Source organism: Pisolithus orientalis (assembly GCF_024613125.1).
Source record: "Pisolithus orientalis strain OTSU chromosome Unknown F5J12scaffold_37, whole genome shotgun sequence".
Taxonomy (NCBI): Eukaryota; Fungi; Basidiomycota; class Agaricomycetes; order Boletales; family Pisolithaceae; genus Pisolithus; species Pisolithus orientalis.
The window spans coordinates 192,990-257,494 of NW_026260818.1; the positions used below are offsets into that span (position 1 = coordinate 192,990).

At 48.0% G+C, this 64,505-nt stretch overlaps 17 protein-coding genes across 17 annotated transcripts in view; 9 read left to right on the forward strand and 8 right to left on the reverse strand.

Moving 5' to 3' along the window:
• Window positions 1-869: 869 nt before the first annotated feature.
• On the reverse strand, window positions 870-3,088 carry F5J12DRAFT_355342 (uncharacterized protein). The gene is made up of 6 exons (XM_051739022.1): window positions 2,840-3,088; window positions 2,566-2,782; window positions 2,376-2,470; window positions 1,527-2,311; window positions 1,231-1,470; window positions 870-1,167 (listed from the first exon to the last, which is right to left on the reverse strand). The coding sequence occupies exons 1-6, from the start codon at window positions 2,913-2,915 to the stop codon at window positions 1,009-1,011; spliced, it is 1,572 nt and encodes a 523-aa protein (XP_051596583.1). The 5' UTR covers window positions 2,916-3,088; the 3' UTR covers window positions 870-1,008.
• Window positions 3,089-3,611: 523 nt separating this feature from the next.
• Window positions 3,612-4,672, forward strand: F5J12DRAFT_896210 (uncharacterized protein; the record flags this gene model as incomplete). The annotated part of the gene is made up of 2 exons (XM_051747922.1): window positions 3,612-3,892; window positions 3,937-4,672. 2 exons carry the CDS (start codon window positions 3,612-3,614, stop codon window positions 4,670-4,672), a joined length of 1,017 nt encoding a protein of 338 aa, XP_051596584.1.
• Window positions 4,673-9,209: 4,537 nt separating this feature from the next.
• F5J12DRAFT_958056 (uncharacterized protein) lies at window positions 9,210-10,891 on the reverse strand. Its single transcript, XM_051749897.1, has 2 exons — window positions 9,536-10,891; window positions 9,210-9,388 (listed from the first exon to the last, which is right to left on the reverse strand). Exons 1-2 carry the CDS (start codon window positions 10,747-10,749, stop codon window positions 9,355-9,357), a joined length of 1,248 nt encoding a protein of 415 aa, XP_051596585.1. The 5' UTR covers window positions 10,750-10,891; the 3' UTR covers window positions 9,210-9,354.
• Window positions 10,892-10,960: 69 nt separating this feature from the next.
• Window positions 10,961-12,850, reverse strand: F5J12DRAFT_355444 (uncharacterized protein). Its single transcript, XM_051739023.1, has 17 exons — window positions 12,817-12,850; window positions 12,607-12,751; window positions 12,527-12,555; window positions 12,355-12,478; window positions 12,148-12,173; window positions 12,075-12,100; window positions 11,986-12,026; window positions 11,906-11,930; window positions 11,845-11,856; window positions 11,783-11,798; window positions 11,688-11,727; window positions 11,526-11,635; window positions 11,416-11,475; window positions 11,330-11,357; window positions 11,225-11,279; window positions 11,114-11,176; window positions 10,961-11,060 (listed from the first exon to the last, which is right to left on the reverse strand). Exons 2-17 carry the CDS (start codon window positions 12,607-12,609, stop codon window positions 11,044-11,046), a joined length of 675 nt encoding a protein of 224 aa, XP_051596586.1. The 5' UTR covers window positions 12,610-12,751; window positions 12,817-12,850; the 3' UTR covers window positions 10,961-11,043.
• Window positions 12,851-14,809: 1,959 nt separating this feature from the next.
• On the reverse strand, window positions 14,810-16,805 carry F5J12DRAFT_355844 (uncharacterized protein). Its single transcript, XM_051739026.1, has 16 exons — window positions 16,677-16,805; window positions 16,555-16,628; window positions 16,477-16,505; window positions 16,403-16,428; window positions 16,310-16,353; window positions 16,249-16,258; window positions 16,176-16,193; window positions 16,097-16,122; window positions 16,021-16,046; window positions 15,917-15,971; window positions 15,623-15,641; window positions 15,464-15,573; window positions 15,355-15,414; window positions 15,268-15,295; window positions 15,162-15,216; window positions 14,810-15,099 (listed from the first exon to the last, which is right to left on the reverse strand). Exons 2-16 carry the CDS (start codon window positions 16,611-16,613, stop codon window positions 14,891-14,893), a joined length of 774 nt encoding a protein of 257 aa, XP_051596587.1. The 5' UTR covers window positions 16,614-16,628; window positions 16,677-16,805; the 3' UTR covers window positions 14,810-14,890.
• A 508-nt stretch (window positions 16,806-17,313) lies between these two features.
• F5J12DRAFT_355731 (uncharacterized protein) lies at window positions 17,314-18,764 on the forward strand. Its single transcript, XM_051739025.1, has 3 exons — window positions 17,314-18,163; window positions 18,211-18,406; window positions 18,480-18,764. Coding segments are annotated over exons 1-3 (792 nt in total). The 5' UTR covers window positions 17,314-17,568; the 3' UTR covers window positions 18,481-18,764.
• A 1,205-nt stretch (window positions 18,765-19,969) lies between these two features.
• F5J12DRAFT_355578 (uncharacterized protein) lies at window positions 19,970-22,644 on the reverse strand. The gene is made up of 22 exons (XM_051739024.1): window positions 22,575-22,644; window positions 22,046-22,502; window positions 21,960-21,993; window positions 21,872-21,896; window positions 21,752-21,819; window positions 21,668-21,696; window positions 21,594-21,619; window positions 21,500-21,543; window positions 21,439-21,448; window positions 21,366-21,383; window positions 21,288-21,313; window positions 21,212-21,237; window positions 21,122-21,162; window positions 21,040-21,064; window positions 20,979-20,990; window positions 20,914-20,929; window positions 20,822-20,861; window positions 20,661-20,770; window positions 20,552-20,611; window positions 20,465-20,492; window positions 20,359-20,413; window positions 19,970-20,291 (listed from the first exon to the last, which is right to left on the reverse strand). The coding sequence occupies exons 2-22, from the start codon at window positions 22,236-22,238 to the stop codon at window positions 20,044-20,046; spliced, it is 1,134 nt and encodes a 377-aa protein (XP_051596589.1). The 5' UTR covers window positions 22,239-22,502; window positions 22,575-22,644; the 3' UTR covers window positions 19,970-20,043.
• Window positions 22,645-41,190: 18,546 nt separating this feature from the next.
• F5J12DRAFT_958066 (uncharacterized protein) lies at window positions 41,191-42,701 on the forward strand (the record flags this gene model as incomplete). Its single annotated transcript, XM_051749898.1, has 5 exons — window positions 41,191-41,366; window positions 41,487-41,794; window positions 41,987-42,156; window positions 42,208-42,544; window positions 42,691-42,701. 5 exons carry the CDS (start codon window positions 41,191-41,193, stop codon window positions 42,699-42,701), a joined length of 1,002 nt encoding a protein of 333 aa, XP_051596590.1.
• A 544-nt stretch (window positions 42,702-43,245) lies between these two features.
• F5J12DRAFT_356007 (uncharacterized protein) lies at window positions 43,246-43,821 on the forward strand. The gene is made up of 2 exons (XM_051739028.1): window positions 43,246-43,310; window positions 43,364-43,821. Exon 2 carries the CDS (start codon window positions 43,468-43,470, stop codon window positions 43,729-43,731), a length of 264 nt encoding a protein of 87 aa, XP_051596591.1. The 5' UTR covers window positions 43,246-43,310; window positions 43,364-43,467; the 3' UTR covers window positions 43,732-43,821.
• A 400-nt stretch (window positions 43,822-44,221) lies between these two features.
• Window positions 44,222-46,211, reverse strand: F5J12DRAFT_355985 (uncharacterized protein). The gene is made up of 18 exons (XM_051739027.1): window positions 46,179-46,211; window positions 45,895-46,123; window positions 45,819-45,847; window positions 45,745-45,770; window positions 45,652-45,695; window positions 45,591-45,600; window positions 45,518-45,535; window positions 45,440-45,465; window positions 45,365-45,390; window positions 45,275-45,315; window positions 45,197-45,221; window positions 45,128-45,139; window positions 45,063-45,078; window positions 44,971-45,010; window positions 44,807-44,916; window positions 44,699-44,758; window positions 44,507-44,640; window positions 44,222-44,450 (listed from the first exon to the last, which is right to left on the reverse strand). The coding sequence occupies exons 2-18, from the start codon at window positions 45,945-45,947 to the stop codon at window positions 44,299-44,301; spliced, it is 822 nt and encodes a 273-aa protein (XP_051596592.1). The 5' UTR covers window positions 45,948-46,123; window positions 46,179-46,211; the 3' UTR covers window positions 44,222-44,298.
• Window positions 46,212-46,946: 735 nt separating this feature from the next.
• Window positions 46,947-47,844, forward strand: F5J12DRAFT_853808 (uncharacterized protein). The gene is made up of 3 exons (XM_051746614.1): window positions 46,947-47,269; window positions 47,319-47,488; window positions 47,551-47,844. Exons 1-3 carry the CDS (start codon window positions 47,001-47,003, stop codon window positions 47,667-47,669), a joined length of 558 nt encoding a protein of 185 aa, XP_051596593.1. The 5' UTR covers window positions 46,947-47,000; the 3' UTR covers window positions 47,670-47,844.
• A 1,753-nt stretch (window positions 47,845-49,597) lies between these two features.
• Window positions 49,598-51,437, reverse strand: F5J12DRAFT_785443 (uncharacterized protein; the record flags this gene model as incomplete). The annotated part of the gene is made up of 14 exons (XM_051743242.1): window positions 49,598-49,806; window positions 49,886-49,940; window positions 49,992-50,019; window positions 50,182-50,251; window positions 50,319-50,382; window positions 50,413-50,450; window positions 50,505-50,516; window positions 50,645-50,729; window positions 50,793-50,835; window positions 50,963-50,998; window positions 51,024-51,067; window positions 51,192-51,201; window positions 51,272-51,308; window positions 51,392-51,437. The coding sequence occupies 14 exons, from the start codon at window positions 51,435-51,437 to the stop codon at window positions 49,598-49,600; spliced, it is 777 nt and encodes a 258-aa protein (XP_051596594.1).
• Window positions 51,438-53,366: 1,929 nt separating this feature from the next.
• On the forward strand, window positions 53,367-53,936 carry F5J12DRAFT_705644 (uncharacterized protein; the record flags this gene model as incomplete). Its single annotated transcript, XM_051740562.1, has 2 exons — window positions 53,367-53,607; window positions 53,704-53,936. Coding segments are annotated over 2 exons (474 nt in total), but the record flags the coding sequence as incomplete, so codon positions are not given.
• A 1,885-nt stretch (window positions 53,937-55,821) lies between these two features.
• F5J12DRAFT_853882 (uncharacterized protein) lies at window positions 55,822-57,523 on the reverse strand. The gene is made up of 17 exons (XM_051746616.1): window positions 57,452-57,523; window positions 57,207-57,332; window positions 57,121-57,154; window positions 57,036-57,060; window positions 56,912-56,979; window positions 56,832-56,860; window positions 56,757-56,782; window positions 56,663-56,706; window positions 56,604-56,613; window positions 56,526-56,543; window positions 56,450-56,475; window positions 56,374-56,399; window positions 56,306-56,327; window positions 56,145-56,188; window positions 56,080-56,095; window positions 55,988-56,027; window positions 55,822-55,931 (listed from the first exon to the last, which is right to left on the reverse strand). The coding sequence occupies exons 2-14, from the start codon at window positions 57,226-57,228 to the stop codon at window positions 56,170-56,172; spliced, it is 369 nt and encodes a 122-aa protein (XP_051596596.1). The 5' UTR covers window positions 57,229-57,332; window positions 57,452-57,523; the 3' UTR covers window positions 55,822-55,931; window positions 55,988-56,027; window positions 56,080-56,095; window positions 56,145-56,169.
• A 1,396-nt stretch (window positions 57,524-58,919) lies between these two features.
• On the forward strand, window positions 58,920-62,570 carry F5J12DRAFT_853889 (histone transcription regulator 1). The gene is made up of 12 exons (XM_051746617.1): window positions 58,920-59,004; window positions 59,063-59,176; window positions 59,217-59,365; window positions 59,688-59,881; window positions 59,934-60,075; window positions 60,128-60,306; window positions 60,359-61,227; window positions 61,277-61,427; window positions 61,480-61,578; window positions 61,629-62,117; window positions 62,181-62,269; window positions 62,320-62,570. Exons 1-12 carry the CDS (start codon window positions 58,968-58,970, stop codon window positions 62,397-62,399), a joined length of 2,592 nt encoding a protein of 863 aa, XP_051596597.1. The 5' UTR covers window positions 58,920-58,967; the 3' UTR covers window positions 62,400-62,570.
• F5J12DRAFT_922376 (uncharacterized protein) lies at window positions 62,559-64,196 on the forward strand. The gene is made up of 12 exons (XM_051749316.1): window positions 62,559-62,838; window positions 62,904-62,932; window positions 62,987-63,127; window positions 63,177-63,217; window positions 63,274-63,366; window positions 63,419-63,465; window positions 63,518-63,528; window positions 63,584-63,626; window positions 63,655-63,687; window positions 63,766-63,830; window positions 63,887-63,953; window positions 64,008-64,196. The coding sequence occupies exons 1-12, from the start codon at window positions 62,686-62,688 to the stop codon at window positions 64,068-64,070; spliced, it is 786 nt and encodes a 261-aa protein (XP_051596598.1). The 5' UTR covers window positions 62,559-62,685; the 3' UTR covers window positions 64,071-64,196.
• F5J12DRAFT_896223 (uncharacterized protein) overlaps window positions 64,130-64,505 on the forward strand; it is a gene marked incomplete at both ends in the record, with an annotated part of 4,005 nt that continues 3,629 nt past the window's right edge. The window contains one exon of the mRNA XM_051747923.1: window positions 64,130-64,159. Within this exon, the coding sequence (XP_051596599.1) occupies window positions 64,130-64,159 (30 nt within the window). The remainder of the gene's footprint in view (window positions 64,160-64,505) is intronic.

Below are 64,505 nucleotides of genomic sequence, written 5' to 3' on the forward strand. Positions count from 1 at the left end.
CTTGGGGCGGAAGTATTTCTACCTAGGGCATGACGCAAAGTTACTCACTAAAAATGTAGAAGTTTCACGAAACTTCCTTTTATGTTCATCATGGTCGTAAGATTCCGGCTCAAGATTTCAAAATGACCACGTTCCGAATGCACAACTTGAAGATCCCTTTGACGATATCTAGCACCATAAAAATTGTGGTTGTCAGCCCCCCAAAGGTAATGTGTCTCTGACGGAGATTTCAAGCGAAGATATCTCAGCCTTACGATTTTGTGCCTGTCCTCATTGCACTCTCATCACTTGCGCCACTAATTCATCTTCAACAACCCCATCCTCCCCAAACGTCAATCCCACGCCCGATTACCAACAGCACCCCAGCATAAGCTATTGTACATTGCCCACAGGATATACGATCGTCGCTGGACTTGTATCGCGCGTGGATTGAACTGGCCAACTGAATTCTCCGTGTTCATCGGATCTAACTGTCTGAATCGCGAGGGTCCACTACGAACGTTAACGCAACGACAAAGATCAGGATCATGATCATCTGTCACGCTCGAGTGAGGCTTGATCAAAGCAGTGTGATTGTGCAGCCGGGTTTCCAAGCTACGCCCGCAAGCTCGAGAAAGTTCATGCATCGCGGGAGTTCGGATGATGACTCCACAAATACAGGGAATGACAACGTTCAGCAGGCATCTCAAACACACCATGCACACACATGAGTGATATATCCAAACTTGCATGAACCCCGTGAACTCAGCTGCGCATGTGATGCCTGTACAGGGTCAATGGCAAGTATGCCACCCCATTGGAGTCAGTCTTAAATGGAACCACTTTGCCAGATGGCTTCTCCAAAACCATCATCTTTGTAGGAATCCCTAACCCAATTGAATAGATAAGTGGAACCAATAAAAGTACACGTTAGCCGTCCCACCGCAAACATTCCCGCCCCAACGAATGGATATTCTCGTACCATAAAGAGAAAGCACGATGTTTTTCTCATGGACACACACTTGCTGGTCAATCGGTGCACGAGGCTATTGAAATGTTCACGTCGACCAGTGACTTTCCCATCCCCATAGCAAAGTCAACCTCGGGACGCGTAAACACCACAACAGAAGATGCTGCCTCAGGGCAAATATGAAACGCCGGGATAAACCAGATCCAGCCGAGCGTTGCCTGGGGATCAGTGGTGAAAACTGTGTTGATTATCTAGTGGGGGTGCGTAAATGAAGGACCCACCCGTCCCCAAAAGATTTTGAGTCGTAATTCCCGGTTCGCGTGGACAATGATTCCACCGCTATCATTCTCACACCCTATATTTGATGATGATGGGTGAATAACAGAGTACGATAGAGAATCCAGGGATGACGCCGCCAGGGGGGTACTGCCTTGCTGCGGATGATGGAAATTTTGGGAAAATAGATCCGTCCAACCTTCGCCGGGCGATGAAATCAATGCGAAGCTAAATAGTCGTGCGCCCTGAACGACCGAGTCTATGGGTCCCATCTTTGCCAACTGAGCGAACTCATACGCACCATACTCCCATCTCCAGACACTTCCACAGCTCCAGTAGACATGGTGGCGAATTTTCGTACCATCTTCCCCCTATCCCATTTACCATCTTCGAAAGTACGTGGAGACTCTGACGACTGACGTGGTGACAGCTCCGCAAGCTGCCCCACTAGATCATCGTCGTAGCGCGCGAGCGACGCCCAGACGCGACCGCTCGAGGCCGCCTCGGAGCTTCGTATGTTGGTCGCCTGCTGTACCATGCTCACTGCCTGAACGAGACTGGGTTGTATACCCGACAACTCTCGCATTCGAACTACCACTCGCGTGATCCTGACCTTCCTGCAGTCGTATTTGCGTAGTTCCAGGGTTCCTTCCGTGCCGGATGATGTGCTCCCATCTGTGGCCAGGGATTGTGACCAGTAGCGTAGCCACCGTTGCTGACTCGGTATGCTCACGCCCCGTTTCTGTTTGTGTACCGGAAGCTGCTGGACAGCGGGTTTCATGCGACGTATAGTATACAAGTCAAGGACCTGTTCGAACCTGTGTCTGGGGGACTCCGACACGGTGCGTACCATGGTCCAGTCTCTTGGCATATCACTCTGCTTTTGATGCCAACTATCTGTCGCCGCCTGAACAGACTTCACTTCTGCGTCTTCGAGTGTCGATGAGCTCGGCTCAAGGGTGTCACCGTCTCGGACGAGGTCGGCAACACGGAGGGTACGTCGCGCGTCGAGTTCTGGTATTGCAGGTGATAGCGAACACACTAGAAGGTATGCACAAGCCATGGTACCAGAGCGGCCTTTCCCAGCTGTTTTTGTTTACTATTAGTGGTTGGTGTTCCCGCGAATGAGGAGCTGGAACGAAATAGATACCTTTACAGTGTAACACCGCCACTCTGGCGTCTGAGCCGGAGAGCCACGCGCCTATCTCTCTCGTTACCAACGACATGTATGAGAACGGTGGGACGCTGATATATGTATACGTTCCACGAATCACGAACCAGACAAACTGCATGAGGAACGAAGAGTGACAAGTGACGCTGAGAGGACCAAACTAACTGACTTGTGATCTGGGAAAGGGTATCTGCTCACTCTACCGTCAAACACGCCCTCGTCGTATGAATTTTCTGAGATCGGGCAGAAGTTGAATACCCAGAAGTCTTGACCGTGTCGCGCAGAGAGGAATCGCTGAACGTCAGCTCGACGATTGCGGTAGATACTTTCCAGTCCTGTCGCCGGAAAACCCATGACGATGATTTGGCTCGTCACGTAGACTAAATCTGAGCAAATTTCTCAGAAGTGTATTCTGGTATGATTGCGGGCGGGCTGGGACTTACCGAGATCTGTTCCGAGCTCATCGTCTATAAGGCGTGCTTTACCGCCAGAGACCAAGCGTCTGATATACATTGGCATCAATTACTTGGCTCTACGAAAAAGTACCCCTCTGGGGAAGAGAGACATGTGTGGCAGGCTGAAGCGTGACTATCAGTTTGTACGTGATGCAAACCTTACCACTGTACTAGGGTGCTCTAAGCACTGCAGCGCTCACCCACCATCTTACACTGTAGCATTTAATTGTCGAGCTCTTCATTGGTCATAACGACTTTCCCAGTGTTTTCAGTCTTTGCCTTTTCTAGATGGACATGGGTACGTCGATTGTCAAGAGAGAGTTGCCAATTCCGACTCATCGCCCTACCAACCCAAGATCAAAGTGTCTGGAAGTTAAACATCCACCAATGCCATATCTGCCATAGGTTATTTCCAACTACCGGTGGTTTGGCTTCTCATAGGAAGGCCAAGAAACACCTCTTCGTGTGTTCAATATGTAACCAGGCATTCGTAACTTCGGAGCGACTCGAAGGACACAGATCGGATGCCCATTCCCGACCTGGGTCTTCGACCGGAGAGACGTGTAGCAGTCCTTTTGATTATCAGTGCAACGAACACTCCAGGTCCAGCTCCGACTTCAGCGACCACTTGAGTTCGTTTCATAAGTATCCATGCCCTAAATGCGGCGAGCGGTACCCGTCCTTCACGGAGTGGAAAAGGCACCTTCAGGCCAAACACAATGCACAATCTAACGCCGCATCGGGGGCCCATGAAAGTGCTATGGGTCAACGTCTCTCTCTTATCTGCCGTGCGGATCGCCTCCATGAACAATTCAAAAGAGATGGTGCAATGGACGTCTTAGAAGAAACCATTACCCTTCGGCGAACTGTGCTAGACCTTACTCCTTTGGGACACCCAGCTCGCCGTCCGTATCTCATCAGCCTCGCGGATAGCGTCTATGAATGGTTTAGAGAGAAGGGTGCAAAAGAGGTCTTGGACGAAGTTGTTACACTTTGGACGAATGTATTGGGGCTTACTCCTCCAGGAAACCCAGATAGACGGTCAACTCTTGTCAATCTTGCTGATCGCCTTACGAGCGGTTCAGGAAAGCTGGTTCCATGGCGGATCTATCGGAGATTATCGCACTCCGACGAGTTGCATTAGTGGGCATGCCAGTCAATGACCCAAATCGATGCTCTTGTCTCGTGAACCTTGCTGATTGCCTTTATGAAAAATTCAAGACTGGTCGTGCTATTGTGGATCTAGATGAAGCCATTACACTCTGGCGAGCTGCGTTAAAGATCATGCCATCAGGTCACCAGGAACGACCTTCAACTCTCATCAATCTCGCGGATGGCCTTTACAAGCGATTCAGGCGGAATGGTTCCATGGCGGATCTATTGGAGATTATCACACTCTGGCAAGATGCATTAGCGGTTCTTCCAGCCGATGACCCAAATCGACGCTCCTATCTCATAAACCTCGCCGATTGCCTTTATAAAAAATTCAAGGCTGGCGGTGCTGTGGTGGATCTAGATTGCGCCATTACATTTTGGCGAGCTGCATTAGAGCTCATGCCATCAGATCACCAGGAGCGACCTTCAACTCTCATCTATCTTGCCGATCGTCTTGAAGAACGGTTCCAGAAATTCGGTTCTGCAGAAGACTTAGTAGATTCCATCAACTTTCGCCGAACTGCATCAGAACTCGCTTCACCGAGCAACCATGATTTTCCCTCCTCAGGACCCCTGACTATCCCTATGCAACCTGGACAAAAACCCTCAAAATGGGGGGCCCCCCGGATTCCACGTCCAGACAGTCAGGGGGGGATAGCTGGCTGACCTCTGATAGCCCATGCATCTAATAAAATTCAGTGGTACTGTAGTCTAGTGATGTACTGTATGTGTATGTTGTCTGTATCCTCTGCTGATTACGACTCGTTTTTTGATCCATATGTTTATGATAGACATCAGTTCATGGACGGCACCGCTGTCAAGGCGTCCCAACCTCATCTATGTCATTTGAAGTGGAATAAGTTAGACGTTGTCTCAAAATCCTTCCAAAGGCCTGATGAGCCGTGCAGGCCTGTTGGAGCCAGCATCACCTCACCTCGTACTAAACAGTCCCTTCCCCACAGCCAGCTCTCGGGGACCCTGCCTTACATTGCGATAACCCCCCTCCCCCCCGAGAGTGTGCGGAAACTGTACAGTGTACTTACTAACTAACTTACCATTCCCGAGGTTCCTCAATCACAGGCTCACCCTGCATCGTACAAGTTGCAGATATCAAGCTAATACGAAAGGAACTTGGTCATTCGAGTTACGTGTATGAAATTCATGCCTCTGGCTTGAGGCGTCTCGAGCTTTCCCTGTCGGTCAAGTTGAAGAGAGTTCAGACGCAAAGGTTCCATACGCTCTCATCCGTCCCTGGCACCGGAAACCCTTGATACACTGGTGGACGATGGCATCTGTGCCACGTGGGGTTTGTTAAATCAACTCGAACAACCATTCGGTGCGCTTCTCTTGAGGTGGTTTCCCCACAGTGAGTATAAGAGAATCGCACCCGATTGTACAATCACCGTTTGCATCAAGTATGTGGCTGACGTTGGAAACAGTAAACTCCAGACCTTTGGAGATCGTATAGCTCTGTCGATCTCTGGTACTGAAAATGTTTCGCCCATTGCCTAACTACGCTCTCTCCAACTTGCCATTAAGTTGTCGTTACTTCGAATAGGTACATAAAGAATCCCCTTTATTAAACTCACGAGACAAGAGGAGTATCGTACATGTAAAGTAGACAATATTTCTTAGTGGCATTACACCCCCTTACGTTATGGGGAGAACACCGATCAGTGGACACAACATGGAACCACTAACATTACACCTCTCCCTCTCTTTGCAACGCCGTAGCCTTCGTAGCTAGGTGAACAAACAGAGATGGAGAGATGAAGATACAGGTTAAGAGATCAAGAAGAAGAAAAGGGCAAAGGTGAGTAGAAAAGCGTAGATCACAAAGGAGAATGCGATCTAGTGTGTGGGGGGAAGGCCGCCGAACGCTATGCTCTGGAATCGAGCGAGCGTACCGAGACGCCGAGATGCCGAGACTGCACGTGCACAGAGCGGAAGTCACGTGACTGCGAGACTGAGAGATTGAGGGTGGAAGAGGTCACGTGACCCGGTCGAGGGAGGGATCGAAACGGAAGAGTGCGCGGAAACAAGCGGCGTGGCCTTCTGAGCGTGTAAGAGCGGGCGAGTGGAAGAGAGGAGGAGAGGCCACAGGACCGACCATAACCGAGCTAAGCTCACAACGGAAGTGGCCTCGAGACACCCCACACACTGGAGTTAAGCACAGGAGCAATCAGAATAGGATTCCTAGCAAACATATACAGAACAATGGTACTAGGAACAGGGAGCATCAAGAACGGGAAGGTACTGTACGGAGATTGGTACGACGAGCGAAATTGTCCATGATTGAATCGAGAGAAAGTAAACGGGCAGAGTCAGCAGATGAAGAAATGAAGAGAGGAAGTATGCTATTGATTTGACGCCAGTAATCTAAAAAGGCCTGCGATTTCCATCTTCCTTGAGTGGCGACCACGTCAGGAGGCACTCCTTGAAGTAAGAGTTCTGTAGCTCCCCCGATGCGAAAGGCGTGACCAGGCATATCAGGGAAGCCAGCAGAAACCCAAATCTGATTGCAACGGTTGAGAAACCAGGCACGGGTCATGGGAGACCAACCGGAAGACGTACGAAATGCGAAGAGAGGAGCGTCCGATGGAATGCCGAGACTGCCTGTGCAATGGTTCAATAAGGCTAGAAGGGGACAGGTGCGGTGATCACGAGAAGTGACAGAAATGTCCATGCCAAGAGAGAGGGTGGTCTTAGACCAGGGGATGTGGAAAGTAGAGTGACGCGTACCATTGTCTAATGAAGAGATGGAAAGAGGGAGGATTTGCCGGGAGACATGTTTAGATGGGTCAAAAACATTCTGGGAGGGAATGAGAAGTTCGCCAAGGCGACAGCAAGACCAAAATGCTACTGAGGCAAGAGCCCAAACAGACGCATCAAAAGTGTTGGCCAGATCCAAATGATCGTGAAGGATGCAGAGAGTCTCAATGGTAACAGGAGGGCGTTTGTCACGTTTGGAAGATGGGGGGACAAGTTTAGTGAAGCCTCTGCGAACATGGCGAAGCATGTCATCTCCGTACCAAGGGGCGCCGTTGACAATATGCCAAAAATGGAGGCCAGCAAGCCAGTTATTAAGTGTCTTTTCCGAGGTGTGTCCAGCATGATGTGCGGAAAAGAGGGAAATGATCTCGGGTGAGGCTGGCATGCGGGACTCCTCCGGGAGAGCGAATAAGTCACAGAATTGAGTAAAACGGAGAAGACCTGCTCCATAGTTGGAACGGGTGCTATGGTCTAAGGATTGGAGCATGACTTGAAAAAGGCTCTCGAGGGAGGACAAGAAATCAGCACCGTGGGGGGAAGACCAACATATGAGACGGTCACTGGCGACAACATGTGGATGCCATGGGGAGGGTTGGATGGAGGAGCCAGGACGAGGTCGACGGGGAGTTTTGGAATGGATGGTGCTTAAAGAGGAAGCGACCGTGCGACGAGAGAGGGAGTCGGCGTTAGCATAAAAGGCGGAGGCGGCAGCATCGAGGTCGACGTCTGAAAGGAACTCTTCAAGAGGAGAAGGGAGGACCATGCTGAAAGGAGGAGGCGATGGAGGAGTGGAGTGAAGGAGGGTCAGGGATGCGCGTAGAAATAGAGGGAAGGATGCCACGGGAAATCGGATCCGCCAAGTTGTCAGCAGATGGAACATAAGAGAAAAGAAAGTGAAGCTGTGCCTCGTGGGACAAGAGAGCCGAGCGGCAGATGGCTAGATTGGTCATGTAATTGCGACAACGACCCTTTTCGAAAGCAGCAATTGCACCTTGATTGTCACTGCGTATTAAGATGTCCGAGTGGGAGAAGCCACGGTTAATTACCAATTGGATGGCAAGTTCGATAGCGACAGCTTCAAGCCAACCAATATCACGGTGTGAGTCTCGCCAATGAGTAGCCAGAGGCCAGGCCATCCACGAGTCACCGAAGATGATACCGATTCCAAAATCAGTAGATGCATCGACCCAAATTTGCAGATCCAAGAGAGAAGAACGAGGTGAAATTGAACGTGGGGGTTGGGGGGAGCTAAGAAGATCGAGCCACCAGGAAAGATCGGAAACAACTGAAGGGCAGATGAAGCGAGGTTTAAACTCATCAGGGAATTCGGAGATCCAGTGATACAAAGGGGAGATGAACGAGCGAGCATGAGGGAAGACAAAGGAAATGTGGTTTAGAGTACCAGCTATCTTCTCAGCGTCGCACTTGAATATGCGAGAATTGTGAGAAGAGAGAAAGGTGGATAAGCGGAAGGTGTATTTGCGACGCTTTGACTCTAGGAGTGTAACTGATTTGTGAGGGATGTCCCATAGGAATCCGAGATACTCTATGGTATCACCAAAAGGCTGGCCTTTTTCTTTATGCCAAGGAACGCCTAAGGGAGTGATAATGGCTTTGGCATGTTCAAGGTCATAATCGTAGCGATAAACTTTGCCATCACAGATGCCTAGAAAGGGACCGGAAGGAGAAGGAGAGCGAAAAAGGTTGAAATCATCGACCCATTTGATAGACAGGCCCACGCCATGAGCATCCCAAATATCTACAACTGCGTCTGCGACTTCACCTTGGAGACCGGAGGCAGGAGAAAGTCCAAAAGGAAGAACATGGTCTAAAAAGAATTGATTGTCGAACATGACAACCAAGAAGCACTTATGATCGGGGAGAATAGGGATACCACGGTAAGCGGCTTCAATGTCAAGGGAAGCAGCTTGTGTGCCCGGTGGGGCACGAGCGATCTGAATGAACGAATGAGAACAGGGAATCATGAATGAGAGGAGCGATAGAAAGTGGGGGGCGAATGACGAATGTGTCATTGAAAGGCAGCCCAGAGAAGAAGAGATACGGAGGGGAAGTGTGCCTTCGAACCATCAGGAAGGACCCAGAGAGGGGACGATCCTTCAGGCAAAGTGCATCCACACCCAGAACTCCGAAGAGAGAAGAGGAGGGGAATGAGAGTGAAACTAACCAGAGAAGCGGCAAGTCCAGCTGAACCCCATCTAGTGGGAAACTCATCTGGGTCAATTTGGTCATTGACTGAAAGACCAGGAGTGCCTTTGTGGGAAAGGTTCCAACAGACATGAATCTTAGAAGGAGAACCTTCGACACCAGGTTTGACGACAATCTGGAAAGGTGACGATCTAAAGGGACCAATCTTGTGAAAAAGTTCGACAGAAGAGAAGGGTCCAGAGAAACGACCAAGAGAAAGCTCTTCATGAATATAAGTGCGGATGGCGTCGTGAAATTCAGCGATATTATGGTGGTTGGATGGGGTGTAAGAATGGGTAAGGGGAGGCAGATTGCCAATGGGGAAGCCATGGGTGAGTTTGAAAGGCAAATCCGGATATTGATCAAATAATTTACATGCATGGAGGAAGGAGTTGAATGCGAGTGCTGAATAGGGCGTGATGATGCAAGAGAAATCCAGATCCGAGTCATAGGGAGATGAGAGAATGTGAGGACAGCCAGAGAAGATGAAACGAGGAGGAAAAATGTCAGCTGGACGTAGAAAGGGTAAGGGAGTGTGGGATTTAGGCTGACTTGTGATTAGAGGCGCCATGGTCTCGGGAACCACAAGCGGCACAGAGATGTTGGTCAGGATGGTTGTCGCGACAGGGCTTCCTGGCAAGCTGATAGAAGAAACACAGTGGGGAATTGTTGTCACGACGGACAAGCTTTCCATCTCGAGATTTCGCAAACGTTTGTTGACCTTTCTGCGTAGTCTCTTCGTTGCAGGATGAGTATTTGTGGCCTGATCTGAGGCAAATGACGCAAGTGGGAGAGTTTCGCTGACCGTTCCGAAAGGAATCATCGGGGGAGTCATTACGAACTTTGCGGTTGTAAGGCGAAAAACGGTGTCCACAAGAAGACTTGTCTGTAGGAACAGTGGGGGCAGGAGGGGCTTGGAGGACGCTGACTTGTGTGTGGAGATATTTATTTTTGTATTCCTCAGTGGTGAGGAAGAAGTCAGGGTCAGATGCTGCAGTGGAGCGAACGTCCATGTCGAACTGAAGGATGGCTGGGAAGCGCTCGCGGAACTTATGAATATGCGCGAGAAAGCAAAAGTGGCAGGACCACATGCGCTTTGCAATGAGACCCTCTCGAGTGCCGATCCAATCGATATAGCGCTCCCAGGCTGAATGCCAGTCCAAAGGGAGCATCTCCTCTTCAGGAGGAAATTGGGTGACGTCGAGAATATGAACGTTCTGACCGTTCTGGTGAACCTTGACTGTTTTAACAGCGAGGGGTTGGTTCTGTAATTTATATAGAGCGTCATAGGAAAAAAGGGTTAAAGGTACATGGAAACCGGCATCGGCGAGGTTGTTAATAAGTTTGGGGATGGGAAGGCGCGTGCCGTCCGGAGAGAAAATGGGAGCATTGTCCGAAAGATCAAACGGGAGAGCACGTTGAACCTTGGACCAATGAGTTGAGGTTGGGGAGTTGCGGTGGTTCTCAAGCAAAGAGTCTAGCGCGAGCTGGTCTGAGGGGGGAAGCAGCATATATGCGGCCAAAATTTGCTGGGAGGGGTTACCAGCATTGCTAGCGGGCATAACCACCGAAGAAGGTGGGGGCTGAGTGGTATTAGCGGACGAAACAGGGGGAGCGGGGACTGAAATGGTGGGGTTGGCAGGGGTAGATGAGATTGGAACAGCTGCGGCTACCGGAGCAGAGGTGGGAGCAGCGGGAGCGGACTGTATGCCAAGGCCAGCTGGGACTGCGGGAATGAAGGGGATACCAGCAGGGGGGCCAGACATGATGTAGAGCGAAGAACTGAGGAGTATATGCGCGAGAACGATGAATGCTTGGATGAGAGACGACGAAGGTCGAAGACGAGAGAGGCGAGAGACGGGAGAAGTAATCTAAGTCTGAACGCGTCTTAGATTACATAATGTTCACGTGATCGCTACGAAGGCCCTGTTGACTGCGTCCAAGATCGCAGGCTCACTAGTTAGCAGTAAACGTCCATCTTATCAAGTGCGGGATTGGGGGTAAGATCGATAACAGCCATTTCGGGCATGTCAAGCTGCCTTGCTCTATCCTCTGAGTTCTCAGCATTCTGCGGAAGCTCCGGCAGGTTTGAGAAATGGACAGCGCTGAAGCGTACAGCTGACGGGGTACCTGCAGCCCGGGATCGAAGGTGTTCTCGGGAGTTCAATGATGCTAGAAGTGAATTGGCATATACTAATCAAATAGTTAGCTTGGGGGGTTCGTCCGGGATGGGAGACTGACACTTTGCCATCACGAAACTCAATCCCAGTGACCAGGTGCTTTGGTCCTCAACGGTCTGAAAGAAGTGAAGAACGACATAATTATAGTGCAACAATTCATACGTACGACTAAGAGGTCTACAATAGCAACTAGTCTTCAACGGAGAGTATGAATCAACTTATGGTCAGCGACCAAAGATGAATGAAACTTACGAGGACAGCAAACACCGGTTAACAGCATAAATAATAAGCGTGTTCAGGAGACGCTTCGTGCTAAAGCAGGGATTGCTAGGGATGTACCAGTGATACGGACTGGAGCCCACCTCGGGAATGCGGCGCCAGAACCACCATGATAGAAAAGTATGCAGAGTGACACCGTAATCAGAACCTCAGCTAGTGCGATCATGGCAAAAGCGGGCGTCACCCTCGCAAACTGGGAACAGCAGGTGAGCCGGGTACACCAGTTTCTCTCTTTATGGAACTACCTTAATCTGTGCAAGGATGCTGGCGCTGGGATCAACAAACCTATGCACAAAAAATATCAGTATTTCTGTGAACATGATTGATCAAGCTGGATTACTCCTGTGCGGATGCATCTGCTTTTCGATTAGAATCGGACTCACGGTCGAAGAAAGCACAAACCTATGCCAAGACCTGTGAAGCGTCGTCAGAAATGCATCATGAGCAGTGTAAAAAGACTCACCGGAGTGAGCGAGCACTAATAGTATCTATCATGTCACGTCGCTGAATGACATCTTTTCTCTCCCAGGTAAATCTACTCACAATTGGAACGGTCACCAACCACTTCACCCGAGGGCGGCAAACTGGATGACATCAATAAAGTCTCAAGAGGTAGGTATAAAAGGACCTACGGTAATATATTTGACGCACGAAGAAACTAGTAACATTCCATTTAGAAACATGCCATATCAAATGTTCACTTACCATTGAACCACAAAAATCAAGACTCCCTGTAATACAGCTAAATTTGATAAATAGATCGGGGGTGAAAGGAACACACATTCACCAGAGTCGACGACTAAGTTGGGAAAATGTCCATAATCAGTGCCTGATAGAAAATTGGGTACACGTACTGGTGATGACCTGCCATATATCATCAACAGGAAGCAATTTTGAAGTGGAGAGGAATACGAACCAGACGATATACTCCAGACTTGTTGGGACACCATAATTGGTTATCTGCGGTAGTTTGACCATGAGAATTACAAGGATTAGGCTGCTAGTTTCACCAGGTAATGATACAAGATATGACACACTAATCCGCCATCAACCATGCATTCACTTGTATGCAGATAACACTCACTGAACGAGACATGCAGAGTATCGAGAATCCTGACTTCCTGTGAACAGATATGATGGGTGTTTAGAGATGGCCTAACTCACCATACGGCAGCGACCACAGACTTCATGGTCGAGGCGTCATCAGAGTAGTGCATGTAATATATGTAGGTCTATGTGGCCGGTAAGTCGAGCATCACCCTGAACATTCCATTTAAAACACCCCTGGAGAGTTGTTGTGCCATAGAGCCTTGACACGGAAATAAGGATATTAAGGGGGGGAGATATGACAAGGTCAAGCAAAGCCGCACATACATGGCGGAAACCAAACCCCCGACGAGGGCCAAACCTATGTGAACAAATGAGTAGACAACTCTGTGATTGACTACAGAAAGTCTTCACCAAAATCATGCGGGATGTTCACTGACATATCGTTTGGGTGACTTGTGTAAGGGCCCGGGTCGACAAATTTGCTAACGGATGTGGATCGAGAGGGGATCGAGAGTAGCAACGGTATATTGATCTGGTGCAATCCTGCCATGTTTTTAAAGGACGAAGGCTGCATTCTCTAGTATAACATGAGAAACTTGCATCACCTCATGCAGCAAAGCCTCATTACACAACGAATCGGCTGTGTTTCGCAAGGTTTGAGGTTGTACAACGTTGATCGGATCCGTTTGCATTGGCTGACTACGTTACAGCGTAGCTCAGGTACAAACGTTAGGAGATACCGTGTCAGACTGCAGAGAGAACAAGGGATTACGTAGAGAAAAGATGGTGTAGGTTGGATGCAAGAGCATTACTAAGTGACACTTACGGGTAAGCGTGGGGTGAAGGACGCTGCACCTGTGCCCCACCTATACCCACCCCATATCCGCCTCGCCAAAAAGATGCACTGTCCATGTCAGCTGTGGAAGACGGGAGAGAGGCTGCGCGGTTGCTTGGCGCTCATGTGTAACTCTTTGAAATCCAAATCAAGTGTAAGTCGATGCGCCACATACTATGATGTGTGGCGGAGCGCACGAGAGCGCTTGAGCTGCCGAGCGCCCATACTTCAGCTAGACTCCATATTCGACTGTCAAATGTAGGTCTACAGGCTCCGCAATGCATTTTCTTTCCGTAACTCCGTATTAGCGCAAAACAGGAAGACATGTTTCAGGTCCTGGAGAAGAGGTTCCCTGTCCAGTGCTTCAGCTTTTGTTAATTCTACTATAGGAATACCACACACGGATAATCCCTTCCATGTTTCAAGCCCAAGTTCCTCAGCGAGGCTAATCTTTGAATGTCTCTAAAATGACGGTTTGCAAGCTGTGGCCCGCACTGAATTCAAATCACATTCAACGTTTCGTGGTCCAAAACACCCTCAACTATCCTCCTCACTTCCCCTGTCATTAATATCGCCGTGCATGTCCTCGTCGGGACTTGCAACCGCAAGAACACCTGCGTACATATAGACCATCTATTCGGCTATATCCGCCCATTTACCCGCGGACCATGGTATGATCCTGCCCCCTCTGACGTCTTTCGGCAAGCTCCACTTGCCAGTGCTTTATGTCTGCAGAGAACGCCCCGGGGGTCTCTTAGGTGAGATCATTTCACAGCCGGGAGATATTTTGGTACTGCACTGAAATCTGGGAAGCATCGCCTTTCCTTAGCTGTTTTCCTGCGTAGATCACACTGTATCAAACAATGACATGCCGCAATCGGCTCCGAGGGACGCGGCGATAAGCAATGACAATCCTCTCCAGAGTGCACGGAAACCGCATAGTACACCTACTAACTTACCATCTCCGAGGTTCCTCAACCGCAGGTTCATATTGCCCTGCATCGTACACTGGGTTACAAGTGTTAAGTTAATACGGAAGGAGCCTGCCCGTTCGTGCTACTTGTACGAAATCCACGCACCTGGCTTCGGACCTGCCACATTCTCCTATCGGTCAAGCTGAAAGCGAGTTCAGACTCAAATTTCCATACGTTCTCATTCTTCCCTGACACTCGTACTCCCTTGGTACACTGACAGATGATGACGATGTCATCCGTACCATGCGGGACTTGTTAAATTCGCTCGAGAAGCCACTCAATGCACTTCTCTTGATGCGATCGCCTCGTCATGAATATAAGAGGATTGCACCTGATTGTACTATCACCGCTTGCACCGAGGACGTGGCTACATTGGAACAGTGAACTTCAGACCTCGGAGATTATATCGCTCTGTCCTGTACCAATAATGTTTCACCCATAATAATTACTTGATGTCACACTGTTTAGGCTGCCGTTGTTTCGAACAAGTACATGATAAAGAATTCTCATTAGCTTTAGGAGACAAAAGGAGTATATGCATGTAGGTGTGGCGAAAGGACCGAGCAGCGGACGCATAGAACTACTAGAATTACACTTCTCCCTCTCTTTGTGACGTAGTAGTTATCGCAGACGCGTCGAACTGCCTTGCTCCATCCTTAGAACTCTGAGCGTTCCCCGGAAGTTTCGGCGGGTTCTCGAAGTGGATCGTACTGATGCGTAGATTTGACAGGGTACATGCATCTTTGGACCGAAGGTGTTCCCTGGAGTTCAGTGATGCTAGAAGCGAGTTGGCATATACTATTTATTTCAATAATAAGCCACGGTGTTCTGACATCGCTTGCAAGGAACGGGAGACCCACATTTTCCAATGATGAAATCCAATCCAATCGTCCAATCATTCAACTGATTAAGATTCTGAAGAAAGCGTAAGAGCAACACTGTCATCTTGCATTAAACCATGCATACCACTGTGAGCTCTGCAATAGTGACTAGTCTAGTACCAAAAGTCTGAATGCAAGTCACCGTTACAAACGAAAGAAGAATGAGACTTACAATGTCAAACAGCACCTGTTAATGGCATATATGATAAGCGTATCCATGACACGCTTCATTCTATGGCAGGGTTCGTTAGGTATAAACCACTGGCATGGACTAGAATCACCTTCGGAATGCGGAGCGAGAGCGACTGTCATAGAAAAGTATGCAGAGTGACACCGTAATCAGAACCTCAGCCAGTGCAACGATGGCCAAATCGGGTGCCTCCCCATAAAACTAGGAATAATGAGTGAGTCAGTGCGCCAGTGTATCTTAATGGAACTACCCTAATCTTCGTAAAAATGCTGATGTTGTGATTGGCAAATCTATGCACGGAAATCAGTATTTCTGTGAAGATAGTTGGACAGCTTGATGTACGTCAGAACAGTTGTTTCTGCTTCTTCATTAGAACGAGCCTCCTGCGATGGCAGAAAAACACAAACCCGTGGCAAAGCCTGTTGAAATGTCATTATGGATGCCTCGCGAACATAATCTAAATAAACTCACCAAAGTGAACTAGCACTAATAGTATCTATCGCATCCATGTCACTGGATGATTACTTTGCCATCAAAAGGAAACATACTCACGATCGGAGTAGTCACCAACCACTTCACTAGCGGGCGCGGGCGACAAACTGAATGCTGATCAATAACATCTTGACAGGCAGGTTGAATGTGACATACGGAAATATATTTGACGTGCGAAGAAACTGGGAACATTCAGTTTATGAGCGCCGACCCACAGAAGGGAAGAACTTACAATTGAACTAAAACAATCACAAGTGACTGAAATGCAGCTTGATCTCGTCAAAAATGATTTCAAAATGGAAGGAACGCACATTCACCATACCCGACGCCTAAGTAGTGAAGAAGTTCTAAGTCAATGCCTAGTAGAAAACTGAGTATACATACTGGGAATGACCTATGATACCTCATCAGTGGGATGGAGCTTTGAAATGGAAGGCATACAGACCAGACAATATACTCCAAACTCGTTGGAACGCCATAATTGGTTATCTGCAGTGGTTGAGTATAATAGTTACAGGAGTAGAGGCATCAGTTTTACCAGGTAATAATACAAGATGTGACACACTAATCAGTCGTTAACCATGCATTCACTTGGCAGCGCCAAATACTCACTGAATGAGACATGTAAGGTATCGAGAATCCTGACTTCATGTGAACCAAATTAACGAGTCCCAAGGTGGCCGAACTCACCATATGGCGGCAACCAGGAACTTCATGGCAGTAGAATCCTCAGGCTCGGAGCAGTGCATGAAATACACATAAGTCTACATAACCAGTGAGTAACGCACTAGCCTGAACATTCCAGTTGAAACTCCCCTGGAGAGTTGTTACGCCATACAACCTTGACGGGAAATAAGGACATCAGAGGGGAGAAACGAGAGGTCAAGCAAAGCCATAAATACATAGCAGAGACCAAACCCCCAATGAGGGTAACACCTATCGCGAACAGATTAGCTGGCCAGACCGTGTTTGGCTATGAAAGCTCTTCACCAAACCCGCCCAGGGTATCCATGTTGTTGGGTACTAACTTGTGTGAGGCGAACTCGTTGACAAACTTGCTGCGGGTTGTGGACTCGAAGAAGCGAGCTAGGATGGAGAGGGCGTATTGATCTGATAGTGGAGAAATCTTGCCCTGTTTTTAAAGGACGAAGGTTGTGGAAGGCTGCATTATCATGGTTTGGAGGCCTTGTCATCGTCTGAGCAACGATTCTTACTAGTATGGAAACCCGAAGGCAAGGGCTAATTTCAATAATCTTACCATTGCTGTAGTAGCACACAGCCTTTCATACGACCATTGGTTCGGTAGAAGGCACTGCAGGTATAATATATCGTCCTCAGGAGAGCTGAGACATAGCTGAATGCAGCGGGACCAAGATGAAACCATTTCATATCAGTGAGCAATGGGCATAGTTTTCAACCCTACACATCTGATTTGGTATTGGGCGCATTGGCGTGGAAGGTGATGCAAGGCCCAGTGCTGGTCATAAAATGATACTACTCCGCACATGTGGCTCAAGCACTCACCTCTGGTGTCATAATGCCAAGTGATCGCCGTCGATTGGCCATATCAACGCTCCGGCAACATCGGATGAATTGTCCATGATGTGCAAATAGGGAACATGACCTGCCAATGGGTTCCTTGGCGTATCGTCATATCTGCCGGTTCAAACACTCACCGGTCACCCACATGCCGCCATCCCTCCAATGTCTTTCGGATGGCACGTTGTGCTCGAGTTTCAGCCAACACACCGCTCGTACACACGGACCGCCGTTGGCCCGTTATTGGTACAGGACCGCAATGTACCATGTGACCGTGTTGTCCAGGTCTTGTTCGACTACTCTACACGCTTACGTATTCCCCGTGCCTATATTGACGAGCATCCCCTTACATCAAGACGCCATTGGACATCATGGAAAGCAACACAGACTTCGATTTCTCTGCAACAGATTCACCAACCTCGATACTCGACCCAATTGGCAAAGAGACATCCATCCCATCTGGATAAACCGTTGGCAACCAGTTCATCTCATTTAGTGCTGGGGCAGGGTGTGTCTATCCCACTCAGAGGATTGTTCCTGGCAACGACAATCGTGAAGGACACTGAAACATGTCTGATTTGTAGTGAGATTTCTGAGAGGCTACAGCGCCGCATTCCAGAATGTGCCAAGGCACGCGCTCGCGATCTGGGTTGCGTACTAAGCTGCGTTGGGGCTCGTTCCGCGAGGCGTTGTGAAATGATCTACCCTAACCCCACGTTGTCCAGAGAACACAGGAAGGGGCACGGTTCAAGTGTGGAAGGTGCGTTTCCCTGATTCCCTTAAGCATTGACTGACAAACAACTGTAGTACTACATAGGAGCCCGTTGTGGCAGAATAACGGGTCGTACAAGCCTCCGTCACCGGATGAAACTCGGTATTTCGAATCGAATGAAGACTGGGTCGCTGGCAAACGAGAACGGCGCCAGAATTCATGTCAACCAGTGGCAGCGCCTCTCCGCCGTATTCTCAAACCTATAGCGGAAGAGATAATTGCTGTTACGTGGTTAGCATTTTCACTCCCATGCGAGGTCGTACCGAAGAACTAGTCTGACTGCACCGAGTTTGCGTTAGAGTAGAAATTGACCAGTGTCATTGACCTCCCCAACAGCAGACCCAGTGGTATGTCCAAAGCGCACAACGGGCGCCGCGGCCCGTTGGGAAACTCACGGGGTATCCACACATAGGGGAGTTAGCGGGCCACAGAGCTAGTTAATCACTAGATAGGATAGCGCGATGACCATCGCATGTGACGTTTCTACCTTCCACACTCACCGCCTTCATTTCGGGCTAGTATCGGTCTGTCATGGTGGACATGGGGGGTCTTGTATTAGTTCGGATTCACTGCATCACCTTGTCACCTAGATGCACGACGTATCGGCGCTTCAGCAAGATTTGAAATAAACTTGAGATTTTTGAAGTCCTAAAACATATGATCAGATCAGATTACAGTATTGGGCGGCTCAGATGTAAGAACTACAAATCCTACAACAACGGACTCCAAACCTCTCCACGAAACAGAAATCGCTGGATGACGTACTCTGTACAGGTCATAGAATGGGCGCATGGAACTGCTAGTTGAATAGCACCTCTTCCTCTCTTCGTGACGCTGTATTTTTTTTCAAGTGCAGGAACGGAAGTGGTATCAATGACAGTCACCTTGCGTACGTCGAAATGCCTTCCTCTGTTTTTTTTTTTTTTTTGAACTCCCCACCCCTCCAGAAAGGTGCGATGTGTTCGCGGGGTGGGTAGTACCGATGCTAGGAATTAGCAGGATATCTGAAACCTGGAGTCGAAGGATAAAGACAGTAGTTGCAGGAGACGATTGGATCAATGTTCTCTTGGTATCGTCGACCCTCCATAGCCATTGTGTATCTCTCCGACCAACACTGATTCGTTTGCTGGTAGTGTTTGGTTCAATCAGGGTTGGACCCTCCAAGAGCTACTGGCTTTACCCACGATGTTGTTCTGTACGCAAAACCGATCGCTTTAGAGGAATCGTACTTGTTCGGATGATAAAAGGGATGGAACCATTCTCGCAGAACTCCAATAGGCTACTGGGATGGCAGCTCTGGATCTTACAGATTTCTAACTGGGCGTGGAGAACGTGAAATCAAAGGCTCCAGTGGGCATTAATGCATAGTACCACCCGGCTAGAAGATATCGTTTACTCACTATTTGGCATTTTCAAGCTCCATTTTCCAGCGCTTTATGGAGAGTCTGCGGAGAATGCCATTGGGCGTCTCTGAGGCGAGATCATTGGAGATGTTCTGGTCATGCACTGGGTTGAGGAAGCAACGTCTTTCCACGGCTGCTTTCCTACCAACATCAAGCATTCATACCTTGCCACAGTCGCCTCCGACGGATCCTGCCTTATAGTGACAACGGCCTCCCGAGAGTACCCGAAATCCCTTGATACACCGGCGGATCTTAGGGGTTGTATAGCTCTGTCCCTAGCACCGTGAAACGCGCTCTCCGATCTGCCGTTAGTTTACCACTGTTTCGAATAGGTGCATAAGGAATTTCCTTCGTTAGCCTGGCAAGACAAGAAGAGCATCGTGCACGTAAGGTGACATTCCATAGCGGCATTACACTGATTATATTGTAGCAAAAACACCGAGTAGTAGCATGGAACTACTAATATTACACCTCTCCCTCTCTTTGCAACACCATAGTCTTATCAGGGACAGGATCAGTGGTAGTATCGGTAACTGCCACCTCAGGCACGATGAACTGCTTTGTTCCATCCTTAGAACTCTCAACGACCCCCGGAAGCTTCAGCGGGTTCGCGAAGTGGATAGTGCTGACGGGCAGATCTGGTAGGGTACCTTCATCTTTTGATCGAAGGTGTTCCCTGGAGTTCAGGGATGCCAGAAGCGAATTGGCGTATACTGCTTATTCCAATAGTAAGTGGGGGTGTTCTGTCCAATGAACGCCCACAGGGCATGGAAGACTGACATTTTCCAATGATGAAATCCAACCCAATCGTCCAATTATTCAGCTGATCAAGATTCTGGGGAAAGTATGAGAGCGACACTGCCATCTTGCAATAGGACATGCGTACCACGGCGAGCTCTGCAACAGTGACTAATCTACCACCAAAAGCCTGAATGCAAGTCACAGTTACAAACGAGAGGAGGATGAAACTTACAATGTCAAACAACACCTGTTGATAGCATATATGATAAGTGTGTGGAAGAGACGCTTCGATCTAAAGCAGGGTTCGTTAAGGATGAACCACTGACATGAACTGATATCACCTTGGGAATCCAGAGCGAGAGCCACCATCGTAGAAAAGTACGCAGAGTGATACCGTGATCAGAACCTCGACTAGTGCGACGATGGCCAAAGCGGGTGCCACGGCGTAAAACTACGAATGACGAGTGAGCTGGTGTACCAATGTCTCTCTTGACGGAAGTACCCTAGCCTGTGTAAGGATGCTGAATTGTTGATTAATGAACCTATGCACGGAAATCAGTGTTTCTGTAGAAGTAATCGGGCAGGTTGGAGTACATCAGAATAGCTGTCTCTGGTTCTTGATGAGAATAAGTCTCCTGCGGTAGAAGAACTGCACGAACCCAAGGCAAACCCTGTTGAAATCTCGTTATGAATGCCCCGTGAGCATAAGAAAAAACTCACCAAAGTGAACTAGAATTAATAGTATCTATCGTGACCATGTCACCAAACGATAACTTTGCCATCATCAGCAAATATCACTCACAATCGGGGCAGTCACCAACCACTTCACTCGATGGCGACAAACTGAACGCCGATCAACGATATCTCGAGAAGTAGTTCAGGCGTGACATACGGCAATATATTATGTGTGCAAATACACTGGTAGCGTTCGGTTTATGAGTGTCAAGCCTTAACAGATGGTTACTTACCATTGAACTATGCAAACCACGAGTACCTGCAATACAACTAAATCTTGTCACAAACAGTTTTAAGACGGAGGAACGCACATTCACTAGAAGCGACGCCTAGGTGGTGAAAACATTGCAAATCAGTGCATTGTTGAAGTTTTGGCTTGCGTACTGGGAATGACCTGCGATACCTCGTCAGTGGGGTGAAGGTTTGAAGATGACGCCATACAAACCAGACAATACGCTCCAAACTCGTCGGTACGCCGTAATTGGTTATCTGCAGCGATTGAGGACGAGGGTCACAAAGAGTAGACGTATCAGTTTTACCAGGTAGTAATACAACATGTGGCAGACTAATCGACCGTGAGCCATGCATTCACTTATATACGCCAAATACTCACTGAACGAGATATGTATAGTATCAAGAATCCTGGCTGTGTGTGAGCAGATTTGACCAGCAGCCGAAGGTAGTCTATCCAACTCACCATATGGCAGCAACGAGGAACTTCGTGGTAGGCGCATCCTCAGCATAGTGCATGTAATACACAGAAGTCTATATGACTGGTAAGTGGAGCGCTAGCTCCAACATTCCGTTTACAACGCGCCTGGAGAGTCGTTATTCCATACAACCTTGAAGCGTAATATGGACATCAGAGGAGAGATGGGCAAAAAATTAAGCAGAACATTACGTACATGGCGGAGATCAAACCCCCGATGAGGGCAGAACCTATGCGAACAAATGAACAGACATGACTGCATTTGACCACGAAGATATTCACCGAACCCGTCGGGGATGCCCATGTCGTTTGAGTAACTTGTATCAGGGAAGCTCAAATTTGGTGCGGGGTGTGGACTCGAAGGAACGATCGAGCGTGGAGAGGGCGTATCAGTAGCAAACCTGTCCTGCTTTTTAAAGGTTGGGAGCTGTACCAATATGATCGGGATAACTTGTGTTGCCTCAAACACTAGCATATGGAGTATATGTTTGATCCCCGACTCCCGGCACAGCTCTTCTAGGCCTCGGAGGAAGCACAATATATCAACTTGGAGCCTGAGACGTAACCAGGAAAATACTGAATGCCGGGGGTTCCTTTACTGATGAACTGCTAGCAGCGAGAGTGTGAACGACATTACAAGTCTGCAAACTTCAAAGCCATATGTCACGGGAGCAAGAACAGACTCTACTCTAATTGTTGTTGCCGAATTCTAATATTCTATGCACAGAAACCAGTATTTCTGTGAGGATAGAGTTGGACAGGTTGGAGTAAGTCTTAACAACAGTCTCCATGATGGAAGAAAAGTGCGAACCTATGCTGAATCCTGTTTTCCACCCACATTCACCCAGACGATTTACAGATTGCAACCGTGACGAAAGGTCTCGATGTCAAGTTCCGCATTTGGAGCACGGAACCAAGTCCCAACGCCGCCTCAGAGAATTCAGGACATCCACCAGAATCACTGCACCCTGAGCATGTGGCACACCGCAGACCCGGCTGTGTGCTTCTTTTGATGCAGTTGCCTCACAACGAGTATAAAAAGATCGCACCCAACTGTACAATCGCCACTTGTGTCAACTGATCAATGGCTTGCATTAGAAACAATGAACTTCGGATCTTGGAGATCGCGTAGTCCTTTCCCTCGTACTGAAAATGCTTCACCCGTTGCCTAATGACATACACTACGAGCCCTAACCTGTCGTTATGTTGTCATTGCTTCAGCTAGGTGATATTTCATAGCGGCCTTAGGCCGCTGTATGTTGTAGCGAAGGCAGTGGCGGACGCGTAGAAGTAATACTAGAATTGCACCTCTCCCTCTCTTCACTGTGCCGTAGTCTCTCGAGTGCAGGAATGGCAGTGGTATCGATGACAGTCACCTTGTGCACATTGAAATGCCTTTCTCTGTTTGTTGAACTCCCCACCTCTCCAGAGAGCTGCGATGTGTTTGCGGGGTGGGTAGTACCGATGCTAGGAATTGGCAGGGTACCTGAAACCTGGTATTGAAGGGATTGCCGGGTATTCAGCGATGCTAGAAGGGAGTTGGGTTATACTGGTCATGGTAAGTTAGGGTGTATGCCGTCCACCTGCAAGGCACAGAAGACTAATACTTTCCAATGATGAAGTCCAATGCCATCGACCATGCAGCTAGGTCACTAACATCCTGAAGGAAGAGTGAGGGCAGCATAGTTGTCTTACAATAGGCCGTACGTACCACGGCGACCTGTGCAATAGCGACTAGTCTACCACGAAGAGCCTGAATCAGTTCACAGTTACAGATCAGAGGAGCACCGAACCCATGAAGTCAGCAGACACCGATTAACAGCGTACATGATAAGCATATTCAAGAGACGCTTCATTCTAACCAGGGCTCGTGAGGAATAAACCACCGATATGGAATGGAGTCACCTTGGGGATGTAGAGAAAGAGCGACTGTCATAGAAAAGCATGCAGAGTGACACCGCAATCAAAACCTCAGCTAGTGCAATAACAGACTCAGCAGGTATCACGGTGTAAAACTAGGAATAACGACTTGTGAGTCATTGCACCAATTTCTCTGTTAATAAAACTACCCTAGCCTGCCCAACAGAGCTGGTCTCGTTGTTGACGAGCCTACCTGCAAAAATCAGTGATTTGGTGAAGACAGTAGGAGAGGTCGAAGTATGTCACAACAACTGCCACTACTTCTTGATTAGAATAGGTCTCTCATGGTAGACAAATAACACAAACCTCTATGCCAAACCCTGTTGAAACTATTGTGCAGAGGCATGGGACAGGGCAAAGAGCAAAGACAGAACACTTGCCTTTGTATTTGATTGAAACAGTAGATTTAAGTAAGGTTTGTAGTTGTCTTGTTAGATGATAGAACAGTAAATTGTTTTATGGGGAGTAAGGCAGAAATCCCTGAGTTTATATACATGTAGACCTACACATGGACCAGTAGCATAAAAGGAGGGTGCTACAATGTAGCTACTATAAATGGTATGGAATAGTGGAGAATGTCATGGAATATGATGTATGGAATGATGTCAGAATGACATCATTGTGGAGCTGATGAGCAAGCATGTCATGTGACACAACACATGTATCAAAATGTGTAAGTCTAGATGTGTCTAGACAGTTGGAACTATTATTATATTTCCAACACTCCCCCTTGCACTAGAATGGGAGATTAACAAGTCCCATTGATGAGTGATTTGTTTCAAATTTTTGCCATGTCAATGATTTAGTAAGACCATTGGCTTTTTGTTTGTCAGTTTGAACATATTCAATACCCAACATGCCATCTTGTACACATTCACATACAAAGTGCCATTGAATGTCAATATGTTTTGAATGTCCATCTGAGACTGGATTCTCAGCTATAAAGCAAGCACCCATATTATCACAGTATAAAATGGTCTTTCCAGTTTTAAGCTTAAATCCATCAAACAGCATATGAAGCCATTTGATTTGACATGCTGCATCACAGAGAGCCATATACTTGGCTTCTGTGGAAGAGAGTGCAATTGTCTTCTGTTTATGTGACTGCCAAGAAATAAGTGATGTTCTGAGGAACATTGCATAACCAGTAGTCAAATGTTGAGTATCTTTATTTGATGCCCAATCAGAATCAGCAAAGCCAAAAATCTGTGACACAAGTCTCAAATAGTATAGTGCAAGTTTTGGAGTAGATGCAATATAGCAAACTATATGCAATGCTTTGTTGCAATGATCCTCAGTGGGATTTGCCATGTATTGACTCATGCATATAACAGCATAAGCAATATCAGGATGAGTACCAAGTGTTACACCTCAGCCAGGGGCCTTTCCTTTTTTGGCTTCTCACGGTCACATGCATCACGTGCCTTGTTGTGTCCCTTGTAATCATTGCTGTCCTAGGGGTTAGAATGCTCCAGGGAATGCTTGGATCTCCAGCTGTCAAGGTATTTCCAATACCTGTTGAGACTGTGTTGCCTCTGTGATCTGGTATTCCACCACCCTCTCTGATGGACAACATGTTCCATTCTTGCTCTGTCTATGTTTTCTGACTCGTTTATATTGCTCACATGTTGTACTATAGTTCTGGTGTCAGGCTCCTCGCTGCACATTGATTGCACCAGCCAGTATAGCCTTCATTACCTCCCTACCCTATCAAATGACACTGTATGACTCTTATTTATTTCACTGATCAGTTTGTTGATGACTGCAGATACACGTTGTGACATGTCCATCATGACTGGTACAGTACTTGCACTTAGGAGTATATAGTCCTATGTACCTTGTCCTGTATCTGCAGTTTTTCGATAGCTTGCAACTGAGCTTCATCCCTTTGCTTTATCCTCAATTCTCTCTCCACACGAACAACCTTAGGGACTTGCCAGTAGACAGAACCTCTGTCAGATTATTGCAATAACTCAGCCATAGGGGTTATGACAAGTTCAGCCCACAGTCTCCCACCTCATGCACTTCATGCCTATTCCATTTGAAGAAGTCACCATGCTCAGGCATAACACCAAGGGCCATATAGAGAAGAGACCCAATGATAGACTGGTACTGAGAATAGAGTTGGGAAGTGGCTTGGTAATCTGATGGTCCTTTTTCCAGTTGGTATCCCAAAGGTAATGGAGTGTGAACATTTTGAGCAGTCTCCATATTAAACCTTTTGATGATCTTTTTGACATAGGGAATGTGATTGAGATAAAGTTCTTTCTGTTAGATTTGGCAAGTTGCTCATAGCCTTCATTCACTAATTGATGCTACTTTTCCTTACCATGGGAAACACTTCCCGTTTACGGGTCTACAAGATGTTACGCTTCCTTCAGGGGTCCTACCTTTTTTGGCTTCTCGTGATCACGTGCGTCACGTGCCTCGTCGCATCGCTGGTAGTCGTCATCGTGTTGGGAGTATGTATGATACGCGGAGAGTTCGGATCACCTGCTGTCCAGGTATTTCCAATACCTGTCGAGACTCATCACCTGTGATCTGTGACGTTCACCGCTCTTCTGATTGACGACATGCTTCTTTCTTGCTCCGCTGACTTTCTCTGACTCACCTTTATTGCTTGGATGTTGTACTATAGATCCGGAGTCTGGCTCCTCGCTGCGCGTTGATCGCGCAGCCGGTATAGCCTTCGTCGCCATCCCTATCCCCATCGTTGACTCCGGATGACTCTTATTTATTTGACTGATAGCTTTGTTGACTACTGCGGATACGTGTCGCATCGCGTCACGCGCGACTGGTACGGTACTCTTACTTAGGGGTATTTAAGCCTGCGTATCGTACCTTGTATCCTCAGTTTTTCGATAGCTTGCAACTGAGCTAATTACTTTGCTTCGATCTCTGTCTTCTCTCCGTGCCAGTCAACCTTAGGGAACCCGCCAGCAGACAAGACCTCTGTCAGATCTTCGCAATAACTCAGCCATAGGGGTTACGACAAGTTTGGCCTGTAGACTCCCACCTCGCGCGCTTCGTGCCTATTCCATTTGAAGAAGTCACCACGCTCGGGCATAACAAAATCGAAAAACTCAACGCAGCTTTTGGGACTCGTCGACCTCTTCGAGAAAGTCTACTTGTCCCCGGTTACTGAACTTCAACAAACCAATCCCTCTGTTCAACAAAGGCTCGTCGGTCTCCCTACGTGTAAAGACTAACTCGCCTTTTCGCCCGCCTCTCAATTCGACTTTAATAAGTCGATAACAAGATTGAGAAACACCCCTCCACTCTTAACCAGATACACCGCTCTACAGGCAGCCACTAGGCTTTAATAGATCGCCTCCCTAGAGTCAGCACTCGTTGATCCCTACGCGTAAATCAACACGTGCACCATCCTTAAACTGACAGGTTTCTTTCGAGAAATAAATCCTCCCTCAGTTCTCGTTGTCACTATTCGTCAAAGTGTCAAATCCTTCAAAGTCGAGACCTCCTGTCCCTCCACGTAATACCCCGTTAGGGCTAGGAAGGAACCCGCCTTTACCGCCGATACCGGGAAGACTTGGGCCGTCAGCCACAGCAAGTAACCCCCGGTTGTCTTATCTATCCTGTTTTAGGGAATCGGAAATCGCGCTTAGTTCAGAAGAAGAAGACAATCAGAAGTCCGATACTTCTTTCAGATCAGTCCTCAAAGAAGAACAAGAAGCATGTGTAAAACCTGAAATGTCCATGATGATCGGTCACGGAGAATCAGCCCCTGAGATGCCGCCGAAGGTATACTCTGAAGCGGAGCTGAAGGAAAAGTTGGAAAGACAGATGCACTCTTTGGCAGAGGACTGGCGGAAGATCGCTGGTCAGGGTCAGTCGAGTGATCCCTTCCCAACAGGAACGCCTACGGACACGGCTCTACGAAGCTGGTACGCCAGAAGTTTTGGAAAGGTCGTTCCCCCAGAGGCCCCCATTAGTGGGACCAGTAAGGGAAAGACCTCGGCTGATGACGGTGATGATTCGTATGATGTCCGCCCACCCAATGGAGGAAGGGAATTTAATGTCGGGTGTCCCGGAGAATATGATGGAAGCCACAACGGGCTTCAGACTTGGCTCACCCAAGTGGAAGGTTACCTCAACCTCAATAAACACGTTTACAACACGGAATCGCTCAAGATCTCTTTTGCCCTCACGTATATGACGAAAGGGGCCGCGGTTTCTTTTGCCGAAAACTACCAAAACGAGAACAAGCTTTTAGATGGTACCATCTGGTACTCCGACACCTTTCAGAGGTTCGTAGAACGTCTTAAAGCCACATTCGAGTCCGGCGATCAAACGGCCCTCGCCATTCTTCGTCTATCCAATATATCTCAAGGGAAAAGAGAACTCGAGGCGTATATCGCTGAATTCACAGGGCTCGTTAATAAAGCCCAACTGAAAGAAGAATCACGAGAAGCAGGGATCTTCTTCGGGAAGGGACTCAACAAGGATTATCACGAGTGGGTTCTCAATTCAGGGTGCACGCCTTCCATGGTCATCAAGTGGATCCAGTGTGCGGGAGAAGCCAGAACCGCGATCGCTACTAAACATATCCTTGAAGGAAAGGAGTCCCGATACGAGTGAAAGTTCATTCACTATCGCGGAAATTCCCGAGATCCTGATGCGATGGACGTGGACAAAAGAAGGCAAAACGTACGCCGATCAAATGATAACGTTACCTGCTTCGAATGCAGAGCAAAGGGTCACTACAAGCATGACTGCAAATCAAGCAAACCCTCGCTGCCTCCTGGCGTTAGAGTTGTTCTTTCCGCCAATGGAACGAAAACTGCTTATGTAGGAGATCATCTGGCCACCACCGACGAGATGAAGGTGCATGGGGTAAATTTTTAAATGGGACCACAGAAACTCCTAATGTAGGTCCTGTCTCGATGTTATCCACTGTGTGTACTACCACCATAGATGATGAATCAAAAATGAGAGTTGGTTCTCCTTTGGGAAGAGTATGGCTACCGGATTACAGCGCAGGAGTAATGGTCTGCATCGACTCGGGTGCAGAGGTTTCGCTCATCTCGGAGCGAATTGTTCAAAAGTTGAAGATCCCGACGTACCGCGTCAAGAGTCGCTTCAAGATGACTTCATTTACTGGAAAGGACGTCGAGTGGATCACTCGGAAGGTCACAATATGGATCATCATCAAGAATCGCATAATACGGATCAAGTGCTACGTCAGTCCCTTGGTTGGAAAGGAGCATATCCTTTTGGGAATGCCTTTTCTCCGAACATTCAAGCCAAGAATGGACTGGGAAAACAACAAGATCTCGTGTTGGGATGATGGGTTTGTACCTACCTGAGAAACTGATGTTTATATTTACAGCCAAGTTCCCTACTACGAAGGGTATGCGGTAAAATTCAACAAGGATGGTTCTGTAAAGGAACCAGAGGTAAGGGAGGTTAACAAAACTACTCTGTCCACAGAACTAGAAGCTGCCCTGGCTACCACCAAGGACGAGGTAAAACTCCCGAAGGAATATCAAGAATTTGCACAAGTCTTCTCCAAAGAAGACATACCGCTGCCTTCTCACCGACCCGGCCTTGATCACGAGATCCGGTTACGTGAAGACTTCAAACCGAAGAAGGCCACAGTATATCCAATGGCTCCCGATGAGCTAAAGGTATTGGACGAATTCCTTGAAGAAAACTTGAAGTGTAAAAAGATTCGACCATCTACATCCCCACAAGCGGCACCGGTGTTCTTCGTTGCCAAGAAGGATGGGAAAAAGAGGTTAATCCAAGATTATCGTTATCTTAACTCTTTCACCATCCAGGACGCCCACCCGCTACCAAATGCACAAGCTCTGTTCGACGAGCTTGTCAAATCAAGATACTACGCCAAGTTTGATATTCGCTGGGGCTTTCCCAACCTATGGGTCAAGGAAGGAGATGAGTGGAAAGGGGCTTTCATCACCCCTAGAGGTCTCTTCGAACTGACGGTAATGTTCTTTGGACAGTGCAATTCACCCCCTTCGTTCCAGCGCTATATGGACCGAACCTTCGAAGGACAACGAGGAAAACAGGTTGGTTACATGGATGATGTCGCAATCCATGGGAAGACTCGAGAAGAACTATGGACCCGTGTCTGAGAGTTCTTGGAAATTTGCCGAAAAGAAGGACTCCGCCTCAAGATCAGCAAATGTGTCTTCGAGGCTGAGGAAATAGAATTCTTAGGAATGATCATTGGAAAAGGTCGCATGGAAACTTCACCGACGAAGACTGATGTGATCAGTTCCTGGGAAGCCCCTGACAATTTAACAGGGCTTCGTCGCTTCTTAGGGTTCTGTAACTTCTACTGGAAATTCATCCCGTCCTTCTCAAGCGTTGCGCGCCCCCTACACGACCTCACAAAGAAAGGGGTTTCTTACGTTTGGACACCAGAGCGAAATGCCGCTTTCGAGCGACTAAAGACTTTGTTATGCTCCACTCTGGTCCTCACTATCCCTGACTTCTCGAAGCCCTTCGCGCTGTTTACTGATGCCTCCAAACTCGGAACTGGTGCGGTCCTCGCCCAAAAGGGGACCGATAACGAATGGCACCCCTGTTCGTACCTCTCTCAGTCATTAGTGGGAGCGGAACAGAGGTACCAGGTATACGACCTTGAAATGCTAGTGGTTATCCGAGCATTGAAGGCCTTCCGGCCTTATCTGTTGTCTCCGGTTGAACCGACGGTGGTCTTTACAGACCACAAAAACCTTGAATATTACCGGGAACCACAGCAACTTACTCCTCGACAAGTGCGATGGGCTGCTACTGTTCAGTCCTATCCTATTCGCTTTTCCTGGCAGGCAGGCCGCTTGCAAGTTCCCGCCGACACACTTTCAAGGAAGAACGAGTCTGCCGAACCGGCCCCTGTGGCCACGGTCCTACCACCAGACCTTTGGCTTTCGACAGGGGTGGACACACAAATCCGCCTCGTTTCTCCCACCTTTTCCCTCATGAAAATCATAAAACAACACAAACTTAATAGGTTAACAAGAGTTGGACGTCTCCCGGCTCAGACGGAACAGTCTAGCAAGAACACCAAACCCTATTCTTGCCCAGTTGAGGAATCCCCAAAGGAGAAAGGGTTACTTAATGCTCGCCCAGCTGAGGAAAATACCAAAGGAGCAAAGGGTGTTTATGCTGTGTCCGCCGAACTGTACAGTCAAATCAAGGAGGCCACCTCAAAACGGTCTGATGGACCAAAATGCCAAGATAATGTAACTGTCGCCGACGACGGAACAAAACGTTTCGGAACTACCCACCTCTACATTCCCCCCGAACACCGCCGGCATTGTATGAAGATGTATCACGATCATGAGTCTTCAGGACACCCTGGACAAAAGGCGATGTTTGCCAAAATGAGGAAAGAGGTATGGTGGGACGGAATGGGAAAAGACATCAAAGCATACGTCGCTGGATGTCCCATTTGTCAAGGCAGCAAGGTTATCACCCATCTGCCCAAACCCCCGGTAACCCCCCATGAAACTGCGCAATCAACACTTCCATTTCAGCAGGTTTCCATGGACTTCATCACGGACCTCCCAGTATTGGGAGATGAAAAATACGACTCTATTCTCACGGTTGTCGATCAAGGGCTGTCCAAAGCTGCCCTGTTTGTCCCGTGTCATAAAACGATCGACTCCGAAGGATTGGCAAAGCTGTTCCACCGCTTCATATATGCCCGATTTGGTCTACCAGAATCAGTAATCTCAGATCGAGGGCCGCAGTTCGCCTCATCCTTTACAAAAGAATTATACAAGTCGATCAGAATCAAAACCAAACTTTCTACGGGTTATCATCCACAAACCAATGGAGAAAGTGAACGGGTAAATCAAGAAGTAGAAGGGTATCTTCGGTTGTACTGTTCGGAGTTTCCCAACTCCTGGAGCAGCAAGTTACCGTCTGCCGAGTTCACACATAATTCCTGCATCCATTCGGTGCATCAAATGACTCCTTTCTCCCTTCTCCTCGGATACGACCCGTCACCCTATCCCGAAGTTAGAATTACCCCGGTTCCATCAGTGGAAGAAAGATTGGAACGACTGGCTGCCAGCCGAGATGTCGCCATCCTGGCACACAAGAAGGCACAAGAATTAATGAAGTCTCGCTCGAAAGGGGTTTATGTCGCGCCCAAGGTCAGAGATCGAGTTCTCCTGGATACTGCGAACCTGCGCATCAAAAACCAGTGTGACAAAATAGCTCCCCGACGTCTTGGACCTTTCGAGGTGACTCAGGTTGTGTCACCAGTTGCTTTCCGATTGGATCTTCCTAAAAACTGGAAGGTACACCCGGTGTTTCATGGATCGCAGATCTTCCCGTTCGTCGAAAACGAGGTATATGGAGCTGCGCCCGCAGCACCACTGCCCGAGTTGGTCGACGATGAAATTGAATGGGAAGTGGAGTCGGTCCTAAATCACAAGCTTGATGGTTGTCGAGGAAAAAGAAAATACTTGGTAAAGTGGAAAGGTTTCCCGCATTCGTCCAATACGTGGGAACCAGAAGAACACTTAAAAGAGCACGCCCTGGAAGTGCTCGACCAGTACAAGCTCGCTCGACATCTTTGCTCATAGATGGACTCCCCCCGATCTGTTAACACAGAAAATGACTACACCGACCTCCTCTTACCCGAATCCCTTCAATACTCCGACGACGACGGGCTCATTCCCCCCGTCGCTACGTATGCCCCAACCTCACCTCCAACGTCCCCCACCGGTTTTCACGTCTCTGGGTTCTCCTCGCCCGTTTCCCAGCACCGTTCGGCATCACCCACTTTCTCCTGCCCTCTCCGACCACGTCCACACCAGGGAATCACGGTCAAGCACATCCCCGCCCCGAAGGTCAGAGTCCCCCTTGGTGGGGACAGTAGCCAGAAGGGAAAGGATAAAGCGCGGGCTGACGATGACTCCGATAACGGAGCAACCTCGTCCAGGACCGATGCTCCCGAACCTCCCCACCTTCGCACTGCCTTCACCACCTATGCCGACCGAGGCGATCGGGCGGCCCTTGATCTCCTCACCTCCGCCACCCTTGCTGGGACAGACAAGCAAAGACTACCAGTCCCAGTGGCTGAGTACTTGGACATTGTTAGGGCACTTGACGTCTTCCACAACGGGGACAACATTAATGGGTGCACACCAGAACAAGTTAAGTATTTTGGGATGTTGTCTGAGATCTACAGAGCATCAGACGTGATCAACGGACTTGTGTCGAAAATCCGAACTCGCAAGTTAAGCGGAGTGGCGCCCCTATCGGAAGTCATCATGATCGAGATGCTGGAAAAGGCTTCCTCCGAAATTACCGAAGCCATCACTGGAGGAGCCTATCATCATTTACAGCAGCAACAGATCAGCGAGTTCCTTGTGCCACCGGCTTCACGCGTCCTTGATCGGATCATGCCCAAAGAAGTGGCAACTCCCGAAGTTAAATTAAAAGGAAATCTCACGGATCAGGAGAAGGAGAAGGAGTGGCGAGCAGTGGAGTTAGGGTTCGTCAACTCAGGAGAATTGTTTAAAGAGGTTGGTGCGCGACTGGGAACAGGGACTCACAACTCCTCGTGGGAGGTGCTTCTACAGGATGCATCGTGGGCCGGCATGCATAAGAACTACTTCAACGCCGTCCACACCTCTGATCCTCTCCCTGCGACTCCCTTCGTCCCTGTGCCTGGGGATCAACTTCGTTACTACCTCGGAGGACAGTTGCCGGTCCCTCCCGGCCACCCTCTTTATCAACACGCCTGCTACCAGTGTCGTTACCTGGGACATTGGTCATGCCGCAACGGATGCAGCTCCTGTTATACTCCGAGCCTCGAAGAACCGCCATCTCCATCGCCATCATCGCCCATCACCAATCGGACATGCTCCTGCATTTACACTACTCGCTGACCCCTATCCACTCGCCCCGCCAATCCGACTTCCGGCCCGTCCTCAAGGGTCTGAGGACCTTAGAGGGGGGGTGATGTTATGCTTCCTTCAGGGGTCCTACCTTTTTCGGCTTCTCGTGATCACGTGCGTCACGTGCCTCGTCGCGTCGCTGGTAGTCGTCGTCGTGTTGGGAGTATGTATGATACGCGGAGAGTTCGGATCACCTGCTGTCCAGGTATTTCCAATACCTGTCGAGACTCATCACCTGTGATCTGTGACGTTCACCGCTCTTCTGATTGACGACATGCTTCTTTCTTGCTCCGCTGACTTTCTCTGACTCACCTTTATTGCTTGGATGTTGTACTATAGATCCGGAGTCTGGCTCCTCGCTGCGCGTTGATCGCGCAGCCGGTATAGCCTTCGTCGCCATCCCTATCCCCATCGTTGACTCCGGATGACTCTTATTTATTTGACTGATAGCTTTGTTGACTACTGCGGATACGTGTCGCGTCGCGTCACGCGCGACTGGTACGGTACTCTTACTTAGGGGTATTTAAGCCTGCGTATCGTACCTTGTATCCTCAGTTTTTCGATAGCTTGCAACTGAGCTAATTACTTTGCTTCGATCTCTGTCTTCTCTCCACGCCAGTCAACCTTAGGGAACCCACCAGCAGACAAGACCTCTGTCAGATCTTCACAATAACTCAGCCATAGGGGTTACGACAAGTTTGGCCCGTAGACTCCCACCTCGCGCGCTTCGTGCCTATTCCATTTGAAGAAGTCACCACGCTCGGGCATAACACAAGACCACTGTACTTAGTTGTTTCGAGTGCTGACAATACAGCACAGTAATTTTTGGTTTATTGTCTCCAAATGTTTCATATGTATAATTAATGGTACAAGCACTTGCGCTATGACCATGCTTGTAGTTTCAATACTGGGTTCAACACCCATGTCTCACCCTTTTGTTTTGTATAGCATATTTAACTCGTTACTGTAGTAACACCACCTCAGATGTTTGCCACTTGCGCACTCAACTGAAGTGGGTATAGTGTCTTGTTCCCATGTTCGTGTACTTCGTGCTCACGTCATTACCTTAGATCTTGCTATAGATTTCTGTGAGGTTATGAGCCCTGAGCTCTAATAGCCTATACGATGTCTCACCATTGTTTTCAATATTCTCGCTGCCAACCAACCCTCATCCCCCCCCACAAATGACTACTGCCATCCCTGTCACCACCGACATGCTCCCAGGCAATGTCCTGAAACTTGACATCAAAGGTGTGAACTGGGCGATCTTCTCCCTTCGCTTCCAGACTGCCATCGAAGCTAAGGAATTGTGGTCCCATTTTGATGGCACCTCTCCTTGCCCTGTCGGCACGACCTCCACTGATCAGGATGGATTCATAACCGTAGTCCCTCCTGATGCTGACAAACTCACTAAGTGGCAAAAAAGTGAAAATATGGTGAAACACTTACTTGCCCAATGGATCCCTGATTCCACTGCACTCCGGGTGTGTAGCCTTAACAGCGTCGCAGCTATGTGGAATGAAATCGTTTGTGAATACACAGAGAAGGGTGCTTACGCACAGACTGACCTTCGCATGAAGTTTCTAAACTTGCAGTGCCCTGTTGACGGTGACATCTGCCAGTTCTTGGATGATCTGCATATGAAGAGAGATGAGTTAGCTGCCATCGGCATACAGATCGAAGAAAAGGATTACTGCTTGACCATCATCCAATTGCTGCCTAAGTACCTCACCAGCTTCGTGTCTGGACAGCTAGCAACTGCACACCTGTACAGCCTGACACAAACTATCGACCCCGATGTTCTCATCTCCTTGATCATCAAAGAGTCTGAGCACAGAAGTCACAAAGAGACTCAGCATGCATGATCCAAAGCCAAGAATTGTGATGGTGATGAAGCCATGTCATTGACCCCTGGAAATTCTTTCGGAAGGGGGAGAGGAAATGGAAGAAATGGTAGTTGAGGGGGTAGCTCCAGAGGGCATGCTCGCCAGCGAGGCCCCTGCTGGAACTGTGGGTCAAGGGAACACTACAAATCTCAATGTCCTGATCTTGACAAAACAAAGAAAGAAAGCTTACCTGCTGCCACCAAGGGATCTGTGCGTGCTGTAACACTCAATTCTGATGAAGAGGGCACCTTCTCGGTGCACGCCCTGGATGAACTTGACAACGAGGGTTCACTCCCTGACTTGCTGAGCATATTGTCAGATGACGATGACGTTGATTGACACTGCTTCATCACCACCAACGAAGACTGGTTCAGCAAGATGGGGGATGTGGATGATGAGCACTCACCCCACAGCAACACTTCAAATCACGTCGAGCCCACTAACACCTCCCCAGAGTTCGCGAACCTCGTAAATGACAGCCCCATCGGTATGCCTGTCATTGAACTCTACGATTCTGGATCCACTTGACACATCTCCCCTTACAAGGAGAAGTTTGAGACATTGGTGACAATACCACCCAAGTCATTCTCGGCTGCCAACAAACAACTCTTCGACGCTACTGCTATGGGGGAGTTAGTCATAGAGGTGCCGAACGGGTACAATGTAACTAAACTGCGACTCACCAAGGTACTATACTCACCTGAGGTCGGATACACCCTCATGTCCATCAGCTGCCTTGACCAGCTAGGCTACTCCGTCACCTTCACTGAAGGTACCTGTACCATCAGGAACCCTGCCAATGATGTTGTTGGTCGCATCCCTAAGTCTAAAGCTGGGCTCTATCGCGTTGTCCACAATGATGATTGTGACAGTGCAAACACAGCAGCTGAATCAATAACTGTGATGGAACTTCACCATAGGATGGGACACATTTCTCCATCCGTTGCTTGTCACCTAGCTGAAAAGGGACTTGTATCAGGTTTGAAGTTCAACTTGTCGAAAGACGAGCTGACCTTCTGTGAAGCCTGTGTATACATGAAGGCAACCAGGAAGCCTGTCGCAAAGGAACACATCAGAGAACGAGCTTGCGAATTTGCTGAAGAAGTACATAGCGACATCTGGGGACCCACACCCGTAGAAACTCTCGGTGGACAGCATTACTACATTTCCTTCACTGACGATAAGACGTGACTCACCTATATTCATCTCCTTCACCAGAAGAGTGAAGCCTTCACAGCCTACAAAGATTTCGAGGCCTGGTGTTGCACCCAGCATAACGCTCGCATGAAGACCCTCCATTCCGATCAAGGCAGCAAGTACCTCGGAAAAGAATTTGTGATGTACCTCAAGGCAGCTGGAATGAAACAGAAGCTCACTGTACACGATACCCCACAGCACAATGGAGTTGCTGAGCATCTCAATCGCACTTTGCTTGAAAAAGTCCGTGCCATGCTGCACGAGAGTGGCTTGCCTCGCACTCAATGGGGTGAAGCGGTGCACCACACCGTCTGGTTAAAGAACAGGACTCCCACCAGAGCGCTTGACAGTGGGATGCCCCTTGAAGCCACAACTGGGAAGAAACCAGACCTCAGTCAAGCCTGCATGTGGGGCTCGAGCATCTGGGTACGAATCGAGGGTGGAACCAAACTTGGAGGGCATGTTGCGGAGGGCCGATGGGTTGGGATCAATGATAACAGCCCCAATGGCTGTCGCATGTACTGGCCTGAAAAGAAGTCAGTTACCATCGAAAAGAATATATATTGGAATCCCTCCTCAGCTGAGTCATTACCTCATGAGGGGGAGGAAGAAGACAGCTACTTACTGAACATGATGCTAACACCTCCAGCTCCCATCCCAAAGACAAAAGAAATTCCAATGCCTCCACATGTCACCCCAGCTCATCCCACACCCCCATCACCCCCAGCTGAACCACCCATCACGAAATGAATTCAAAAGCCTAGCCAACGACTTGCTGATATCCTTGCTGGTAAAGGCAGTACAAACGGTTGCAGTATACCTAATATACCAAAAGGAGTCCAGCTCCCCACTACAGTCGAAGACGAAGCCGACCCCACCAGACTTGAGGGGGAGGACAGAGCCGCAGCTTTGCTTGCATCCATCATAGACGATCCCGACAATGCCCTTTGCAATATCAACCTCACTATGGCCATGAACAAAGTCACTGCTGAGTCCAAAGCCCTTGAGCCTACCTCACTGGCTGAGGCTCATCATTGGCCAGATTGGCCACAGTGGGAGGCCGGGATAAGAGAAGAGTTAGCAATGTTACACGTGGCAGGTACTTGGGAACTCGTTGATGCACCTCGTGGTGCCAACATAGTTGGATCCAAATGGGTGTTCCACGCAAAGAAAGACGCTGCTGGAAATGTGGTACGGTACAAAGCCTGACTTGTTGCTCAAGGCTTCTCTCAAGTCGAAGGTGTTGATTATTTCGATACCTTCACCCCAGTTGCAACGCTCATGTCCATTCGAACCGTCCTTGCCATGGCAGTGTGATCAAACCTGGAACTCCATCAGATCGATATCAAAGGCACATACCTGAACGGTACACTTACCAATGACGAAGTAATCCACATGCGACAGCCCCCAGGCTTCGAATCCACCAATCACCCCAATAAAGTCTGTCACCTCTGAAAGACATTGTATGGTTTGAAGCAGAGTGGCCATCACTGGTACCAAAGATTAGTGGAGATCCTCGTTGATGAGCTGGGCCTTACCCAGTGCTCGGTCGACCAGGCTGTCTATTTCAGACAATGCACCACCAGTGAGCTTGTCATCATTGTCGTCCATGTTGATGATTGCACCATCGCCGCAACATCCCTAAACGAGATAGAGGAGCTTAAGCACAATGTCAGAAAATACGTTGAGATTACTGACCTTGGGGAACTTCACTGGCTGCTTGGCATTGAAGTAACCAGAAATAGAGACAAACGTACCATCTCCCTGTGCCAATGCCCCTACATCGAGTCCATCATACGACGCTTCAGCTTCGACGAGCTCAAGCCTGTGTCGAACCCAATGGAACCCAGTACCAAACTGCATTCTGGGCAGTCGCCATCAACTGGTGCTGAATTTGCTATGATGTGCCACATACCCTATTGTGAAGCCATAGGATCGCTCATGTATGCCTCCCTTGCCACTCGTCCCGACATCTCATATGCCATAACGACCATCTCACATTTCTCGGGCAACCCTGGAGTTGCTCACTGGGAAGCTGTAAAGAGAATTTATCAGTACCTTCTCGGGACAAAAGGCTTTCAACTCACATACAGGGGATCACCAAGTGCATTGACCGGGTACACAGATGCAGATGGCAGCATGGCAGAAGACTGCAGAGCGGTCTCAGGGTACACTTTTCTAATAGACGGTGGAGCGGTGTCGTGGTCTTCTAAAAGACAGGAAATCATCTCGCTCTCAACAACTGAGAGCAAGTACGTGGCAGCCACACACATGGCCAAGGAGGCCTTGTGGCTTTGGTCGCTCATTGGAGAGCTTTTTCAGCCATTCATCAAGCTGACCACATTGTTTTCTGATAATCAATCAGCCATCACACTCACTAAAGACCATCAGTATCATGCACACACCAACACATCAATATCTGTTTTCACTTCATTCACTGGGTCGTAGAAAACGGCAAAATTCACCTCATATATTGCCCAACCGCAGACATGATCGCTGATACACTAACGAAGGTGCTACTGTCTCCGAAGGTGAAACATTTTGCAGTTGAACTCGGCCTATGCCCGACTTGAGGGGGAGTGTTAGATTTGGCAAGTCGCTCATAGCCTTCGTTCACTAATTGACACTACTTTTCCTTACCATGGGAAACACTTCCCATTTACGGGTCTACAAGACCACTGTACTTAGTTGTTTCGAGCGCTGACAATACAGCACAGTAATTTTTGGTTTATTGTCTCCAAATGTTTCATATGTATAATTAATGGTACAAGCACTCACGCTATGACCATGCTTGTAGTTTCAATACTGGGTTCAACACCCATGTCTCACCCTTTTGTTTCATATAGCATATTTAACTCGTTACTGTAGTAACACCACCTCAAACGTTTGCCACTCATGCACTCAACTGAGGTGGGTATAGTGTCTTGTTCCCATGTTTGTGTACTTCATGCTCACGTCGTTACCTTAGATCTTGCTATAGGTAATGCGAATATAGACATTTGCCACTTGTGCACTTGACTGAGATCTTGCTATAGATTTCTGTGACTTTCTTCAATCAATCTCAGTGAATTTGAATTCCAAGATATTCTTTAACCTCCCCTAAGTCATGGGATTCCCATTTCTTCATAAATTCTTCTTTCTTGGCTTTCAGAAGACACTTGTCTGATCCAAGAAAAAGTTCATTGTTGACATAGATGAGGAAAATGACAATGCCAGCTTTAGATGAATAGATGTAGATGCCAGTGTCCACTTTTGATCATATGTAGTCCATGTGGAGTAGTGACACATGTAGGGCTTTATTCCATGCAAGTGCTGCTTGCTTAAGGCCATAGAGGGCTCTAAGCAGAGTGCCCACAGGAGACACTTGTGAGTGGTTGCCCAAAGCACCAGGTGGCTAATGTGCATCCCAGTAGGATCATCCTTGACAGCCAACTGAGAAGACAGACAAGCATGGAGCAGGAAGCTAACAATGAACACACCCAGGAAGCCCTTTCCAAAAAGGTTGAAGTGCTGAAGAGAGGTTATCAACAGATTGGCAAAATTGAGGATGAAATGGAGGTCAACCAAAGTGGTGTTGCCACTGGCACTAAGCCCATCAAGCCATGTCCTCATCCTTGTCCTCATGCTGTTGGGAGGCAAAGAAATGAGAGTGATGGTGGTATCTATCATGCTTAACCAAGAAAACATGAGGCTGATTTTTTTTGTAGGGATGAATGAGCCACTTACCCCCCTAGCTGATGTGGAAGACAATGCTGGACCTGTAGTGATGAAGGGGAAAGGGACAAAAGCAGCAAAGGCAAAATCACTGTGTGATGTGATAATTGTTGGAGATATATTCTCCCCTGTGTTCTGCTCACTTTGGTGCGATGTTTGGGTGCTTACATAATCACCTTAGAGCGCACATTTTACAGTAGTTTATTCACTGTTCCCTCAGTAGCTTGTTGCACTACTGAGGATACCTACAGCATCCTTCAAAAATAATCTCCACTCACAACAAAGTATCCCCACCATCAACATGTGACAATAGCATCACTGCTAGTACTGGTTTGATGTGTGTCTTACTTCTTAACATGTTCCTCCTAACTGAGGCAACTCTTTTCTTTGCAAACATCCTAACAACTGCCAGCTCTGACAATAAACTGGCTTTATCTAAGCATGTCAAAAATTGGGTGAACATCATTGACACAAGCTCTACATGATCTTTGAGTGCCAGTGCCAGTCCTTGCACATCAGCTGCACCACTTCCATCCACAAGTACCCTCACTACAAGTACTACCGATGTCAAGTTCCATGTATTCAATCTCAGCTCTCCACTGCCAAATGATCCCCAATACAACTATGAGTTCAAATCCCAACTACCAGAAAACTTTGACTTGCTACCTGATCACAAAGATGGCAAAGCTAGCAGGCCAGTGAGACCTCTGGCTTTGGATGTCCCCACTCTTCAAAATGTTATCATTGAGTATCTTTCATGCTGAAACAGTTTTTATTCATGCAATGGTAGTCTCAGTGCACTGCCACAATGGCCAAGGATTGTGAGGTCAATGATCCTGCCACCAGACTCACCAATGTCAAGAGGAAAGTAGCTGAGTTGGAATATGTCTCAACCTGTGATGTTGAGGGCAATGGCATCAATGATAACTGCAGCAATCTAGATGATGCCATCCATGTTTTGGGGCACAAGAATGCTGTGCCAAGGTATGTGCTAACCACCCTTCTCCATGTTCCTTCATCCTTTATTTTCTTTCAGTTGTGCATCACAGTTACAAAGGGCATGCCAAAGAAGATCAAGATACAAGCTTGCAACTCTATGTCCAGCTTATCAGCCACATCTACTAGCAAGAGATCTATCATAGCAAGCAATTCATCAAGTCAAGTGCAGACCATCCCTGTGCAAGTGCATTTCAACAATTCAGATCTCCCCTTGGATCTGCATAAAGATCAGAAGTGGAAGAGGGAAGTTATTCTGACACTAATCCTATGGGCTGGAAACCAAGAGGATGCATTCAACATCACCAAGCAAGATATTTGTGGGGCTCTACAGGAGACCATGCTGGTCATATACCCCATACTCAAGAACATGGCAGGCAGCATTCTTCCCAGCTTGCCCATGGTTTCTGTCAGAAGTCCATTTCATTCTGACTTCATCTGTAGCTGACTGTGTTCACCATAGACATCTCAACACTTGTGTGATTGGAGGCACAGCTTTGCCTCCATGGCCATTGTGTAACTCATAGCTTTCTTCCTCAATCCTCAAGACCCATTGCCTGCTGACACTGCAAAACTATTACTCAATCATTTCACATTCTTATATGAAGACCTTGACATGACTGCTCCTGAGAAGGCCTTCCACTCTGTTTTTGTGCAACAGCTGCTGCTGAGCAGCCATTTGACTGCAACCAAAGGATACATTCAAGTCCCCAGTCTTGACACTTTGTCTTTGGTGAAGCATGGTGTTGTTGGTGCTCTTGGACTTTGTGCTGCTGTGGTAACATTTATTGAGTCATTCTCATAGCTACAGTATTGATTAGTTTTTTAGCTCTCACATGGCTTGAACCTCATTAGATCTGGTGACATCAAGCTCAAGTCCCCCATCAATGTCAAAGATGGTATTGCCAAAGTGGCAATGAGGTTTGTGCAGACCCCCATCAAATACAACATGGCTTCAGGCAAGGATAGCAAGACTGTGTGTGCATTTTCAGACCAGAATTGGGGAGCCCCAATGAGGAAGTTTATTGGGGCTGCCAAAAGAAGATCTATTGCTCAGCTTCAAGCCATTGTAGAGCTCACCCTTGCTTCACTTGCAATAGGGCAAGAAGAACTTGACCCCAAGCTGTTGAGTGATGCAGGATCTGATGACAAGTATGCACTTATCTGTAGGTTTTCATTCCCTACTGCTTATATGATCCACTGAGTCCACAACAGGACCTCTAATACATCTTCCCAATTGCTATCACTAGTTTGTCTATGTTTTTCAATCCCTCAATCTTACCACTGTGTAATTTACTTCACTGCTACTTAGCATGTGCTTAGCAGATATTAATTGCACTTCACTGCTGCTTATCTGCTTGACAGAACAGAACTAACATTATTTCAAGTAAGAAACTAATAAGCTAAGCATGCATTAAGTAAAAAATAAGCAGTGCTAAGTAAGTATCCAGCAGGAGGATCTACTTATCCAAGCAGATGGCTGCTTAGGCAGTTGGTATGATAAGCAAATGTTAAGTAGCTGTCAAGTAAGGATAAGTAAACTCATGATTTGCTGATGCCATGTCCATATCAACGCTCCAACAACGTCGCCTGCCGCCTATGACGTGCAAACAGGAGCGCAACCAGTGACCGTGACCTACCGGGGGGTTCCTTGGTCTAGTATCTGGTGGTTTACCGCCATGGTACCATCCTGCCATCCTCGGACGTCTTTCGGGCGGCACGCGGCACTCCACTTTCAGCTAGCATACAACGGAAGCTCAACTGGGACGCGGTTTACGGTGTCGTCCAGGTCCCACTCGCTTATTTCCGCAACCTTCTCTCGAGAAACTTACGGTCGCAACGATAGATACGTATGTCTTTGTGCGACCGGACAAAACAAGGCATCGCCTCTTGCCTTGAGCTGGTTTCCTTCGTCCGAGCAACACGCCTTGTGTGAGTTTGTGTGCCGTGACCATCGCCAATTCACCCACCACATCACACCCCAGAATTTTAAGTTACTACCCATCTCCTACTGCCGAAGATTTCTTCTCGCTGTAACTCTCTCATTTACTGCTGTACAGGGCAGTCGTCTCTTCTTCAAACTTCAGTAATGTCCTGCTACCTGCTCGGAAGTCTGTTGTTGTATAACCTCACACGTTCTCTATCTCGCAAAATCCAGGGGTCGCTTACGGTTTCTTCCTGCGCTCAGCGATGGAACTCGCCCTCCTCGATTGGCTTCGCGTTCCCCGAGACGTGTTGCGAACACTTGATTATTGAGGGAATTATTTCCATCCTATGCCATCGGGCTTCTCTGTCCATGTTCAAGGCTCCAGCGTTACAAAAGGTGACATGGAACTATCACATTCTCTTGTGACGAACAAACCGAATGGCGAGTGCAGGATGTAACTACTAGAACCGACACTTCGGTGAGGGAAGCATGAACGCCTCGGGGCATCAGGATAGGTTTAAGTGATGAGAAGGTGCATGTGAGCTGTTCACATTGTGCGGTCGAGCAACTCAGAATCTCGATTTCACCTCTGTGAGACACGGTGAATGCAGCAGTCAAGTACAGAAGAGTGCGGGTTTGTGAGTGAAGTTCGAAACTTGAAACACGCAGTAGTCGGCAATATCTGTACTACAGCAGGGCTAACCCGTTCGACTGCCGAGGATCGGCAAGACCCAAACCAGAGCATAAATAGTGAGACCTCATATCCCATGAAAGCCGAACGTCATCTGATTAATTCTAAACCTCATGCGGACGTGATCGCGTTGCATAGAGGACAATAGCCACTGGGGCACACCAGTCTGCCACCCATACAAGGAGATTGATGTAACTACTATTAGTATCAAACCACTCCCCCTCTCCGCAATACTATCGCATTATCAAGTGTCACATCGGCACTAATGCCGATAGCGGTTATCTCGTGCACGTCGAACCGCCTTACTCCACCCTTCGAACCCCCTCTGTCCACGAAAGATTCGCCGGGTCCGCGAAGTGGATGGCACCGACGTGTTCGGCTGACTCGATGCCTGAGCCCAGAGATCGAAGATATTGCCGGGTATTCAGCGATGCTAGAAGCGAGTTGGCATATACTATTCAACAGTAAGATGGTGTTATGTCCACCGCATGCAAGGTATGGAAGACGGACGCTTTCCAATGATGAAGTTTAACCCTATTAACCAGGCATGTTTTTCATTAGCAGTCTGAGGGAAGTGTGAGAGCGACATAAGCATAGTATAATAGGCCACATGTACCATGACCAGCTCTGCAATGGCAACTAGTCTGCAATGAAAGGCTTCAATCAAGTCACGGTTACAAACCACCGAGGGATCAAACTTACAAAGTCAGCAAACACCGGTTAACAGCATAGATGATAAGTGTGTTCAAGAGACGCTTCGTTCTAAACAGGGTTTGTTAGGAATCAACCACTGACGCAGGCTGGAGTTACCCTGGGAATGCAAAGTAAGAGCCACCGTCATACAGAAGTATGCAAAGTGACACCGTAATCAGAGTCTCAGCGAGTACGACGGTAGCTACGGTGGGTGTCACGCCGTAAAACTAGGGATAATGGCTAGTGAGCCGGTACACCAAAGTGCCCGTTAACAAAATCACCTTAATCTGCGTGAGGACACTGATCCTGTTATTTACGAACCTATGCACGGAGATTAGTACTTATGTGAACATGATGGGATAGATTGGAGTACTCCAGAACAACTGTCTCTGCTTCTTGGTTAGAATAAGTCTCTCATAGTGGAAGAAAAACACCAACCCATGCCAAACCCTGTGGAAATACGGTTTAGATATGCGCCGTAAGCGTAGTAATAATAATAAAACTCACCGAAGTGAGCTAGAACTAGTAGCATCTATTGCGGCCACGTCACTCTGCCCATCACGAGCAAACAACAAGTATACTCACAATTGGGGTGGTCACTAACCACTTCACATGAGGGCGACAAACTGAATGCCGATCAATGAAGTCTCGAGAAGTAGGTCAAGTGAAACATACGATAATATATTATGTTTGCAAAGAACCTAGTGGCGTTTGGTTTGTATGTCAACTCCACAACAGAGAGTCACTTACAATTGAGTTATACAAACCATAAATATCTACAATACAATTAAACCTTATCGTAAAAATTATGGGATGGAAGAAACGCACATTCACCAGAAACGACATCTAAGAGAGCGAAACATTCTAAATCAATGCAATGTGGAAACTGTGGTGTGCATACTGTTAATGACCTGGCATATCTCATCACCAGGATGCAACTTTAAAATAGAAGGCACACGAACCAGATATTATACTCCAAACTCGTTGGAACACCATAATTGGTTATCTGCAACGATTGAGTATGACTGTTACAAGAGTAGATGCGCCAGTTTCACCATGTAGTAATACAAGATGTGACACGCTAATTGGCTCTCAGTTATCCATTCACTTGTATGCACCAAATACTCACTGAGCGAGACATGCAGGGTATCGAGAACCCTGAGATCGCGTGAGCAGGTCGTTTGACGGAAGGCGACATAACTCACCACACAGCAGCAACCAGGAATTTTTTGATTGAGGCATCCTCAACATAGTGCATGAAATACACATACGTCTATAACCGGTAAGTAAAGCACGAGGCTGAATATCCCATTTAAAACGCCCCTGGAGAGTCGTTATGCCATATAACCTTGACATAAAATGAGAGGAAGTGTGACAAAATCAGGCAATGCCATGCATACGCAGCGGAGACCAACCCCCCGATGAGGATAGGGCCTATCACGAGCAAATGAGCAGACAAGATTGTGTTTGCACTACAAAATGTCTTCACCAAGCTCGTCCGGGATCCCCATGTCGTTTTGGTAATTTGTCTGAGGGAAACTCGTTGGGGAGCTCGTTAGGGAGCTCGCTAGGGGGTGTAAATAGAGAAGTGATCGAGGGTGGCGAAGGTACTGTACCCAGAGAAGTGAAGTCACGCCCTGCTATTAAAGGGACACAGCCCGGGCTGGTATTATGATCGCGAGAGCTTGCGTGATTTGATCCGATCAGTGATGACTTCTGACAGGACAGGAACGGCAAAGATGTAGACAAAGATACTCAATGTCCACAGCTCATATTTTGTATTATGCCCCATTTATGACCTGCAAGCGGCGAGGGTGCGAAGCACTGTACACGTCCGTGAAGTGTGTGTTATGGGATGAAGAAGCCATTTTATGTTGGGCAAGCTTTGCGGTCGAACCGATTGGGTAAGTATGGGCGGGCTGGCGGTTCAGATCTAGACAGCGCAGGCACCACAGGACCCAACCGGGTATTAGAAAGTGACGCCGACTCCAAAAGTGTCCGTGGAAAATGGAAACTCACCCTCGGTGTTGTAATAGGTACTGAAGTGGTTTCCATCGATTGGCGAAACCAACGCTCCAGCAACTGTCGCCTGTGCACAACGCGCAAATAGAAGGATAGTGCTGACCTGACCCAACCAAGGCCCGCATTCCAACTCACACCAAAGGGTGAATAAGTAATGAAACCCTCCGGTCCACAGTGAATGCATGATAGTCAAGATGTTATGGCACCATGTGCACGTGATCGTGCTCCACAGGGTTACAGCCACCGGAGGCAGAAGCTTGGCGTCACCCAGATGCACTCATAGATTGCAATGAGGCGTCTCGTCATTCTTGATAGCAAGGGCCGAGATTGGAGCGCGGAACCTACACACTACGCTGCCTCTGAGAATTCAGGTCCTCCACCAAAATCACTGTGCACCACTAAGCATGCACACGAGTCGTGTGCTAACTGTCCGATGGCCCCGTTCAGCGGACGGTTTTCAAGTGGGAGCGACGACGAGGTTATTATGATTTGGTGGGGTCTTGATCGCACGCCACTGTCGACTTCGAGACATACAACTCACCTCGGGTCCCAGCTCTGGTGAGACGAAGTATTCAGTTCCAATGAAGTCAACACTGAAGCGTAGAAGCCTACGAAAAGACTACCTGGTCATGAAAGTGTTAAGGCACCCTCACCGACTCACTTCTTCGAATACAAACCGTACATCTAGATGTAATGGATATTACTTGGGCTCCCCGAAGACCGATGTATATCATCCGTTTGGCTCGATTCTAAGAGTATTATTTGGTGCGGCTATACGTTAGATAAGCTATGCTTTTAACTTTCGACTAGCTGACCAACGTCATAATACCCAATTTCAGAGCACATCCGAAAGCTGGACCAACACAATGGCTTCGTTGAGGGCATATGCTTTTACCCTGTTGGAGAGTTCATGGCTACTCAACCGGATGGCAAGTTTGAAAATATGGTGGACGACTGATTGGGATGGGGATGCTCTTCTTTCTGGAAACGAGTAATCTTTGAGAAAACTCCTAATGTCGTTTCGTTTGCAAGTGGAAAACTTCGCATCGCCGTTACAGCGACGTGCTGTTCGAAGACGGACGTCAGACTAGAATGGCAGCATGGTGTCATGGCGGTGAACCGGCAGATACTACACCGAGGAACCCCTCAACAGGTCATGGTCAGTGGCTGCTCTCTACAGTACTTGCACATGCATGTCGCAGGCGGTGTTGTTGGAGTGTCAACACGACCACGTCCAGAGGAGTCTGCATTCAACGTTTTCTGTTCCATGGACAGTGCTGCGCTCAGCCGCCAAGCCTGCCCATCATCTTACGCAATTACACTCCGAATACTAACTTCCAAGTCAGCTTGCATCACCACAAACTATGCCCGATATGAAACAACAACTTCTTCCCACGACATATGGCTTTGAACTTGTAGTCGTTCGCACCCTCTGCTGCTTGCAGTCCGCAAGTAAATGAACCCTCGACATTCAGCAATTTTCTGGCTGTGTCTAAGGCTTCCCGAGGACGATATATACGTTGTGCCTTCCTCCGAGGCCTAGGAAGAGCTGTACTGAGGCATCTCGATGATTTAGTCACCTCAGGAGTGAAATATGTCAGTGCTAGAGGCCATGCAAGTTCTCCCAATCATACTGACACAGCCTTCAACCTCTAAAATGTAGGGTAGGGTTGGTCCACTATGTACGTCAGATTGATATGCCCTCTCAGAGTCTCCACGCACGATCACTTCTCGAGTCCAATCCCCCAGCAAGTTCGAGTTCCATAATATCAGTTACCCAAACGACGTGGATATTCCCCATCAGGTTCGGTGAAGACCCTTTGTAAGCAAACGCGGTCATGTCATGTCTGTTCATTCTACCCTGGTTCCTTATTGGGAGTTTGATTTCCGCCGTGTATGTGTATTACATGCACTATGCTGAGGATGTGTCTACGAAGTTCCTTGTTGCTGTCATATGATAAGTTAGATAGACTACCTTGGGCTTCCGACCAAATCTGCTCACAAAAAGTGAGGTTTCTTGACACCCTACATGACACGTTCTGGTGAGTATTTGGCATATATAAGTGAATGCATGGCTCATGGTCGATTAGTTTGTGTTACTACCTGGTAAGGTTGTCAAGTCTATTCTTTGTGATCGTCATGCTCAATCATTCCAGATAACCGATTATGGCCTTCCGATGAGTTTGGAGCGTATTCTTTGGTTCGTATAGTGTCCATCTCAAAGTTGCTTCCCACTGATGAGATATGGCAGGCCATTCCCAGTATCATACCCCATTTTCTACATAGCACTGATTAGGCGTCGGTTCTGGTGATTGTGCACTCGTTTCATCTTGAACCATTTATCACCATATTTAGCTATATTCCAGTTACTTGTGATTATTGCAGTCCGACTTTAGGTGACTCTCTTCTGTGGGTTGACACCAGTAACCTGAATGCTACTAGCTTCTTCGTACATAAGATATACTGCTGCATGTCGCATTCAGCCTGAATGTCAGAATTTTGTTGATAGGACCCAATAATCACGCCTTGGCTTGATACAATTAGAAGGTATGAAATGATCCTCGCGTCAAACAACAATTCCTTTATAGTTGCGCGTTTGTTCATGCTGCCGATCATCATAGTCGGATTGCACATATTAATAAGCGTATTCCATGCTGTTGTGGGCCAGCGACCGCAAAGAAACTGTCACCGAAGCTCTTTCTCGGACCAAAACTGGATTACTGGCTTCTGCAGGGGTGAAACTTACCATAAATTATAACTCTATGGTAGCCTCACAAAGCAAGAGGGGCGGCCTGCAGGTAGGGCATATTTCATGTTAGCATTACACCACTTTAACCAAACGGCAGATCCAGCATAGAGCGACTAGAATTACACCTCCCCCTTTCTTCACAACACTGTAGTCTTATCGAGCGCGGGATCGGTGGTAATGTCGATAACAGCCATCTCGGGTATGTCGCACCATTTTTCTCTGTCCTTAGAACTCTCAATGTCCCGACGAAGCCTCGGCGGATTCGCGAAGTGGACAGCACTGATGCGTAGATCTGATAGGGTACCTGCAGCCTGTGACCGAAGGTGGCCCCAGGAGTTCAATGATGCTAGAAGCGAGTTGGAGTATACTATTCAATAGTCAGCTTGGGTGCTATGTCCACTGCATGTGAGATGCGAGAGACTGACACTTTCCAACAATGAATTCCAACCCCAATGTCCAATTATCCTGGTGGTCAACACTCTGAAGTAAGGGTGAGAACATCACAGTCGTCTTACAATAAGACATGCATACCATGACGAGCTTTGCTATGACGAGTAGTCTACGATGAAAAACCAAGTCACAGTCAGAAACGAAAGAGGTCTGAAACTTACAAAGTCAACAAGCACCGGTTAACAGTATAAAGTGATAAGCGTGTTCAGGAGACGCTTCGTCCTAAAGCATTTTTCGTTGGGAATGAATCAATGATGCGGACTGTAGTCACCTTGGGAATGCAGACCCAGAGCTGCCGTCATAGAAAAATACGCAGAGTGACACCATAATCAGAACATCAGCTAGTGCAGCAGTAGTTAAAGAGGGTGTCGCGGCGCGGAACTAGGATTAATGAGTGAGCCGGTGCACCAATCGCTTTCTCAACAGGACTACCGTAAGCTGCGAAAAGGTACTGGTCCTCTGGCTGACGAACCTATACACGGAGATCAGTATATCTGCGTACACGGTTGGACAGCCTGAGGTACATTAGAACAACTATCTCTGTTCGTTTTGTTGATTAGACTAGGTCGCTCGTGGTCAAAGAAAAGCCCATACCTACACTAAACCCTGTTGAGTGTCATGAGAAATGCTTCGTGAGCGCAGTAAAAGCCTAACCGACATGAACCAGCACTAGTATTATCTATCATGACCTGCCATTTAATGATATTTTTGTCATCACAAGCAAATATACTCACAATTGGGGCGGTCACTAACCACTTTATACAGGGACGACAAACCGGATCTTGTCAAGAAAGTCTCAACGAGCATGTTTAATGGGACCTACGACAATATATTTGTCGTGAAAAGAAGCTAGTACCATTCGGTTTGTGAGCACCAACCCACAACAGATAGCCAATTACCATTGAACTGCAGCAACCACAAACACCTGCATAATCATAGTTAATCTCGTCACAACAGATTTAAGATGAGGGTAACACACATTCACCAGAAGCGCCGTCTAAGCGGGGAAGAGGCCCTTGGTCAGTGCATGGTAGAAAATTGGGTATACTTACTGGTAAAGACCTGCCACACTCATCAGAGTGAAGCAACTTTGAAATGGGAAGGTATGCAAACCAGACAGAATAGTTCAAACTTGCGGGAACGCCATAACTGGATATCTGCAACGATTGAGCATGTCAATTACAAGGAGTAGATGCATCGGTTTTACGAAGTAGTAATACAGGACATGGCACACCAATCATCCCTTAGCCGCGCACTCACTTAGAAGCGACAAGCACTCACCGGACAAAACCTGTAAAGTATCGAGGATCCTGACTTTGCATGAACTGATTTGATGGGTATCCCAAGGTAACTTAACTCACCATATGGCAGCAACCAAGAACTTCACGGTCAAGCTATCTTCAGAGTAATGCATGCATTACACATAAGTCTATATAGCCGGTAAGTAGATCCCCGCCCTGAACGTTCCATTTAAAACACACCTGGAGAATAGTTATGCCATAAAACCTTGGTGGAAAATAAGGACATGAGAAATGACAGGTCAAGCAAAGCCGTACATAGTTGAGAGTAAACCCCCGATGAGGACAAAACCTATTGCGAACAAATGAGAAAACAATACCGCATATAATCATGAAAAGTCTGCACCCAGCCCGCCCGGGATGTCCACACTGTTTGCGTAGCTTGTATGAGGTGAAAACATTGGGAAACACGTTACGGGGCGCCGATTGAGAAGTAATCCAAGGTTGTAGGGTGAGTCGAGCTGATAGTGGAGCAACTTAGTCCTGTCTTTAAAGGACGAAGGATGCATTATATAGTACAATCAGGAGAACGCAGCAAAGCCTACAAAGGATCGGCTGTATTGGGCAAGGTATGAAGTCGTAATGCATTGATCCCACCTGATTACCGGGTGCGTGGGGTGTAGTAAGTAAGAAATACAAACCATATAAACAATGGTCTCCAAACATATCCATGAAGCAGAAATTGCTGAATGCCGCCCTTTGGACGGTGAGATGAAGTAACGGATTATATGAATACCAACTCACTCTTGGCGTTGTAACGAATGCTCGCCATGGGTTGTCGATCTCTACACTCGAAATTGCCTGCAAAATGTGCTACAGACCATGATGTGCACACGAAGGCTAGCACTGACTAGCACCACCTGCCACGCACCTACAACCTGCGTGGTTGTTTGACTGTCAAATGCAGCTCTCGACTGGCTCTACTTTTCACACACGTACCCCAGGTTACTAGCAATAGCGCAGGCCAGGGAGAGATGCATTACGCCTTGGAGGCTGGGACCCGATCACCGCTGGTGTCCTCATTTTGTCCGTGAGCGTTACTGATGCTTTATTCTTTGCGTCGGATCTCCTCGTGACCTGAGACAATCAATTGATGAACGTACGTATCGTAACGACTTCCAGTGATTGCAGCATTCTTGTGTCGAGGTTGCAGTGCTGAAGGGGAAACCTCAGCGAAATGATAGAGTGATGCTTCTGCACAGCGAACGTACAAAACAACGGATACTGATGCCTGATGCCGATTCCGCGTTCGAATCACGGCCTCAGTTTGACATTAGATCTTCCGATAATTGTCCGACAAGGACCGGTCTGTGTTTCAAGTGCATCAGTTAGACCAACTTGATCAGTAACGACAGCTCTCTGAATACCTCCGAAATCACCGCTCGTGACCAGGCCCGAATTTGAATCTACTTCCCCACTCCGTGGTCCAAAATGCCTTCTACTATGCTGGCATTGCCGTTCGCGTGTTCATTTGTTCTTGCGACTTCTAGAACACTTGCGCGAACATGAACCATCCCGCCAGACTTTCCGACCAATCCACTCGGTCGATTCCCCATGACTCGCCGGAAAACCGATAGCGATGATTTGGTGTTCCGTTCGCCACATAGAACAGTCAAAGGCTAGTTGCCAGGCAATCGACGAGGCGCATGAGTACTTTATGTAAGGAGTGCTCTAGTAGATAGCGTGTAAGGTTCGGACCGACGTGGTCGGCCGTGCGTCACTTGTTCAATATTCCTTTGACATTTCTTCTACGTGTCTTATCTCTGTTTGACCTAGTTCTTACTCACACCCGTTCGTACTGATATTGCGTGCCTGCTGTCTCTACTATAAAAAGGGCCATGTATCTTATCGTACGGGAATGCTTTTCCTAACTACCTCAAATACAGACCTTGGTGTCCTGGAATTTCGAAGTTCCTTCCGGAAAGCTCCTTTTGTAGTGTCGTCGCAAGCGCTACACTTCGCTGTCGCCACTACATAGCGGTAGTTAGTAAGTTCGGCAAGCAACTCTAACTTCTCATCCATGAATGGAACTGACACTTCGAGGCTAGTCCCTATGTCTACATGATCGCCTTTCACGAATCAACGAATCAACCAGTCTCTTATAACCTTGCAAATCGCCCTCACGAACCATTCAGAGGGAGTGGTGTAGCGAAGGACTTTGGATGAGACTACTACTCTACGGCGAACCATACTAGACCTCACTCCCTTGGGACACCCAGATCATCGCTTGTTTCTCGTCAAACTCGCTGATTGTGTCTATGGGTGGTTCAGAGCGACGGGTGCAAAAGAAGATTTGGACAAAGCCATTGCGGGTGCATTGGATTTCCCTTCACCAGGAAACTCGGAGAGATCGTCAGTTCCCATCAATCTTGCTGATCGCCTTTACGAGATTCATGAGTGTCAGGCAGGAGAGTTCCGGGGTAGATCAGCACTCTGGTGGCCGCTTGTCGACTCAGCGGATAACCCAAATCGACGCTCCTGTGTGATTCGCAAAGCTACGGCGGGTCTCGATGAAGTCATTACACTCTGGCGAGTTGCTTTAGAACTCACGCCATCAGATCACCGGGAGCGACCCTCAACTCTTGTCAATATTTCTGATCGCCTTAAAGAATGGTTCCGGAAATTGGGTTTTGTAGTAGACTTGGCAGATTCCATCAACCTTCGGCGAGCCGCATCAGAACTCGCTCTACCGAGAAACCATGATCATCCCCCCTCTCGCATTGCTCTTGACGAAGCCACCAAACTTATGCGCGCGGCACTGATCTTCTTCCCTTACAGGGCATGCAGACTGCATCGACTCACTCAGAAACAGTTCATTGCGACCGATGTACACGCTTACTGGTGTCTTTTGGGTCGAGGCGCGCAGATATCACCATTTGAGGGTAGCCACCAGTACGGTATGCTACTCCTGTCAGTTGCTACGTGCGATAACCGTCAACTAACAGCTCAAATCCGCGAAACGCTCACAGCCTTCTTGGGGTATACTACGCTATCTCACAGATGGAGTAAGGGGAGCCACTACTACATGATATCCAACGTATAGTTGTTTATGACATGGAGGCATAGATGGTCTGACAGAGCTTCAAAGAATTTTGCCTTCTTGCTTTTAAACACGGTTTCTTGTGGCTATGAAGCGAGACGTGCTTCATTGATAAGGACGGCAGTGCCGAGTCACAGGAGGCGATTGGATCGATGTTCTTTTGGTATCGTTGAGATATTTCGGTTTTGCACTGGGTCGGGGAAGCATCGTCTTTCCATAGTTGCCTTCCTGCAGCGTCGCGCCTTACCGAACGATGCCTTACCCGCTGTTAGCTTCGAGGGGCCCCGCCATCCAGTGACACCCTTCCTGAGAGTGGACGGAAGCTGTCGATGCCATTTCTGAGATTCCTCATCCGCAGGCTTATATCTCCCTGTATCGTACAGTGGGTTACGCGAAGGGTGTTTGGTCATTCGGTCATTCGAGCTACGTGTGCATCTGGCTCGAGGCGTCTCGAGCTTTCACTATCAGTCGAGCTGAAAGACGGTTCATACGCAAAATTTTCATCTGCTCCCATCCGCAAGATCTCTTCATATACTGGCGGGCGACGACATCTGTACTACATGGGGCCTGTTAAATCAGCTTGAGCAAGTGACTTGCTCAACCGAAGAGAAGTGCATTGAATGGTTCAACCATTCAATGCACTTCTCTTGGTGCGGTTGCCTCATAACGAGTACAAGAAGGTCGCACCCAATTGTACAATCACTGCTTGCGTCGAGGATGCGGATAGCATTGGAAACAATGAACTCCGGACGTTGGAAATTGGGTAGATCCGTCGATCCTTTGTACTGCAAAATTTTCGCAGGGGCGCTCCCTGACCTGCCTTTAGGTTGTCATTGCTTCGAATAGATAGGAGAAAATCCCCTCATTATCCTTACGACAGAAGAGGAGCACCGTGCATGTAAATGGCATTTGATAATGCCTGTTTTATGCTGTGGCGAAAAGACTAGATGACGGACGCAGCATGAAACTACTGGAATTACACCTCTCCCTTACAACATAATGCCAGAGTCTTATCGAGCGCGGGATCAGTGGTAGTATCAATAACAGTCATCTCGGGCTGGCTTGTTCCATTCTTAGAACTCTCAACGTCCCCCACAAGCTTCGGAGGGTTCGCGAAGTGGACAGCACTGATGCGTAAATCTGAAAGTGTACCTGCATCCTGAGATCGAAGGTGTTCCCGGGAGTTCAGTGACGCTAGAAGCGAGTTGGCATATACTATGCAGTAGTGAGCTGGGGTGTGCTAACAGGGCATGGAAGACTGACGTTTTTCAACGACGAACTTGCAACCCTATTGACCAGGTATCCCGGACCTCAACGGTCTGAGGGAACTGAGGGCGACGTAGTCATAACGTAACAAGTCATACGTACCACGGCAAGGTCTGCAAGGGCGACTAGTCTGTGGTCAGGAAGTCTGAATCAAGTCATGGTCACTAGCTAGGGGGATCAAACCTACGAAGTCAACAAACACCGGTTAACAGCATAGATGATAAGCGTGTTCATGAGATGCTTCGTTCCTAAGGTAGAGCTTGTTACCAATGAATCGATTTTTGAGCTGAAATGGGCTGGAGTCATCCTTGGGAATGCAGAGTCAGAGCCACCATCATAGAAAAGTATGCAGAGCGACACTGTAATCAGAACCTCAGTTAGTGCCACGATGGCCAAAGCAGGTGTCCCCCCGGAAAACTAGAAACAAGTAGGACTGTGAGTCATTGCACCGATTTCTCGCTTAATGGATATACCGAGATCTGGGCTAGGACACTAGTCTTGTGCTTGGCTAACCTATGAATGGACATCAGTATTTCTGTGAATACGGTCAGATAGCTTAGGTTACTGCAGAACAACTGTCTCTGCCTGTCGGTTAGAATGGGTCTCTCGTGGTTGAAGCAAAGTACAAACCTATATCAACCCCTGTTGAGTGCTGTTACAAGTGCCTCGTGAGCCTACCAAAGATGCTCACCAATGTGAGCTATCACTAATAGGATCTATTTCAACTGTGTTACTAGATGATATCTTTGGTGCCACAGGCAAATATACTCACAATTGGGGCAGTCACTAACCACTTCACCTGAGGGCGACAGACTGGATACCGTCAAGAAAGTCTCGAGAAATGTTTAGGAGGACCTACGGTGATATACTTGACTCACGAAGAAGCTACCGGCATTCAGTTTATAAGCATCGAAGCCTAACAAATAACCACTTGCCATTGAACTATAGAAATCAAAAACACCTGCAATACAGCTATATCTTACAAATAGTTCTGAGGTGAATGGAACGTACATTCACTAGAATCGACGCCTAAGCAAGAAAAATATCCTAAACTGAGTCAGTGCCTGAGCGAGAATTGGGTACGCATACCGGTAATGACCTGCCATATCTCAGTGCGAAGTGATCCTGAACTACAAAGGTATACGAACCAGATAATATACTCGAAGTTCTCTGGAACACCGTAACTAGTTATCTGGAATGATTGAGTATGGCAGTTAGCAGATGTAGACAGGTCGGTTTCACCAAGTAGTAATACAAGATGTGACACACTAATCCACCATTAACCATTCGTTCATTCATACGTTCCGAAACACTTACTGAACGAGACATGTAGGGTATCGAAGATCCTTATTTCCTGTGAGCGGATTCGACGGGTGTCCCGAATTAACCTAACACACCATATGACAGCAACCAGGAACTTCATGGCCGAGGCATCCTCTGCGTAGTGCATGTAATACACGTAAGTCTATACAACCAGTAAGTCGAGTACTAGGCGAAACATTCTGTTTACATAAAACATACCTGGAGAGTAGTTATGCCATATAACCTTGATGGGAAATAAGGACGTGAGAGGGGGAGACTGTGACAAGGTCAAGCAAAGTCGTACATGGCGGACGCCAACCCCCCGACGAGGGTAGGACCTATGTGAACAAATGAGCAGACGAGTCCGTGTTGAGTCCGAGAGGTTTTCACCGAACCCGCCCGAAATACCCATCTTGTTGCAATAATTTGTAAGTAAGAACTCGTTGAGGAACGCGCTGCGGGAAATGGATGGACAGTGTAAGGGTGTATTGATCTGATTGTGGACCAACCCATGCTCTGTCGTTAAAAGATAAAGAATGAATTGATGATTATCCAAGGGTATCTAAGGGCTGCCCTTGGCCCCCATTACCTCATTAATGTGTGGATGGCTTGGCCCTGATGATCCAAGGACATACCCTTGCACAGTCCGCCATTCCCACCACGCGTTTTAGACACACTGTTCCTATTTGTGGGAGGGCGGCTTAGGATTTCGTTAGTCTAGTGGTGATGTTCTGAATGGCGTGAACCCTTAAAAATGGGTGAGGAGGGGTGGGAGATGGGAGAGCGGGCGCGTGGGTTCTTGGGTGCCTCTACACACGGTCTGCAGTTTGTGTGGACATGTGTGCACAGCAATGTTCATCGTAGAACGTTGCAATTGGTCTAAGTGACTACATTACAGGGTAGCTCAGGCACGAATGTCAGTAGATACCTCGTCAGTACACAAACAGAACGAAGGATGACGTAGGTGGCATAGATAAGGCAAGGTTGTCTCATCGCCAAGAGAGAAGGATGACACTGCGTCTACCTACGGACAGTTATAGTGTCCGCGTCGCAAAATGGACACAATATTGTTCGCGCCACGTGTTACGTAGTAATCAGCTGTGGAAGACAGGAGAGAGGCTGCTGAGTAGCTGGGCGGCTCGGTGTGTGACTTACGTATAGGGCCAGTTGGTCTATAGGACGGCGCAGGCCCGTCCGTGAAAGAGAAAGCTCGCGATGACTCTGGAGACTGAGATCAAAGAACAGATAAAATGGCAACTCACCCCAGCATTTGAAGAAGTGCGAGCCATCGATTGGCGATACCAACGTCCAGCAGCATCGCCTTTGACATGCACTGCGTATGGTGTGCAATAAGGCTTGCACTGACATTATCGGCCTAGGGCCTACGATTCAGCAAAACTCCGACCGAAACCGAAGTATAGCCTTTTGTTCCCCACGTTCCCGTGGTCCATACCACACAAGGAGGGTCACGTTCTTGGTTGAAAAGTGGTTCAACAGGGTGTCTACAGTGATATAAAGGGCCTACCTCACCTATTATCGCACTCCATGTCACATCCTGTCATATCGCGCTGGCGCTAACGCTAGATGTGATATATACCCGGGGTATACAATCCCAAGGTTACTGGAATAAATAATAATGAGAATTTGATTACCGCATTCTCTGCAACGTCGTACATCAACATGCAGACCAAGGACCCAGTGTTAGACCGCGAGCACCTCGGTGCATCGGGATATCTGTAAGTGATTGCCCACGCCGCACCTCGAGCGACAAGGAGACTCAGCTTCCCCTTCGTTCCAGGCACTGGGCGAAAGCGGCAGTCTGTACAGCAGAGTGAGGCCATAGAGTTATGACGTTTGAAGTTTGAAGAGTCGTTTTTTGCACGTGAAATGCATGATGACCTTCGCTGGCAATCCGCACAATAACCCCTGTAGTAGGGCTAACCCGTTCTACCGTCGAGGATTAGCATGGCTCACACCAGGCCGTGAATCGTGATACTTCTGGTCCATATACTTCCAAGTTCGCACAGGTCTCTTTGCATACAGACCTGCACGTGATCGCGTTCCACAAAGGGTCACAGCCACCGGGGCAGGAGCAGCGTCCAGTGTCAGCCTCGGATTACATTTGGATTACATAGCCTCTTGTCTGCGACGATGAGGTTCATAAAGCCAGCATGGGTTACACATAAAGGTTATATCTTTATACTCTGAGTATACTCTAGGTAATGTGTGCTGACCTGGTGGTCCAGATAACTCCAAGAGTGACCAGGATACCAAGCGACAGTCCGTATTTTCCATCCACGTTCACCCGGATGGCTCACGGATTGCAACGGGAGGTCTCGATGCCAAGGTCCGCATTTGGAGTACGAAACCAATTCTCAACGCCTACCTCGGAGAATTCAGGACGTCCACCAAAGTCTCTGTGCACCCTGAGCATGCATACTGGCCCTGTGTTGACAGTTCGGTGGGCCCATTCAGGCAGATGGCTTGCAAGTGGAAGCGACGATGAGATTATTATGATCTGGGATCTTGATCCGTGCGTCACTGTTAGCGTCTAGACATACAACTCACCTTGGGTACCAGCTCTGGCAGGGGCAAAGTGTTTCGGCTCCAATGAAGTCAACGTTGAAGCGTGGAAGCCTATGAAAAGACTACCTGGTCACTGAAAGCGGTAGGGTACCTCGCCGTATCACTTCTTCTGAGGCAAACCTTGTACATCCAGACGTAACGGATATTGCTTGGGCTCCCTGAAGACCGATATCTGGCATCCGTCGGACTCGATTCTAAGGTTATTGTTTGGTGTGGCTACACGCTAGGTGGGCTATTGTTTCAACTTTCAACTAGTTGACCAATATCGCAATATCCCAATTCCAGAAGCGGATCAGAAAGCTGGACCAACACAATGGCTTCGTCAAGGGAGTGTGCTTTGACCCTGTTGGAGAATTCATGGCTACTCAGTCTGACGATAAGTCTGTGAAGATATGGCGGACAACTGATTGGGAGTTGGAGGCGGAGATCCGAAAGCCATTTGAGGATTCACCGGGTAGCACCTTCTTCCGCCGACTGAGGTAAGTTTCGCACAAGCCGAGCAGCACGTTTTAAAGGGTTTTATTTGCGCAGTTGGTCTCCAGATGGTGCCCACATCACTGCATCTAATGCTACCAACAATAAGGGCTTCGTTTTCATTGCGGCTGTTATCACGCGAGGCTTATGGACGTCTGAAATAAGTCTGGTTGGTCATGAAAATACGGTAGAAGTTGCTGTGGGTTTTCTTATCACATTCCATGAATGACTTCAGTTCACGTAATCTTTAGGCGTACAACCCGCACATATTTTTGCGGAACCCCAGCGGACCCCTTGTGACATCGAACATATGTTCCGTTGTTGCTCTTGGAGCTGATGACCGATCCATCTCTATCTGGCAGACAAAATCTGCCCGACCTCTGATTGTTGCAAGGGAAGTGTTCGAGAGGCAGATCATGGACCTGAGCTGGTCAGTTGACTACCCGTCTTTTAAAACTTGATTCTGATTTCATTCATCTCAGGTCGCGAGATGGTCTCACGCTGTACGCCGCTTCGTCTGATGGTACTATCGCGGTGTTCGACTTTGACCCAGAGGAATTGGATGGTATAGCACCCTTCACAGCACAGCGACAATATTTGCAGAAATTTGGATTTGTTCCACCGCCGGTACCAGAGGGTTTCTCGCACGGCACTTTCTACGGTGACAATAATGTTCCGTCGTCTCGTATTACCCCACCGCCTTCCCCTCAGTCGCGAACAACGGAACGGCTTCAGTCTCAAACCGAATTTGGACCTGACACCGCCAACGGTGGCACTGAACAAATCAACAGGCTTGTCGCTAAGAAAAGCAACAAAAAACGTGTCAAGCCTCTTCTCATGTCTGATATACCTTCAGCGTCAACATCTGATAACATCGTCAATGGTGTTACTACTCAAGTACCTACCTCTGTTGTGAACCAACCCTCGAGGGCAACCAACGGTGCAGGTCCATCATTTGCTCCACCCGAGTCTCGATATTCCGTACCCAGGTCTCGTCATCCCTCTCATTCCACTTCACCTGCGCCAAGTATGCTGGGTTTCGACGCAGATATCGAGATGGGCGGACCAATGGACATGGATGTCCCCATTGACGCCATCGGTACTTCATCGTCCCCAGGAACGACTAGGGGGAAGAGGAAAGCATCGGCGTTGGAAGGGGACGATCGTCCCGCTCGACCTCGAACTCTAGGAGGCGACCGACCTAGGGAGGTTGTTGCAGTACGTGAAATCATTTCAGGGAGACACGAGAAACGGCATGATTTGTTGCCTGTCCCTCCTGTCTTAACGTTCTTGAGCGCAAAGGTGGATGGTGGTGAAGACGTCCTGGAAGGAAAGAATTCTGAAGATGATGGTACGTACTGCCTTTTGATAAATTCACTACATTTCTGATCCAATCTCAGGTCCATCGGAGGTAACCTTCGTGAGCGGCAAACAGACACAATGGCTTGATTATGTCCAGTCCCCCATAATCGCGTTGACGGCATCTCCGGCTTTCTGTGCAGTGGCAACACAAGACGGTTCAGTAAATGTGTACTCGCATACGGGCCGGAGGTAAGATTTATCCTACGGTCGTGTCGTTTTACTTAGTGCAGCTGGTTTCAAGAATAATGCCCATCATAACTCTTGATGCACCTTGTTCTATGATTCACAGTTGCAAGACATCGCTACTGCTACTCACTGTTACTGGGCAACTTTCGTCAATGTGAGTATATATACTCCACTAACCATTGGCGCTTGTTAACGTCGAAGTAGCAATGTCAAGTCGCACTCGGCCTACTTCCCTTCCGCTTTCATCGGCTGCTTGCTACACGCCCCGGACAGCAAGGTAGTAGCTGCCACTGTGCGCCACAATGGAGCACCTGTGCTACAACTCTCTTCTGGTGTCGCATACACCTACGACTCACAGCTTCTGCAATGGGCCAAGTTAAGTGACCGCTGGTGGTCAGAAGGCTCAGACGTGTGGCAAGGGCGACAGCGTAATACCAAGGATGTTATCGCTTCCATCGAAAGTGCAATTACTGCCAACACAGATGACAAAGCTATCGACAAAAAACGACCGGAGTGGTGGAATGCAGCACTGACTCTTGGGCATCTGGAATCAAAACTACATGCGACCAAGGCGCTAGACTGCCCATCGGAGTATAAACAGGCTCTCTTACAATACGCGAAGAAGCTTGCAGATGAGGGCTTCAGAGCCAAAGCAGAGGAGTTGATCAAAGATATGTTTGGACCCGTTTATTGGTATGTTTCCTACACTGACACGTTGGGTTGCATTCCATTGATCTTACCACTACCACGTTTCAGGAACCCCACGAGAAAGGAGGAAAGCTGGTCACCCACGGTTGTTGGCTTGACAAAACGTGACCTACTGCGCGAAGTTCTATCTGTGTTTGGTTGGTTTTTACGTCACATGGTTTGATCGTACCAACTAACTTCGTTACAGCCAGGAGCAAGACTCTGACGAAACTAGCTCTGGATTGGCAGGACACGCTCCGGAAGGCCTCGAACGAAGAGCTATCCTAGTTGATCTTTTCTTTTGACTTGTGTTTGTATGATTAAATCGATTGTTACTTCGGTTTCCTATCTGTACAAAACGTTGTCCTCGTATCCTTTATAGATTACAGCAGCCCTGCTATCGGTCGTTCATTGTCCTTCTAGCCAAGCAGTAATAGACCGCGCATTGTAAGAACTGCTTTTTCGAAAACAGCCCCGTATCCCCTGCAAGCAGCCTCGTTTTGGGAGAAGAGGATCTCGCCAGCGCAAGGGCTGGCTCTCCCCTGTAGCGCTGGTCACATGACGACATGTGTCAATGACATCATTACCGCCGTTGTCGTTGAGCAAACAAGTGACAGAACTGTTCTTAAAGGCGAACGGCATCACCAGGGTAACCACCTCTATTCTGAAAACTCCAGTCGGACGCCCTCTACTATCGAACACCATGAGTGACACTGTAACCCGCGAGGTGCGACCGTTCACATGCCAGATACAAAAAACGGCCTATGTCCGATATTCTCCGATGTTTTATAGGTTGCCAAAGGTGTATGGATATTCTCGAGGTTCGTCTTCCATCTCTCCATAGCCATTAAAAATTATTCCTGAGCTTTTTCCAGACCATTTGCAAGATATGGTGTATTACCGATGGGTGGGAGATCCACGGCCATCAAACTGTCGGATGGTGGAGTGTGGGTACTCGCTTCAACGCCGTTATCCGAAGAGACGAAGAGAAAAATCGATGAACTTGGACAAGTAAAGTAATACTGTTCCGAAGTCCTTCGCTCTTTTCTTCTAAAATGTACTTAGGTACATCATCAACGCTGATGCCGTGCACCACCTCTTCCTAGGTACGTGTATGTCTGGCACTCTCCAATTCACAGGTGAACAACCCCTCCCGGAACAGGCGAATTTAAGAGAGCATATCCGGACGCGAAGCTAATAGGGGTAGCAGATACGTTAAAGCGTATTGACGATAAGAGCATCAAATTTGATGGTTGTAAGTCCAAACTTACCATCTCCTGACAGAGATTGACTGATTATGGAATAAGTGTGGGGTCGCGATCCTCCCGATACGGAGTATGGCTTCGAAAACGACGTAAGTTCCATGAATCCGCAATAGTTGTCCTTGACTAACACGAGCATTGCAGATCAAGCACTGGTGGGCACATAATTGTGACCGTTCGTTTCTCTACTTTCTTACTGTTTTCCTCCAGTTATTTCTCCGGTTTCAGGAATAAAGATGTAGCGTTCCTCCATGTAGCGTCTAAATCGTTAATCGAAGCAGGACCTCCTCCTTAATCTACCGGCTACCGAGCAAGTAAGTTCTTTTGCTTGATATTCCGTCGCAGCCATCTTTATGGTGCAGTACTCGAAATGTTCGAGATGGATCCCTCAGGCGACATTAAAGCCGAATTCATGGGCGCAACAGAAGATCTTGCAAAGTCTTGCTACTGACATGGAGTGAGAGGTGTTCATGTTTAGATGATCTTGACAAGCACTAAGGCGACTAATTTTAGAGCCATGAAGCGCGATGCGAGGACAGTGGCATCTTGGGACTTCGACAGAATTATCCCTTGTCATGGCGTGAGTAGTGACCGATCTCATGCTTTCATCCTCACGGCTGATCGAGTGATTCAGGACGTCATAGAGCGTGATGGGAGCAAGGCGTGGAGGGAGGCGTACAAGTTTTTCATTGACTAATTTATGTGTGCTGTTGCGTTATCTCCTTTGGGCCGCGGATGTACTATGCCATGCTACTCATGTCAGTCCGCGAGTATCTTGAGCTTGAGGTATGTATTCGTACCGACTCCTTCTGAAGACAGCGACCACGATGGTCCACAGTGTGAGTTGCCTGGTACTTCGTAATGTGAAGCTTAGGTACGTATTAGCGACACGCTCGTGGTGGGTTGGTGTGGTTGCAATGTGTGCACAATCCACCACCATCATGCATGCCAGCTTTGCCGATTGATCGCTTGGGCGAATCAAGTGGAATTCCGAGGGCGATCTCGTTCAACAAATCGTAGCTCCATCGAAAACATTAATCTAATCAGTATCGAGTAGTACTTACCCTTGCATCGAACTTTCTCGATCGGATCCTAGGCCGCGGGATATACTTGAATGACAAGGTTGTTAGTG

Coding starts and splice junctions, on each gene's coding strand:
- F5J12DRAFT_355985 (XM_051739027.1), bottom strand. CDS start 45,947: ATGCACTATGTTGAGGATGCCTCAATCAAAAAATTCCTGGTTGCTGCT. Junction 45,696..45,744: donor ACATCTTGTATTACTACATG/GTGAAACTGGCG, acceptor CAATCGTTGCAG/ATAACCAATTATGGTGTTCC. Junction 44,641..44,698: donor AACCGGTGTTTGCTGACTTT/GTAAGTTTGATC, acceptor CTTTCATTGCAG/ACTAGTTGCCATTGCAGAGC.
- F5J12DRAFT_355731 (XM_051739025.1), top strand. CDS start 17,569: ATGTCTTTCGGATGGCACGTTGTGCTCGAGTTTCAGCCAACACACCGC. Junction 18,164..18,210: donor GCACGGTTCAAGTGTGGAAG/GTGCGTTTCCCT, acceptor AAACAACTGTAG/TACTACATAGGAGCCCGTTG.
- F5J12DRAFT_853808 (XM_051746614.1), top strand. CDS start 47,001: ATGAGGCGTCTCGTCATTCTTGATAGCAAGGGCCGAGATTGGAGCGCG. Junction 47,270..47,318: donor CACCTCGGGTCCCAGCTCTG/GTGAGACGAAGT, acceptor GAAGCGTAGAAG/CCTACGAAAAGACTACCTGG. Junction 47,489..47,550: donor ATTATTTGGTGCGGCTATAC/GTTAGATAAGCT, acceptor ACCCAATTTCAG/AGCACATCCGAAAGCTGGAC.
- F5J12DRAFT_922376 (XM_051749316.1), top strand. CDS start 62,686: ATGACATCATTACCGCCGTTGTCGTTGAGCAAACAAGTGACAGAACTG. Junction 63,367..63,418: donor GAGCATCAAATTTGATGGTT/GTAAGTCCAAAC, acceptor TTATGGAATAAG/TGTGGGGTCGCGATCCTCCC. Junction 63,688..63,765: donor ATCTACCGGCTACCGAGCAA/GTAAGTTCTTTT, acceptor TGGATCCCTCAG/GCGACATTAAAGCCGAATTC.
- F5J12DRAFT_355578 (XM_051739024.1), bottom strand. CDS start 22,238: ATGCTAGTGTTTGAGGCAACACAAGTTATCCCGATCATATTGGTACAG. Junction 21,697..21,751: donor TTCCTCGTTGCTGCCATATG/GTGAGTTGGATA, acceptor ACACACAGCCAG/GATTCTTGATACTATACATA. Junction 21,163..21,211: donor TGCACACATAATATATTGCC/GTATGTCACGCC, acceptor ATCGGCGTTCAG/TTTGTCGCCATCGAGTGAAG.
- F5J12DRAFT_356007 (XM_051739028.1), top strand. CDS start 43,468: ATGTCCTGCTACCTGCTCGGAAGTCTGTTGTTGTATAACCTCACACGT.
- F5J12DRAFT_355844 (XM_051739026.1), bottom strand. CDS start 16,613: ATGCACTGCTCCGAGCCTGAGGATTCTACTGCCATGAAGTTCCTGGTT. Junction 15,972..16,020: donor CGCACGTCAAATATATTTCC/GTATGTCACATT, acceptor ATCAGCATTCAG/TTTGTCGCCCGCGCCCGCTA. Junction 15,100..15,161: donor GGATTTCATCATTGGAAAAT/GTGGGTCTCCCG, acceptor TGAAATAAATAG/TATATGCCAACTCGCTTCTA.
- F5J12DRAFT_958056 (XM_051749897.1), bottom strand. CDS start 10,749: ATGTCTGGCCCCCCTGCTGGTATCCCCTTCATTCCCGCAGTCCCAGCT. Junction 9,389..9,535: donor CATGGCGCCTCTAATCACAA/GTCAGCCTAAAT, acceptor CGCCCTATTCAG/CACTCGCATTCAACTCCTTC.
- F5J12DRAFT_355342 (XM_051739022.1), bottom strand. CDS start 2,915: ATGCCAATGTATATCAGACGCTTGGTCTCTGGCGGTAAAGCACGCCTT. Junction 2,471..2,565: donor TACCCTTTCCCAGATCACAA/GTCAGTTAGTTT, acceptor TACATATATCAG/CGTCCCACCGTTCTCATACA. Junction 1,471..1,526: donor TGTCTGGAGATGGGAGTATG/GTGCGTATGAGT, acceptor TCGGTCGTTCAG/GGCGCACGACTATTTAGCTT.
- F5J12DRAFT_853882 (XM_051746616.1), bottom strand. CDS start 57,228: ATGGGTATTTCGGGCGGGTTCG. Junction 56,783..56,831: donor TACCCTACATGTCTCGTTCA/GTAAGTGTTTCG, acceptor ATGGTGGATTAG/TGTGTCACATCTTGTATTAC. Junction 56,400..56,449: donor TTGATTTCTATAGTTCAATG/GCAAGTGGTTAT, acceptor GAATGCCGGTAG/CTTCTTCGTGAGTCAAGTAT.
- F5J12DRAFT_853889 (XM_051746617.1), top strand. CDS start 58,968: ATGAGGTTCATAAAGCCAGCATGGGTTACACATAAAG. Junction 59,366..59,687: donor ATCCGTGCGTCACTGTTAGC/GTCTAGACATAC, acceptor TCCCAATTCCAG/AAGCGGATCAGAAAGCTGGA. Junction 62,118..62,180: donor ATGTTTGGACCCGTTTATTG/GTATGTTTCCTA, acceptor ACCACGTTTCAG/GAACCCCACGAGAAAGGAGG.
- F5J12DRAFT_355444 (XM_051739023.1), bottom strand. Junction 12,027..12,074: donor CGTGCGTCAAATATATTACC/GTAGGTCCTTTT, acceptor GATGTCATCCAG/TTTGCCGCCCTCGGGTGAAG. Junction 11,476..11,525: donor TCTGGCGCCGCATTCCCGAG/GTGGGCTCCAGT, acceptor TCCCTGCTTTAG/CACGAAGCGTCTCCTGAACA.